Source organism: Epargyreus clarus, unplaced genomic scaffold (genome assembly GCF_041222505.1).
Source record: "Epargyreus clarus isolate Ecla_fem2 unplaced genomic scaffold, WU_Ecla_fem_2.2 ptg000034l, whole genome shotgun sequence".
In the NCBI taxonomy this organism is placed as follows: Eukaryota; Metazoa; Arthropoda; class Insecta; order Lepidoptera; family Hesperiidae; genus Epargyreus; species Epargyreus clarus.
In genome coordinates this window covers 11,053,333-11,125,421 of record NW_027332239.1, presented here as the reverse complement: position 1 = coordinate 11,125,421, position 72,089 = coordinate 11,053,333, and the positions used below count along the sequence as shown (strand labels likewise).

At 33.9% G+C, this 72,089-nt stretch overlaps 2 protein-coding genes across 2 annotated transcripts in view; both read right to left on the bottom strand.

Moving 5' to 3' along the window:
• The window catches only part of LOC140756178 (uncharacterized), a 4,594-nt gene extending 2,216 nt beyond the window's left edge, over positions 1–2,378 (bottom strand). The window contains exons 1-2 of the mRNA XM_073091616.1: positions 2,339–2,378; positions 337–551 (exon numbers count right to left, since the gene is read on the bottom strand). Of these exons, the coding sequence (XP_072947717.1) occupies positions 337–551; positions 2,339–2,345 (222 nt within the window). The 5' untranslated portion in view covers positions 2,346–2,378. The remainder of the gene's footprint in view (positions 1–336; positions 552–2,338) is intronic.
• An 11,060-nt stretch (positions 2,379–13,438) lies between these two features.
• LOC140755972 (allatotropin) lies at positions 13,439–52,280 on the bottom strand. The gene is made up of 8 exons (XM_073091341.1): positions 52,180–52,280; positions 21,764–21,944; positions 19,734–19,856; positions 18,984–19,082; positions 18,428–18,526; positions 16,512–16,599; positions 15,792–15,879; positions 13,439–14,273 (listed from the first exon to the last, which is right to left on the bottom strand). The coding sequence occupies exons 2-8, from the start codon at positions 21,933–21,935 to the stop codon at positions 14,229–14,231; spliced, it is 714 nt and encodes a 237-aa protein (XP_072947442.1). The 5' UTR covers positions 21,936–21,944; positions 52,180–52,280; the 3' UTR covers positions 13,439–14,228.
• Between the last annotated feature and the right edge of the window lie 19,809 nt (positions 52,281–72,089).

Sequence of the window (72,089 nt, the reverse complement as noted above, 5' to 3'; positions counted from 1 at the left end):
AATTTGTAATTTATGACTGACTATTTTAACTTTCATGTCTAGCACGTAAAAAATTGATAGCATATATCTCGCGGACTTTTGTTAAGAATTATTTAATACTAACAATTCCACCGTATATTACTTTTTGTAACTCTAACGGTGTAGGCAGCGTACGCCAAGATGGCTCTCGGAGGACAAATATATTTACGTCTCACTTGATACTTAATATTATATTAAAGCAAAACCACAGAATATATTAATTTATTTAAATTTTAGCCTAAATGTTATTCTGAGTCTAGACGTTAGATGTGCAAATACTAACTAAGATTGCTACTACCTGCTAGAGGAGTATCTTACCTGTTCCTGCTCATTGAACCAAGTGGTTTCTGGGCACTGCATAAGGAACGCCCGTCCCGAATAACATTGGTAGTAGTGTACACAGTCTTGGATGCTGGCAATTCGCAAGAAGTTCTCTTGGCCGGCGCACAGTGTCTCCGGATTTTGTCTCAAAGTAATTGAGAGAGCGGAGGTGCCAGCTAGCGCCGCCGCACAACAGAAAAGCCATATGGCTTCTGGAAAAGAAAATTCGTATAATTCGTATAGTACCTACGTACCAGTGCACGCGCATGCACGCACTTGAAGTTGCGAGGAAACACTAGTTAGTAGGTAGTTGCGAAATGACTTCAGAACTATGTACTACACCAACATTTATTTCAATTATTTTTACTCTGTTGTGTTTTACATAGAAAACTGTTGTATTTTTTTGTTAAGATTTATAGATAAATGTATTATATTAATGGCGTATGTATTGGTAGATCTTTAGGCTTGACTACATGCTCGTAGTAAAATGAAAAAAGTGCATGTGTGTGTCAATGCGTGTGCGTGTTGTTTAGTCTGCTTGTAACGTATCTATAGTTTTAATATATCTACACTAATATTATAAAGAGGAAAACTTTGTTTGTTGGTTTGGTGTTATGAATAGGCCCAAAAACTACTGGATCGATTTTAAAAATTCTTTCACCATTCGAAAGCTACATTATCTACGAGTAACATAGGCTATATTTTATATGAAATATATGTGATAAATATATTTTGAGGCGGTACAAAGCTTGCCGGGTCAGCCAGTCAATCATATATTTATATTTTGACTCTGTTAGGGCTCGTTTATTAGCTGTTGCCCAAAGCTAAACAGGACATTAGGCTACATGCGCTTCCTTCCAACAATATTAACACCCTACTGGATTCTCGTCACCGTCCTACTTTTGTCCATGTGAGCAGGTGGAAACATTGGGTCGGCATGGCTTGTCCTGTATCAGAAGTGCCGGCAGGCTATATCTCACGGGACTCTGAACAGTTTGATACGTCGGGCTCTTGCTACCGTCTCTATACCAGCGACTTTAGAAGCCCCAGGTCTTTTTAGAGACAATGGCAAGAGACCTGATGGAATCACTTTAGTTCCATGGAGTCTCGGACGATCCCTGATATGGAACGCAACGTGCGTTGATACTTTAGCCCCCTCTCACCTAGCTAATACTTCTGTGAAAGCGGTGGCCGCAGCCGACCATGCCCAGACTCAAGCTCTGTAAATATAGTAATTTATTAGACAATTATTTGTTTGCGGCGCTTGCTATAGAGACAATGGGTTCATGGTCACCTGACATGAAAAAAATCATGTCAGATATGTTGACCAGGCTGCCACAGCTTCCGGTGACCAAAAAGCTGGCGGCTATTTTGCACAAAGATTAAGTCGCACCGTGCAGCAATGAAACGCCGTCAGCGTTTTGGGAACCATGCCTCACACGCAATTTTAGATGGCTTGTATTTATAGTTTTCTTGTATATTTTGTAAAAAGTTTCATTTTATATTTTAAATTGAAATTATTCATAATTAAATTTTAAATTGAAAATATTACTGTTTTCAAATTCAATATGTTGAAATAAAATTTAACATGTAACTAGAAACAATATTGCCTAATATATCATTGGTTGTACCTATATAGATACAGTCACATCATGTACTGCGTAGGTTTATGTAAATACCTAAGGTACCTTCACGCTTATTTAAAATCGCGCAGGTACATTTAAAACCGCGTAAAACATAATAACGAGTATTCATTTTATACAAACGATGGTGTAAGTAAGTATAGCATAATGTTAATTTGTAACATAAACTACGACTATTTAATTTCATTCAAGCTTAATCAGACATTACATATATTTTAAAGATCAAGGGAAAAATGATGTTCAAAACTGTCTACAGACTGCTTCACTATCACCACATTAATGTTTTAGAAGTAAAATCGATTATTTCACAAAATTATGTAACACTAAAGAACTATTTCACAATAAAAAATACTTACTAAACATTTTGACTGCTAGTTCGCTCGTGTCACCCTTGCAATCTGCGACTAAAATATTCGGATCTGAGGTCGCTCTTAAATTTTATCGAATCATGATATCGCAGCTATTGATGATAATGTCATGATATTGCGAGATGTGGTTGTATGAGAGATATTGTCTATCAACTACTTATCTGCGCTTTGGTTAAACATGTTGAGGTGCAGATCCTTTAAAACAATAGGGTGACCACGTTGAAACAGTAACGAAATTTATGGAATAACATTTATTTATTAATTATAATTATCATGCAAGTATTCGCTGAATAAAACACTGCACTCACGACCCGCGTGCGCATGACAGCCATGGCAGGGAAAGTACCTAGGTATATAGTGAACTATGAAGCGCAAACCTTCGTATTGTAGGAAAAGGTACAATTTGTGAATTGCAGATGCTAGAAAAATTAAATTTTCCAAAAAAGTGTGAATGTTACTAATCTTGTAGAGTGTCGGCTGACCATTGACCGTGACCGAGCAGTTCTATCGGCAGTTCCTAACCCTTTACACCCGAGATGATATGAGCGTGAGTTTCACTTTAAAAAAATTCCCACGTGATAGTTTCTTATTTTTCGAAACGCAACCGATGCCGATCGATCGTGAGGAGAGTATCGCACGTACTACCGGCTAAGTGAGCGGAGTGCAGGTGGTGAGTTGTGCTAGGGACTCGTCCAAAGATGGCAGATTTTTTCGACCCGCGCACTGTCACAGGTATATAATTATTTTTGGTATTAAATGTTTAGTATCTATTATTAATTATTGCTAATTTAAAAGCTAAAAGAACACTAAATACGTGGACTTTAGTAGTTTATTCGATTAACTTGCAATTTAGATACAATTAGGTTGCAAATTTCAACTGTTACGATCGTGTGCCTACGGTTGTTGGTGCAGAATAACGTTTGATGAAAATGCTTTTATTGCTATTACCAGTTATGTGTAAGTTTCGTCAATAACAATTTTGTTTGTTTCAATTTTAGGTACATTTAAATGACGATCATATTTTGCCAGTGTGGGGTGAGGAGAAATATATCGGACATTGAAGATCTTCATGAAAGTGAAGAGCTTCAACCAAATGGATTAGAAGAGTTTCAATTTGAAGAATTGTGCCCTGAAACAGATCCAGAACCACATGCAGACCCTCAAATAGAAACTGACCTAGAATTGGATCTGGAACTTCAGCCTGAACCTCAACCATCTACTTCAAAATCATCCCTAGAAATTTCTCGCCGCCGACCATCTTCACGGGAGATAGATCTCCCGGGAGGGAGATACCTCTAACCGCAAGTAAGTAAGCCGCGGGTAAAAGCTAGTACATAAAGACTATGTTAAGGGAAGAAATTCATAGTCCGAATATATCGTTAATCCATTAAATTCAATTCAGTGGTTGCGTAATAACGATTTCAAACACACAGACAAAAAATCTAAGTGTAAGAACTATACTATTTAGTGCCATGGAAATCGGTCATGCTTTATGTTAAAAAAAATCCCGCTATTTAGTGATAACTGATAACATAGTGATAAGAGAAAGGAAACAGTTGTTGATGAATTCAATTGTATCAACGTCACTTTGGTTTTTGGGTTAGGGTAACCATAAGTCATATTGGTTGTGTCAGAATTTACATGAACTGAAGCCATCCGTTTTGTACCTAGTATTTATTTTCCCTTTACAGTTTATAATTATGAGTAAACAGTCCTGTCTTTAGGGTTGCGTACGATACAACAAAATACGAATTCCTTATAGGATCACTCGTGCGTCAGTTGGTCCGTCTATCACAGCCCATTTGCACCGAAATTACTGGACCAAATGAGATGAAAGTTGTTATTGAGTATTAATATGCTTTTCCGTGACCAAAAGATGAAGATATAACTTAAATACCTATCCTATCCCATCCTATCCCACTAATATTATAAAGGCGAACGTTTGTAAATATTGGATGCTTTTTTTAACAAAATCTGCTAAACGGATTTAAATGAAACTTTCCAATTATATAGTTTGTACATGACAATAATATATAGACTAAAATTTGTAAAGATATGGCGTGGTTTGTTCATTCTATAACGATAATCAAGGAAGATCGCAGAAATTCTGGCCTTCCAATGGCTGTCTGGGTGTAAGCTGCCTAAACTGCTAGAGTAATAAATGTACGGTCGAATTATTTGTCTTAAATAATTCTAAATAAATGTTTGCACAGCATATGTCAATCTTTTACGTGGTAGCCGTTATACTTAATATAGTCAGTCATAAATTACTAATTATTTGGATACCTTTTACTAATTATTTGGATTTTTCTAATTTTATAGTATTTACTTATTTCTTATCAAAATAAATACCTTTATCACCTTTGTCTTTTAAACTAAATAATTTGGACAGATAGTTTAAAAGTTATCACAATAAGAATGATTTCACCGGAACGATATTAAAACATGTGAACGTAGCAAACATGTGAACGTTTGTTGGCATCAGTTGAAGGTATATTATTTTGGATATGTAGGTATGTCATGTTGTTTGTTTAACGCGGGTGAAATCGTACTTGTAGCTAGTGTTGTTATAATTCTACAACATGTACTATTAAAGTTATTCAACACAGGAGACGAAAATTCACCATCACACCATCAAATGCACCAATCTTACTAACTAATGAGGGTAGAATTTTAAAACAAAATACAGAAAATAGCTACTCAAATATTACAGGACAACTTATCTACACTAATATTATTAAGAGGAAAACTTTGTTTGTTTGGTTGTAATGAATAGGCTCAAAAACTACTGGACCGATTTTTAAAAATTCTTTCACCACTCCAAAGCTACATTATCCACGAGTAACATAGGCTATATTTTATATGAAATATATTTGATAAATAGATTTTGAGGCGGTACAAAGTTTACCGGGTCAGCTAGTAAGATATATAAGAAATGTATGATTTTAAAAGAAAACGAACAGACATACTTTTCAGTCGGTAAGAATATTTCATACATTACGTATGAGAGAACATGTTTGAGATTTACAGTGTTAAAATTGTACGGAACTCTTACTACGCGAATCAACTTGTACCTTGCGTGTTTTTTTTTAGTTTAAATTATCATAATGTTAATTATCATTAGTTTTTAGTAAGTTACTAGCTGACCCGGCAAACGTGGTGTTGCCACATAAATAAAAAAATGTTAAGGGTGAAAAATGTGAACAACCCTTATCGCTTAGAGGTATGAAAAATAGATAGTAGCCGATTCTTAGACCTACTGAATATGCATATTAAATTTGGTGAAAATCGGTATAGCCGTTTGGGAGGAGTACGGTAACTAACATTGTGACACGAGAATTTTATATACAAGATTTCGTCATAATTTACATTTTCTACTAAAACTATAGATGCAAGATCCTCGCCAAACTTCAAGTCTGCTCAGAAGTTAATGCGCGCAGGTGTCAGTCAGAGAGCCAATGCGTCATGTCTCCACGTCTTCACGCACCCAGTGTCCCTGCCGCAAATAGCTCAAAAAAGTAGCCCTCCCCTAAAGGCTGTATATTTGCGCCGCTTTGCAGATCCAGCCGTCTATGCCGCACCATCTGCGCTGTAATCTGCGCGCGTCACTGATATATGGGATGGAGCCAGCATCTCTACGTATCACGTACCATAACGTATCCCCTGTTTCTAGGGAACGAGAGTCATACCATCAGGCTTCTTGCCATGGCCATTCGGCTGAAGGGAAGCCGAATGTATACAGGGAATATATTGAATTAAATAATTTATTTAGTTATTTGTATACTATTGTAACTTTCAACTCACGTTAATTTTTTCAAGATTTTTTGAGAAATCCCGGACAGATTGATTCATTCTACTTAATCTAGACCATTTCGTTGAGGCCGGTGGCATTGGAAGAATCATGTTATCATTTTAATAAATTCTATCAATGATAAAAAATACTTTATCTTGAAACAGTAGTACTGGAAATGGCTGATAAACACAGCAGGCAACCGCAATGACGTTCTTAAATTTTGAATGTAGGTACATATGTAGATTGTACGGGTTAGACCGTAACTGCTTAAAGAAACTAAATAAAAGAAAGATAAAATCTTAAAACTTTATATTTCCTTACTTAATGGAACTATTATATTAAAATGGGGTGAGTGACGCGCGGTACGCTTAATGACCGATTGCGAACTAATTAACAATTGTAAAGTAAAGCAATGAATGGGTGTAAATTGCTGACACAGGACTGTACGTGCATTGCCCGTACATGCTCCCGAGCGCAAGAGATGAGATGACCCTGTGAACTTAGACTAACAAGATGAAGACAATTTTTTAAAATCTAACATGCATCCGCTAGTTTTGTTAATAATGATTCAACAAGATGAAGGACATTCTTATCTAATAACTAATTCTAACTAAATGAATATAAATGTTTTAATCGTTAATCGAAGTACGACCGGCGATGTACTTCGATTAACACTTTTAGACACTTTTCGCGCACTTTCCACTTTATCACTTTCACTTTCACTTACACTTACACTATATGCTCTATTGGGTCCTTTTTTAACAGTAAATCTGGAACACTTAACACTATCACTACGCACTGCGGGGTGCGGCCTCGGGGCGGCCGCGCCCGTCTCCGCGCTAGCCGCCGCCGCCTCCGTCGCTGCTGGCCGACGCCGATGACGACGTGTCTCCATGAAAACACTGCGCCTATCACTGTCATTATTGCCGCGATATTACTGAATAGTGATGGACGTCATGGTAGGACACCTGACTAGTTAGGGGTTCGCTCTTCTTCATGGTATATATTTTATCTTCTAAGTCTTGCAGCTGTTTCCGGTAATCTTCTCGTATTGTCGAGTTTGAGACTATCTCGGAAAGTCGAGGAATAGATATATTAACTACATGATTTATAGGAGGTATGTTGGGTAACTCTAATTCCGGAGTGATAATAATCTTGTTTGCAAAAGATTAACGATGCGAGTACATGTAGAAATGCTGACTTCAATTTACATCCTTCTACAATAGCGAAAAGGCGCCGGCTCGGGTCATTTGCATCGAAGTAACTTGATTTCCGCACAATAGTTTCAGCTGACACATGTCACAGCAAAAGTAAAAGTATTTATTTATTTCCTTTAACGGAATCCATTGGTTTTCACAGGGTTTAATAATTTCCTTACAGGTTCTTGAATTTAATTTGGTTTTACATAATGCTTGATCATCCTTAATGTGATAAATCGGTTTATTTAACTGGCATAAAAGTGAATTCGATGCTTGCAAACATATGTTCATATCGTCCGCTGTTACTTGAATTAAAATATCTTTATGTAAATTTATAGCTGCGTAACTCGATACAGGTACTACACTTATCATTTGACTTTCAGACTTCTGGGGTATTGGAATAAGTTTAAATATTTCAAATCTGTCTCTATCTATCAAGGGAATTCTTATCCTTCCTTCTTAACTTCCTTACTAATATTATAAATCCGAAAGTTACTCTGTCTGTCTGTCTGGTTTTAATGAAATTTTGTACACAGATAGTCTGAGACCCGAGAAAGGACATAGGATAGTTTTTATCCCGGAAATCCTACGGGAAGTAGGGTTGGCTATCTAAGACCGATTAATCGGAGAATCGATCTTTTGGACCAAAAAAACGATTATTTTAATCGATATTTGTATGGATTGAATCGTAAACTATGCATTTGATCAAGTTATGATCTTTAGCAAAGTTGTTGTCCATGAGCCCACGAAGGTTTCAGAGTTGGTACGACCAATTTTTGCCTGATGGCGCCACTGCCATTCCAATGAAGGTACGAATTTTCAGTTTTATGTATGTCATATTATTTTCTTATAAACGCGGGCGAAGCCGCGGGCAAAAACTAGTTTCAGATAATAAATAATTACTAAGCAATCTTGCTTTAATTTTTACTAAATCGTATATAGCCATTAAATCCATATTTTCAATAGGTGTTGATAGATCTCTCGGTAGCTGTCCTCCTATTATGTTTAATTCCTTTTGTAACTGTTCTGGAGTTATAAGATGAAAGTTTAATTTTCCACTGTACTGTACTGTAGATTTGTGAGAGTAGCCATTATTGATTCCTGTGTATTTTTTAAACTAAACAAAATATTATTTGCAATCATTGCGGACGTAAAAAAATCACTCAATAGTGTAATATCCTGTAGATCCGTGTTAATCATTTTAACAGAGTTTTCTAAGTTAGTTAGCCGTTGATTTATAATTTTATGCTGCTTATCCATTACGTTTTCAGTACGCTTTAGAAGATTAAATTTCGCTTCTAGAATCGATGTCTGGTTTTTCCATAATTTCGCCAAATGATTTTGATTATCCTTAATATTCATATTTTTCGGCAAAACTTTGATCTAAGACACCAAATAAACTATTTGCTAGGGAACCATTGCAATGCTTTTTGAGGACCGGGGCGTGTCGGGTTTTGCTAAACCCGACACGCCCCGGTCCTCAGAGCCAATCCTTATTCCGAAGTTACGGATCCAATTTGCCGACTTCCCTTACCTACATTATTCTATCTACTAGAGGCTCTTTACCTTGGAGACCTGCTGCGGATATGGACCGGCGCGACGTCTCCACGTACATCCCTCACCTGAATTTTCAAGGTCCGCAGGGAGTATCCGGACACCGCCGCAAATGCGGTGCTCTTCGCGTTCCGAACCATATCTCCCTTCTATAGGATTCCATGGAACTCGAACGCTCAGGCAGAAAAGAAAACTCTTCCCGGACCCCTTGGCGGCGTCTTCAGGCCACTTTGGGTTACCCCGTCGAATACTCGCTTTGAAACGAGGGAACGATTGTTGAAACGGTTCCGCTGCCGGGTTCCGGAATAGGAACCGGATTCCCTTTCTGGCCTTTGAATCCTTTAATTTTGAAGCAACTACTATAAAATTTTGTATTTGGCTTTCTGGATGGGAACAAAAACACACCTATTGATCCCCTTCCGAAAAATCAAACCTGTAGTGGGTAACATAAGGGTTAAAAGTTCATTTAAACAACCGTCAATTTGAAGCAAACACTATGAAATTATGTATCTGGCTTGTTGGATAAAAATAATGAAATTCTTCCCCTAACGAGGTAAAATATTGACTTGAACTTTGAATTACTGAAGTTATATATTTTATGAGCTTTTTCCGAAATAGTAACACGTTTAAAAAAAAATGTTAACCAAACCTATCAAATATGGTATCAAAATAAAGGAAATTAAAAAGAGATTACACATACATTATGAATGTGACTAAATCTGACTAAATAATTAACATGTGGTGGTACGGAAGCCTTGATGTGCGAGTTCGACTCGTACTTGGTAAATTATTATGCAACTAGTTTTTAGCCGCCCGCGTTTAAAAGAAAATAATATTACATACTAACATACATAAAACTGAAAATTCGTACCTTCATTGGAATGACATTGAATTGGAATGGACAGTGGCGCCAACTGGCGAAAATTGGTCGTACTAAGTATGAAACCTTCGTCAGCTTGATCAAATGCATAGTTTACGATTCAATCCTTACTAATATCGATTAAAATAATCGATGTTTTGGGTCCAAAAGATCGATTCTCCGATTAATCGATCTTAGATCGCCATCCCTAGTTCCCGTGAGATTTCCGGGATAAAAAGTATCCTATGTCCTTTCTCGGCTCTCAGACTATCTTTTTACAAAATTTCATTAAAATCGGTTCAGTGGTTTGGGCGTGAAGAAGAGACAACCAGACAGACAGACAAACAGACCGACAGAGTTACTTTCGGATTTATAATATTAGTAAGGATTAATAAACAAATCTTTCTAATTATAATATTCTGTTGCAATAAATGCTTGTAGGGAAAATGTAGGTGACCATAACCAAAATTGCAACGCGTTAGACATCAAGTAATCCCTTGGCATAACATAACCAGAATAATTGGATGCTATGATTCACGCTTACCCTGCTATAACTTCTCTTATGAGGTCGTAAAGGTGCCTGCCGACTATTAATTATGTTATGACGATCTTATAAGTAGCTTATTTTCGTTAATTAACCGAAATTCCAAGAAAGATGTTATTTATTCGTGGAGTATAAACACGATGTCCCGAAAATCGTGGATTACCTTGTAACCTCGTATAAGCCAAATAATAGCCTATCCTAACGTAACCAATACCAAGGCTGTATGAAATTCTATAGGATTAGTTAGGTTAGGTTGCAGCATTAAAAAAAACATAAAACTAAGCGATCAGGGAGGCGATTCTTGGATCGTAGAGGTAATGGCGACTTCGAGATGAATCTCTAATTTCCAATCTCTACAAAAGTGTCGACAAAATGTCTATTGCGTTAAAAATTCTATTCCGGATCTCTATAAACAATTGTGCCTTAGACTTTTATAATGAACGAATGAAAAGGATGTTCCGTTTTATTGCCCTTGCTAAAATTACATCACGGAATGTCACGCTCGATGTAACGCTCAAAGCCGGCGATAAAACCTAAGCAATAGCTTAAAAACTGCATCAAAATCCGTTGCGTAAATTTAAAGATCTAAGCGAACATGGGGACAGACAGCGGCAAGTGACTTTTTAACACGCTTTTATTAGCTTGGGTTGTATGTAGGTATGTATGTATGTACGCAACAGTAACGGAATCTTTGAACCCGATTTCTATCCACTTTGAACGTTCAGTTTAATTCAAAATTTTAAAGAATTATCAAAAACCGATGACAATACACGACTTTAATAATTTTGTACCATTGTCCTTATTAACATCTTCAGGATTAACGATTTTCGAGGCGAGAGAAAGCGCCTTAGAGACAGTTCAGGCAAAATTCATAGATTGATTTTTAGTTTTGAAAAATAATAATGTTTCTTCCCTATAACTCAAATGTACTGAAACATATCTATAATGCCCCTCCGCTGTCTATTCGTGAGTCACAGGGCTTTATCGCTTAAACCGTAATAGATAGACACTTGATTTTTTTTACAGACGTTGCATAATGATGGTCGCTATAACAACACATACTAAAAATTAATAAAATAAATATAGTTAAAAAAACTAAAAAACACGCTTTTATGATAAACTCAACTAAAAAGTAGAAAATAATTTTCAATCTAGGAATCAATTAAGGAACAGTAAATAATATAATTGTGGAAAAAGTGTGGGATGCTCCGATTATCAGTTTTCGAAAAGCACCCCATACTTTTTCCACAATTATACTATTTACTGTTCCCTACACCACACTTCCTATTTACCCCATATACCCCACGGCAGGAATCACAAATCCACGTATAACTACAAGGTTATACGTAGATTAGTGATGGTGATGTGGTAGACACATAGACCTTGGATTAAAATTTTGGGCTAAAACAGGGCTCTAGTATGCCCTGCCTATCGTAAGAGACTAAAGAGGGACTTCTGGAGTTGGGGCAAGAATGGGAGCTTTAACCGCCCAGTCAGCGACTCTGGGAAATACCAATGTATGTGAGGCCGCATACCTTAAGCTAAGCACCAAAAGTTGTGAGAGGGGGTTTTAGTGCGTTAACAACTTGCCATACGGTTTTCATGACGTACTTTGTGTTTTGTTTTTCACATATCAAGGAATCGTTATAATTTTTGCATAGTGGTTAGGCACTTTATGGGTCAGAGAATAACATGGACGGCCATAGGAACCGTATAGTGTAAATAAGGATTATTTTATCCTACATTAAACTTATTTTTTAAAGAAGTTTCATTACAGTCCACTAATTAGAGTTTTAGTGTACGTTTCTGAAAAAAGCTTGACCAATTTAGGTACACTGTGACGAAAAAATTATTAAAAAAAAAACATTTATTATGAAATATTAAAGCTACTTTATCGTTAAAATTGTTAGAGGTACAAATTTACAATTACAGTTATTTGTATGTCATATCATATTTTTACGTGAGTGAAGCCGCGGGTTCTGCTAGTTAAAAAATAAATGCCCAAATACGACTGGAGCTTAGTTGCCAACCTATTACTTTCTCATACTAAGCTGTATGTCATGGTCATAACATCGTAGTTTTTTTTTTTTATAATATAGAAGTAACAGACGAGTCCACCTTATGGTTTTTTTTTATAATATAAGAGTAGCAGACGAGCATGCAGTCCACCTGATGGTAAGTGGCTACTGCCGCCCATGGACATCTGTAATCAACCCCAGATAGGATTAGATATTCCTACCTGAGGTCGGCCACAGATGCGCCGCTACCCCTGAGGACTAAGCTGGAACGCCTCGGAAAAGTCTGTCTCCCTTACCACACCCTTCAAACCAGAACACAGCAGCGCCTAACACTGCTGTTATTAGGTAGAAATAGGTGTGGCGGTGGTGCCGCCGGAGTCGAACTACAAAGGGTTCTACCACCTTTCAAAGTACCTACCACCATTTTGACATCTATAACCTTATGGTAAGTGGCTACTGCCGCCCATGGACATCTGTAATCAACCCCAGATAGGATTAGATATTCCTACCTGAGATCGGCCACAGATGCGCCGCTTCCCCTGAGGACTAAGCTGGAACGCCTCGGAAAAGTATGTCTCCCTTACCACACCCTTCAAAACGGAACACAGCAGTGCCTAACACTGCTGTTATTAGGCAGAAATAGGTGTGGCGGTGGTGCCGCCGGAGTCGAACCTCAAAGGGTTCTACCATCTTCTACGGTAAAGTATATATATATATATATTAAGCTAACCAACGAATATTTCGATGTTATGCCTAATGTATAGTCCGTAAGAATTATACATAAGTCATATGTTATGTATATCAATCTAGGAATCAATTAAGGAACAGTAAATAGTATAATTGTGGAAAACGTGGCGGGCGCTTTTCGATAATCTGATAAATGGAGCAGCCCACGCTTTTTTCACAATGATACTATTTACTGTTCCTTAACTGATTCTTAGATTGAAAATTATTTTCTAGTTTTTAGTTAATCGTGTTTTTTAGTTTTTTGAACTATATTTTTGTTGATGATATTGTTAGGTTTTATTTTAACGCGGGTGAAACCGCGGGGCACGGCTAGTAGATGTTTCCTTTGGGAATTCGGCTAAAAAGGTAAAAAAGTGACACGATTTTGATTTATATTTCTTTAATGTCAATTATAATTTCTTTAATGATAAATAACAGAATCTAAGTATATAAGTACTCGTAGTAGTTTGATTTCTTAATATACTCGTACATTCAGAATCTTACGTAATTATGTATGTATGTAGAGACATAATTATAAATTCATCTGTTGTAATAACAATTCATGCAAATTGACACCACAAAATACACTGAATTTTCCAGCCTATACTAAAAGTTGTATAAACACAAGAAATATAATACGCTATATTATAATTATAAGGTGTAGCCTTTCCCCTTATAACATTTCTACATACCGTTGTACGAAGCTAAACAAGTTCTAAAAGTGATCGAATCATTTACAAAGGTCTAATATTAAGACTCAATCAAGTCTTGCATCTCTTCATCTCTGATGTTGACATTCAAAGACGAGCAAAGACAAATATTCATAAGACAGTAAGAATATAAATAAGTACCTATTTATCTACTTTAAGTTATAGACATTACTTTCTATGGACAAATCTTATTCCATTGATGTATTCAAGCATTTTTTTTATTTACAACGTTTACCAAGAGTCAATAATTTCGTCAATTTGTCAAATATTACATTTTAGTACAGCTAAACGAAAGATATACTTATAGTTTTTTTTTATTTTCTTTGTCATGATTGAAGATTATATTATTTCATATCACAGTATCGTAATTTTTAAGTATTTTAGTTACAACTCAAAGTGCCTATACAAAAATATTCGAAAAGTAAGTTATTGTTTTGAGACCATTAAAATATTAATTATAGCGTTAGATTAGAATTCAAGCCACGTTTCTGAGCAGTTCCTCCGATGTTAGCATGCCATCCTGAAACAAAGAAGAAATAAATTATGTATATTCAATAATTTATAAAAATCAACGGGTTGCATTCCGGCATTGCCGGCAGATGTAAAAGCTTTCGAAACCTAACCCAAACCATATAATAAAATATAATAAACTAGCTGTGCCCCGCTGTTTTACTGCGATAAAAAGAAATCTAACAATATCATAAACAAAAAAATCGGCAAGACTAAATGGTCGAAATTTGCCTCCCGGGGCCTAATTTAATTTCCATGTCTTAAGGCTATACACGTAAAATAAAAACAAAAACGCTATTTTTGCCCCCTACACGAGTTGCCTTTGGTGAACGGCCCCTTCGTTCCCAAAAAGGCACACCTCTATTATGCGGCTAGATTACATGATTACTATGAGATTACTAGAACATGACATTACACATTATATTGCAATTATAAAAAATAACAAAAAAATAAAACCGACTTCTATGTCACTACAAAGTAAAAAATAATTCAAATAAAAGTTGGTTTACTACATAGTTCTGAAGTCGGCGCTCAAAATATTCCGTTGGATAACGGTGAAAACAGAGTGTCCAATATGAGCGCCGACTTCAGAAATATGTAGGTACTAAACCAACTTTTATTTGAATTATTTTTAACACTCTTTTATTAGCTTGGGTTGTTCGTATGTATATATGTATGTAGGTATGTATGTAACTAAGTAACGGAATCTTTGAACCCGATTTCTATCCACTTTGAACGTTCAGTTTAATTCAAAATTTTGAAGAATTATCAAAAACCGATGACAATAAACGATTTTAATAATTTTGTACCATTGTCCTTATCAACTTCCTCAGGATTAACGATTTTCGAGGCGAGATTGTTCGAGCGCCTTAGAGAAAGTTCATCGCAAGTTGCATATAATTATTACTTTTTAGTTTCAATAACTGTTATAGCGTGATTTTTAGTTTTGAAAATAAAAATGTTATTTCCTTATAACTCAAATGTTCTGACTTCTGAAACATGTATAATGCCCTCTTGTAGAAAGATTTTTAGGATTCCGTACTCAAAGGATAAAACGAAACTCTCCGCTGTCTGTTCGTGTGCCACAGGGCTTTATCTCTTAAACCGTAATAGGTAGACACTTGACTTTTTTACAGACGATGCATAATGATGGTCGCTATAACAACAAATACTAAAAATAATAAAATAAATATAGTTCAAAAAACTAAAAAACACGCTTTTATGATAAACTCAACTAAAAAGTAGAAAATAATTTTCAATCTAGGAATCAATTAAGGAACAGTAAATAGTAAAAGTTGTGAAAAATTTAATTTATAAATTTAATAGTTGTGACTTTAGAACTATATACTAAACCAACATTATTTCAATTATTTTATACTTTGTAGTGACATAGAAGTTGCTTTTTTTTGTTATTTTTTTTTTTGTTTGACGCATATAAAACCGCGGGCACAGCTAGTAATAATCATAATCTCATTTTGTCTTCAATTCGACGTAGTCACAAAATAAGAATTAGGACAATAAGAATTACCTGGTTCAGGTCAATGAATTTGCGGGTGACAGACCGAGCGAAGTCAGGGTTGCTTAACATCTCGTTCACAAACCAGTCCAGTGGGATGCTGTAAATAATATAGAAATTATTTATTTAATTTATCATCTGTGAAAATAAATAAATGAGAGGATTCCGTACGTTGTAATTAATTATAGTTATAAGAACCGACACTTTTTTAAACCTAACTAAACTAAAAAGTAATCATTGTTAAAATGTAGTAATTTTGCTATAAACTTTATTCCAATAATTAACACCATCTAGCGATTCGGTGGTAAACTTTTTAGACTGATAACAGCATCACTTAGGAAATTAGTTATGATTTAGTCCGCACCACATAGCCGCGGCGCCACCTATCTCAAACCCTGCCTCGAAAATCGCTAATCCTGGTTCCTAATAAAATGGGACAAAATTATTTAAATCGTGTATAGTTTGATAATGTTGTAATAAAGGCGTTGTAAAAACCGATGATCCCAGCATAACTGTAGTTAAAGGCCACTTTATCCTTTGTTTTGCCCTAAATCCACTGTTATTATATCTGACGTGCCCCGCGAATTCATCTGCGTTATAAAATACCTATGTAGGTAATTACGTGACATACCTACAACCTTGTGAATGTATATTGTGAATGTAATTTAGCAAAAGATAAGTAAAAGCTCGTAAACACATGAAACTTAAGACAAATAATAAGCCCGAACATACCTTTCAACCATTTTATCTTCATTGGCATCTTGGCCATCCTTTTCTGGCGAAGGCTCAAGATTTTCCCAGAAGTTATCCATTCCGTACACTGTAAAAATAATTTGTGTAAGTATTTTCTCATTCAGATTCACATTTCAAAGTTACTTTGAGTAACGTTTCTGTTATTCCTGTTGAAAAAGATATATGAGACAGTCGCAATGTCCAATTAACGATTAGCTCACGTCACACAATGACACATTGAAGCTCTAATAAGCAACAACATTTCGAATACAATAGCACTTCGTCTTCAGAATAATCATCACAGAAGCTCTCCTATATAAGATTATATTTGTGACTATAAATACATATTATAAGAATGATAATAATAATAACAATGTAAGCTTCGTGTGTAACGTGTAAAAAGTAAGTAGGACAACTGAGAATAAGTAGTAGTAGAAATTTCTATCATTTATAAAAATATTCATGTCTGTTTGTTTAAAATTACATCAAACTGAAACCACTCAATTGAATTCAATGGTACAATATAATCGTATCTTGATTAAATATAGTCTTTATTTCATTTTAATCCATCTACTCATACATTTATATAGACACTGTTTATATCTTACGATTATTTAAATATTGTAAGAAAGTATAATATAAATATATGTTAATAAATATAAGTTATTGTAAAAATTACTAACATAAAATAATGAACATTAAATTTGGTAGTACGGAAGCCTTCATGTCGGAGTTCGACTCGTACTTGGCCAATTATTCTAACATTGCGTGAACCCGACATGCAGAGCGGAGAATTTCAGTTTACCCATGTGCTCCTTGACGGCGTTGAGTAGGACAATTTACGTTATATTCTGAATCCACGCGAACGAATTCGAAGGAACAGCTTGTTGCAAATATGTTTAAAAACTCACACATTGAACATAGAAATGAGAAGGACTTAAATATTCTAAAAGACCTTAGTCTTTCCAGTCAAGACTAAGGTCTATTAAATATTCTAAAAGACCTTAGTCTTTCCAGTCAAGACTAAGGTCTTTTAGAATATCTCCCATTTATATAGGTCATATAGGTCTTTCTCATTCTTATTATTAGACGAAAGACTAACGAACGAAGACTAAGATATTCTAAATTAACTTTGTTCAGCATTGAAATAAATAGATGTGTGATTTAGCATTGAAAGCTCAAGTTGTTTCATGGAAGTGAGAACTTCTACAGACGCTTAGGACTATTTTTGGCAGGGGAAAATATAAGTATATATTGGTTATGATTTTAATTTACTTGTATTTGTGTTTTGCACTGGGTTTTCTAAGCCATAATATATTTAAACGAATAAATATACCATATAAATGTACGTATAATTATAATATACTTGTGGCTAGAAGTACCGATAGATGTGAAAATCAGCATAATTTTAATTCAACAATTATGAAATTTTAATTCTAATATTATAACCACTTTGAAAATTCAAAATACAGTATTAATCTTTCACTTCTGTCGGCAGCTTCCATGATTGCTTCTGATTTTTTTTAATTAATTTCAGTCAGTTTCTTAAGTTATATTAAGGGTATTCACAATTTAAGTGTCTTGAATGAATACCCAAAGAGCTATTTGTACAAAACATTCCAACGTATAAAGCAGCTACATAAAATCGTACATGTTTGTTTAGTTTCGCCATTTTATGTAGTTATTGTTTTTTAAGCATTTTATGACGTGTCGAGTCTTGCCTGTCCCTAGGGCATTTGTGCGGTAGATAAGTGGTTTGATTATAACCTATTTCCTTTGGAAACTCTGTTAAAAAGGAAGATATACAAAGACCGTTTCGTTACGGCTTTGGTTTTTTCACAAATCAAATATCGCCGATATAGACTTGTATTTGGATTTCATATTGGTGTTAAGATGATCTCTCGTAATCGCATTACCTTCGCCGTTTTCCCTTTGGTTTCGTTTTCCGTAACCCCGCGCAATCAGAACGTTTGCATTGGGCTTGAAAGTTCCTCTCGTGACCCTAATTCCCTCTTCTGTTGGGATATCAACTTAATCATTACATTGGTTTTTAAGCGTTTTGATATGAAATATATTATAAAGAAGGTATGAAAAATATAATGAAGAAGAGGTTTGCAATAAGATATCTTGAGAGTTATAGGCTCTTATCCGTAGCAACATTCGTGGAAGGTAAGAAAAATACCACGGAGAACGGATAAGTTTGCAATCCTCCTTTACTACGTGTTGTTTATTTATTACATAGGTTATTTTTCTGAGGATGCTGCTTTAACTACAGTAGGTTTTTGTTTTTAAATGCTTAACGACACATGGGCGAAACTTCAGAAATATTGTATTCAAGCCGTCGCTAAATATAGCTCAAAGACGTTGAAAAGTATAAATAACTGCTTCATGCGACGAACGTAATCTGTATCAATTTTGAAGCATTTCAAAAGCATGAAGACTTTGAAGCTCTGCACTTATCATCAAATTTACCTTCTTCATTAAGGTCATCATTATTACTCCTTTTGCCAAAGTCAAATGCCACCATCAGAGGTCCTTTAGGGTTAAACCTCCTGCGAGGTGATGGTGCATCTGTTGAAGCAGTAATCGTTACTGAGTGTCAGATTGTTATGTCATGTTAAGTGTTACTATTTTTGGTCATTACACAACATTTAAAGCTAGACCTGTCATGTAGGTTTTCTGCTTACAGCACGTAGGTAAGTCTTCAAATGTAGTTTTCAAAGCCTCGTTTCAGCAGAAAATTTGAATTGAAAGTTTTCGCTTTAAGTTCAAATAAATACAAGATAATACAGACAAAGTTGTTTCTTAAGTAATGTCTACCCATATAGACCTTAAATTTACAATTGAGTTTAAATTATAGCTTTTTTTTCAAGAGTTACTAACGTACATATTTATACGGTACTTAGGTGACTGAATCACGACGATAACTATGCCCATTACAATAATTATTTTTATTAAAAAAATACTTCCTAAATTGAATATAGATTACTGTAAACACCATAGGGATGAAATCAAAAGTCGAAAACTTTCAATATGCAATTAATTCAACGCTTCCATAAACCTAAGCACAAAAACAAGGGCCGTCCGAAGGCTTCTTGAACATTTCCAACTGAACTCTCCCCATAGTAAGGTTGCCTGGTTTCTTTGCAACTATAGTCAGTTACGGGGCTATTCGGTTGTTCTGTACGTGATCCGAATGGCCTTATGGGATCTATTTGGTACCTTCGGATTCCATTTCAGATGTTCTTTTGCCAAAATCACGAGCGATTCCAACAGATGGACTCTTAAATGTAGGAGTGCCACGATTAGCCCGTTCTGCTGTTGGTGATTGGTGTTCCACGTCGCCTTGGAAATGTTAATGCACGTTTAAGTAGACAAAATTTAACAAAATATTGGAATCCATAGAAATAATCAAATGGTCTATACCTATACCTATAATTTGCCTGATACCAAAACATGAGACCATAAAACATGTATAAGAATATATACAAATAATTCTGTACATAATAATATTACATTGATTTATGTTATCAAAAAAACTATTTTAAGATCTATGAGTATATTCAGCAAAAAAAAGCGGTCAAGTGCGTGACGAACTACAAATACACTATAATAGATAAGCCTTCCATGAGATACAGAAAGAAAATTGCGTCGTTAAAATGTCTATTGTCTACCCAGCTCTTCGCTGTTCGTCACGCACTTTGAAAATACTAAAAATATAACAAAAAAAATGAGTACCTGTGTTTGCACGTAAGTCTTACATCTTTTCGTAATAAAGCAAAAATAACTCCAAAAGTATCACCCTGAGAGCAAGTACTTTAAGTTTGTAAAACAAATTATAAGGTCAAATAAAATGAATTGTTAGCAGCAACGCCACCGATACAGTCAATATTAAACTACTCGGACTATCGTGTTCAACTAACGTTTTATTATTAACTAGCTGACCCGGCAAACTTTGTACCGCGTCAAAATCTATTTATCAAATATATTTCATAAAAAATATAGCCTATGTTACTCGTGGATAATGTAGCTTTCGAATGTGGAAAGAATTTTTAAAATCGGTCCAGTAGTTTTTGAGCCAATTCATTACAATCAAACAAACAAACAAATTTTCCTCTTTATAATATTAGTATAGATTATCACGTACATCTTGTTAAATACAGAGTCAGTGTGCGCGCATTGTATAAAATCACTTTCATTATTTTTCTGAAAGACCCTAGAGACTATTTCAGTAATCATTTATTATTATGTAGATGAACCGATTCTTAATTCTTAATTTCAGCTAAATTCCTAAGTTATTTACAAATTATTATTACATAATAGTTAGTGGGACATTTTTCAGAAAATTTACCTGAGAAATTAATTCCAACAAAACATATAGTCCTTAAAAGTTATACCTACTTACAGTTACGTTAGAGAACTCGACCTGTCTGTAGTCCATTATTAAACTTACGCTTAAGACAAAACTTTTCAATACAATAACAAAACATTAGAGAGCAACCTTTGCGAAAGTATAAACTCCAAATTTGAGTTACCTAATAAATAATTCCGAAGAAAATTAAAAGGTAGCGTAGATTTTCATAAATAATACAGACCATTATCTATTACACTTATATTTCTATAAGGGCAGAGGAAGGATTCCTTGTATCCTTTTGAGTACAAAGTGCATTAAAATTCTCTCAAGGCTCTCTGAGTTTATGAATATTTCAAAGGTAATTAGTTTTTCGATGTACGCATTGAGTCGGAAAGTATTGTATATTTTTCTTTGTAATAAGTAAAATTAAGCACGCATTTTGTTTGATAACAAGTGATGATTACAAACTCTGAACCCTGAATTAGTAAATATACTTGCCTTATCACACACTTCAAATCGGAAAACAGTAGCACTTAACAGTGTTAGCTGTTAACTGTAACTTTAGGCAGAAATAAGTGTGGCGATGGTGCCTCCAAAAAGATTTCTACCATCATCATATCTTGAAGGTTGAAGAAATTAACGTATATGAGGGAGAATCGATTCTAGTTCATCTTTTATAAGACCGGCGTTTTTGATTCTTCAATGCACATCATGTGTACAAAAAATATTTGAAAAAAAAAATCAGTAGGTACGTTTACGTTTAAACCTTAGATTACTATAGACAGATCTTCATTTCAACAATCTTGAAGCCGTAAAGTCGCAAAATTATTTTTATTTTTAGCCTCAACTATTAGAGACAATAAAGTACGTTTAAAATTCATAATCCTTATAAACCTACGTTCAGTTCTGGCGCGTTTCCCGAAGCCTCGTGCGGTCATCATTTCGACATTCTTGAAGCCGCGAGTAGGGCGTTGTTGCTTGGTCCTACCGACCCGACCTTCAGGAGCCGCGTTGACGAGGCAGAGGCATACTGCCGCGATGATGAGGACGAACTGCATTGAAATATTCATGGCTGTTGGCTGGAACAAACCGACATAAATTGATATTAAAACAAAAATCAAAGAAACATACACTCGTAAGTAAATAAAACGGGTCGATGACGAAAATCCCTGTAAGTCACAAGTGATGGGAGGAAAGGAAAAATATCATATGAATAAAAATAAATTCATATTTACGATTCTTCTACTTTTGCTTTTCGCACTTTTATTTTTTAATATGTGCAATAATAACTATAAAAGGCGGTCATTATCATGGTTTAACATCATTAATGAATTACTGTCATGTCGCCAATACCAGAAGACTGCACGTGAATTCTTGATCAGAATTGACCGAAGTTGCCATTTAGTTACGTACAGTATAAAACAAACAAATAAAAACAATAGATTTACAAATGGACCTAAATAAAAACATTGAAACAAATACCGGTATTAAAACGAATGCGAATATGTTGAAGCCCACACCATTAGTTTTTTTGCACGCCTCATAAAGTTAAACGTTTAGTAAATACTTTATAGTAACTACAATTTTATACGATTTAGCCAATGATATTTTACATCTATCGATTTAGCCACATTCTTATTATAGAACACTAGCTGACCCGGCAAACGTTGTTTTGCCATATAAATAAAAAATGTTAAGGGTGAACAACCCTTATCGCTTAGGGGTATGGAAAATAAATAGTTGCCGATTCTCAGACCTACTGAATATGCATTAAAAATTTGGTGAAAATCAGTAAAGCCGTTTCGGTAACGGTAACCAACACTGTGACACGAGAATTTTATATATAAGAAGATATATAGTAAAAGCATAATCCGGATAACAACAACATTTAGCCTTTATTTCGTTCAAATCGGTCTACATTCAAAAATTAATACGATTTAAATTGAGAAGTATTTTTTCAAATTTTTGTATATGTATGTGGAACCATGGAACAGAAAACTTGCTTTTCTCTTCTATGTGTGGAACGGAGAACTTCAGTTTTTTATCTATTTTTCATACCCCTTAGTGATAAGGGTTGTTCACCCTTTATATTTTTTTAATTATATGGCGACACAACGTTTGCCGAGTCAGCTAGTTAATGTATAAGTACTTAGTTATGACGGACCCAGAAAATGCAATGATTTGTACGATATTTTAAACTAATTCTTTATTTCAGAATAAAATAAACAAATATGTTATTACTACCAGAACTATCTACTAAACCAACATTTATTGGCTTGGGTTGTATGTATGTACGTAATAGAGTAACGGAATCTTTGAACCCGATTTCTATCCACTTTGAACGTTCAGGTTAATTCAAAATTTTGAAAAAATATCAAAAACCGATGACAACACACGATTTTAATAATTTTGTACCATTGTCTTTATTAACATCCTCAGGATTAACGATTTTCGAGGCGAGATTGTTCGAGCGCCTTAGAGAAAGTTCACGCAAAGTTACTAGATTGATTTTTAGATTTGAAAAATAATAATTCTATTTCCCTATAACTCAAATGTACTGAAACATATCTATAATGCCATCTTGTAGAATGATTTTTAGGAATCCGTACTTAAAGGGTAAAACGAAACCGTCCGCTGTCTATTCATGAGTCACAGGGCATTATCTCTTAAACCGTAATAGAATAGACACTTGATTTTTTTACAGACGATGCATAATGATGGTCGCTATAACAACAAATACTAAAAATTAATAAAATAAATATAGTTCAAAAAACTAAAAAAAACTCTTTTATGATAAAATCAACTAAAAAGTAGAAAATAATTGTGTGGGGTGCTTTTTGAAAACTGATAAACGGAGCACCCCACGCTTTTTTCACAATTATACTATTTACTGTTCCTTAATTGATTCTTAGATTGAAAATTATTTTCTACTTTTTAGTTAATTTTATCATAAAAGCGTGTTTTTTAGTTTTTTGAACTATATTTATTTACTATGTAGTGATGTAGAAATCGGTTTTACTTTTTTGTTATTTTTTGTTACTTTTTACCACACTTTTATTAGCTTGGGTGGTATCTATGTATCATACATGTATGTATGTATGTAACGGAATCTTTGAACTCGATTTTTACCCACTTTGAACGGTCCGAATAATTTATCGGGATCCTTATCATATTCCTCCTTATCAGGATCGTCAGGAATCAGGATTAACGATTTTCTTTGTGCGATTTTAGCATGGTTTTTTATTTTTAAACTATAATTTATTATTTTTTTCTTTGATTAGCTATAAAAGCTTACTTTTAGTTTTTTAAACTACACTATATTATATTTAATATTTGTCAACAACTTTCTACACAGAATGCCTGGCAAATTTCACAAACTTTCCACTAAGTAAGAAAACGGGGTGTAATGGACCACAAACATTATTTTACGAGCACTAAGTTAAAGCTAATGTAAAGGATAACACCCACCCACACCCCCGGCCAACAAGACAAGTACGTGGAGATTTTTATGGGGTAATACACCCAATTTTATACCTTTACCTCTTTATAATCGTTAGAGGAAAGTCTTTTGATAGTAAAATAATTCACCAAGTACGAGTCGAACTCGCACATGGAGGCTTCCGTACCACCAAATGTTAATTATTTCTTACTTATTTTTATTCTAACTTTTTAATACTAACTTGTATGAAACAACGCCGTCTAGTCAAGCCTAAAGAAGTACCGATACATACGCCATCTATCACTATTTCCTGACAATGTATTCATCATCATAAATGGTGTTTGAGTGATGATGAAAGATACGTAAACGACGTATAATACCGTTCCGTACTCAAAGGGTAAAACCGGAACCCTATATTACTAAGCCTTCTCTGTCTGTCCGTCTGTCACAGGACTCTATCTCTTTAACCGAAATATACTATAGACACTTGAATTTATTACAATGTACTCGTATATATAACGTTAGCCGATATAACAAAAAATACTCAAACTGGAAAAGTTGAATATAAAGAGGGGTCCAAATATAAGAAATGAACGCCCAGGCGTTATCACTAACACCGTTTGTGTTCACATATTATAAGTTGTCATCGCACACAGTATGTATCACACATCCGTAGTATTCTTCGGTAACTTCTAATAGATGGCGTTACTAGTATGAACATTTGGTGGTACGGAAGTCTCCATGTGCGACTCATACTTGGCCATTTTTTTACGAATTGTGTCATGTATACGTCAAGTGAAGCCCTAATACTAAGATAATCCTAATTTTAATACGGCTAATATCGTATTAGAACAAATGTTTTTCTATCCTCTCTTACTTAAATAAGTAAGTTAGTCAACTATTTTAAGTGTCACGTTCTCTATTTATAGCAACTAGTCGTTTTTCGCAGTGATCGAAATTTGACTGTAAATACTTATTTTATTTAGTTTAATACTTTTACTATGAAAAATCTTACAATATAATATATTGCGCGGCGCAAGATATCAGAGGCGCAATATTCGAAAAAAAAATGCCAAGTGCTAGTTGACCTCACACCCGGAGTAACCAATAAATTTTCAATTATATTTTTGTTTACAGTATTTGTTATCACATTAGGCATAGATACGAGTACACTGTGAAAATTTAATCAATATTTCTACCTATTACGGTTCTATAGATAAAGCGAATAATTCGCCAAGTACGAGTCGAACATGGAGACTTCGGTAACACCAAATATTCATTATTTTTTACTTATTTTTATTTATTTTATTATTTCTCACATTTAGTTTTTACTTCATTCGAATTGATCTCCTCCATCAGAAATGATAACAATAATAATTTAAAGTCAGAAGTATTTTTTGACGTGTTTGTAGGGCAGTGAACTTTACTTTACCGGTGTTTCATAAATAGCGTTATGCAATTAACATTACACATATGAATCCAGGCAAACCAAGTCGCAGGCACAGCTCGTCTTTAATAAATTGCACCCAAATTGAAGTCATTCGTAGAAATAAATTTCTACAAATGATACTCAGAAATCTGTTTCGTATAAACCTGTGGAAATTCCGTACCAACAAAGCGAACTTGTGCTTTCAGAACTTCTGGTAACATTAAACGATTTATGTATCCGTCAAGTTTTAACTTTGCGCATTAGTTGCATATTACAGACTTCTACAACTTATGAAGGCTGGAGTAGAACGTAATACAACGCTATTTCAAAACTAAATTACAGATAGGTACAGGTTTGAAGAAGGTTTTAGAATTCTATAATGACTAAGGGACGTAATACACGGACGACAGCCCACGTCGGCGACCACAACCAATGGTCGTCGATTGTCGCGTCCACTGTATTGCCAGTATTGTCGGTCGCGATCGCTGACGCGAACTATTCCTTCTGAGTTACCTCCCTTAGGCAGCAAAACCGTACACTGACTTTCCTGCAATAGTTGCAAAGTCAGCGATACCTAGTTTTACTTAGAGGAAGACGAGTTCCTAGATTGCGAAATTTCGTATATTTATTTTAAGATTTCAGCATAATCGCATATCCGAATTTGACCCTCACATTCATACGAACTAACAAAGGAAGGTAAATATAAGCTTCTATTAATAATAACACTATCTTCATTAATAACCCAACACTAGAATTTTTCCTGTTTCGTAGATGCCATGGGCACACACAAAGGTTAATCGACAAACGCCCTAACCCTGAACAGAAACTTAAATTCATAAATACGTGCTGGCCGTGGATCGAACCAGCACCCACTGCGTGTCAGAATGGTGTGTATATTAGATACACTTGTTGCTTTATGTTACAAACGTAGCAAAGTTACAAACGGTAATTTATTGCTGTGAATTTGCAACTTCTAGAAAATACGAGTAGTTTTGAATATGTGTAATAACACTTAGTCATATACCGTTAAATAATTCCTATCAATTGGAGAACTTAATTCCTTAATTGTAATCCTTAATCATACCCTCGGTGACTCCGTAATTGCAATTGGAATTAAAGCCTATCAAGAGTTACAATTTTTAATCCTCAGCGCGAAACAGTCAAAGGATGCAATTTTATTTCTAGCATCTTACGCGGAGGTCACTGTAAAGCTAAATTAAAGTTAATAGGGTCGCAACCCTTGTCCCTGTGCTGGCATCGGGAAAATGTGGTGCGAATCATTTTTACGCTTTATCGCACAGATAATTTGTATAAATTTTATAGTCTAAAATTGAATAAACTTTACAACTTGTGATACAAAAATATACAGAGGTATTAACGAAAATAGATCCTCATTAGAGTTGAGAAGTTAAAAGTAATTTTTAGGGTTCCGTATCCAAAAGGTAAAAACGGAACCCTATTACTAAGCCTCCGCTTTCTGTCCCTCTGTCCGTTTGTCCGTCTGTCATAGGGCTCTATCTCTTAAACCGTACTTTTTTTTTATAATATAGGAGTAGCAGACGAGCATGCAGTCCACCTGATGGTAAGTGGCTACTACCGCCCATGGACATCTGTAATCAACCCCAGATAGGATTAGATATACTTACCTGAGGTCGGCCACAGATGCGCTGCTACCCCTGAGGACTAAGCTGGAATGCCTCGGAAAAGTATGTCTCCCTTGCCACACCTTTCAAAACGGAACACAGCAGCGCTTAACACTGATGTTATTAGGCAGAAATAGGTGTGGCGGTGGTGCCGCCGGAGTCGAACCACAAAAGGTTCTACCACCTTTCAAACTACTATATAGACACTTGAAATTTTTATAACGTATACGTAGGCGTTAGCCACTATTTATCATCAAAATCTAAACATATTTACACCTGCTTAAATAAATATCAACCAAATTGATTTATTAAGCGTGTTCGATTCATCTCTAATAGCACTTTAGCATTATTTTCAATAGATACACGAGTAAAGTAATAAACTCCAATATTTAAAGTCATAAATGCAGGCACCGCGCGCTGTCATCTTTTTACGTTTTTGTTGTTTTTACGTGTTTAAATTTTTGTTCAGCAAAACATCCTTTTAAAATTAATGAAGTGATAGTTACTGGTCATTGGTAATTGACGTATTTCAATTTTACTCTCATATTCTTCCATAAGGCCTGAACTGAAGTTCAATTTCTTTTACACTCATTATTGAGTTATTTATCTCGTAAATCAAACAGATGCTAAAATGGGACCACGAAGACTATGTTTGACGTCACTTTTAGTTTGTTAAGGGCACAACTGAGAGGTCAATCTCATTACGTTCCATCCATTACCAAGTTTCTATTAAGTTATAGACGTAAGAGAAACATTGTCATCAATCAATCTCGAAATAAGAGGTTTTGTTTCGATCAGCTGTTGCGTACCAAAAATAATAAACTTCGTGAAGAGAAAAAACGTGTTAACAAACATATTAGTACAAAATATTATTATTTACTTAAGAACAAGCTGTGCCTAAGATTTCGTTAACGTGGATAGGTGCAAAATATAATGTCAATTATGCAACACCATCTATCTAGCTCACGAGCACATCCGTAAACGGAAATTCTCCGCTGTGCATACACGTCATGAATGTAAATTATAATATTTTTTGAGAGATCATATCGATTTGAGTGAAATAAGGAGAGTGCGGACTATGAATACATTCATTGAGTTTCATTTAGTATTTTTGGTTACATGTGATTTCAAACACAGATAAATAGACAGAAATTTCTACACAGTTTTTAAAGGTGAGTGAAATTTACACCAGTTACCTTAAGACATCTTTCCGAAATGCCCCCATGCCTAGCTGTCGAACTTGAATGGAAAGATTGGAGTGAGTCTTATAATCCGAGGACATAATGTACGTTGGTTAACAATGTGTATTTTTTTGATATTTTCCTGCCATTTTTCTGTAAGCAAAACATTTCCGGGAATCGTTATTATGTTAAGTGTTAGAACACTTACTTCACTCACCTTAACAGCAACCATTACAAAGATTAAATGTTCCATAATTTCGTTAAAAGGATACTAATGTTTTCTGTCTGTAATTAAATGAAGTAGTTTACGGTCAAGTTGTCAATCATAGGCATATAAAAATATAATAGCAGTCACTGGTGCAAATTTAACATATGCGATATCGTCGATCTTAACATGTTTGTGAGCTGGCACGTTACTGGGGAATGGGGAAATCTCGGCATTTCATCCAGTTAGGGAACCACATAATCCAACAGCCTAACTAAAGTACAATCTAAATAAAGTATAATGAAAGTGATTCTAACATCCATCGATCTCTTCGTACAGTCAATACGGCTTAATATTACTAGCAAATTTGTTGCACCGTCTAGGCAACGTATTAGAAATAATTTTGTCAATTTCCAACCTCGTTCAATAAATATTATCACACTTAGCCCGCTTACCGCAAACTATTTAAGTATAAAACAATTAATTCTCACTATAACTTGTTAGGTATGGGTCTACTACCTCAAATTGTATTTATTTCCAAAACAATTCACGCAATTTCGTCTAATTAATGAAATCATGCTGAATTGTTAACTCCCGACAGTTATCCTAATCTGTGCTTTAATTCGAGTTTGAATTCACTCAATTAACTGAAATTTCTCCAAGTTGCTTTTGGGATATTATCAACTACAAACCTCTAAGTTATAACCATGAACTTAACGTCTATTAAAATAGGGAAAGCAGTGATAGCCTTAAGTAGTTAAGAAACTCGGCCTCTCGATCGAGGGGTCCGAGGTTCAAATCCCAGGCACGCACCTCTGATTTTTCAAAGTTATGTGCGTATTAGAAATTAATTATCACTTGCTAAACGGTGAAGGAAAACATCGTGAGGAAACGTGCATACCTGAGAGATTTATTAAAAAAATCTCAAAGGTATGTGAAGTCTATCAATACGCACTTGGCCAGCGCGGTGGACTATGGCCTAATCCTTCTCATTATGAGAGGAGACCCGTGCCCAGCAGTGGGACAGTAATGGGTTGTTGATGATGACGATGAAAATAGTTTGGCGTATTATTAGCTGTTTGGTATAATCACATCACGATAAGGTTCTGGCTTCTTGAAAATTTGAAGCATTGTAGTTATTTATTTACCTGACTTCGGAGGGTAATGTTGTCCGTATGTCTCATTCTTGGCACGTCCTGCAGCTCAAACAATTTAATGAATTTTGATATATGATTTGACTTAGGCCATATTTTTAAACTTATTGACGTATAAAAATCACGTTATCTTAAAACAATTATCAAACAGCTGAACATAATCTAATCCTACTAATTTTATAAAGGTGAAAGTTTGTGAGGTTGGATAGATAGATGTTGGCGGCTTCTTGTAGCAAAAACTGCAAAACGGACTTGTATGTGAACATGGCAAACACGTGAATGTCAGTTGCTATTAGTGGAAGTCATATAATTTCGTATTCATAGGGTAGGTATATCATGTTGTCCCTGTAGTTCCGGGACTAGAATAGGGCTACGGTATCCCCTGCCTGCCGTAGGAGGCGACTAAAAGGGGGCTTCCAGGGTTGCGGACGGCAAGAGTGGAAACTCTAACCGTCCAGCAAGCGACCCCGGGAAGGACAGTGGTATGTGGGGTCGCATACCGTCGTAAACACTGCATGGTGTGGGAGGAGCGGAAACTGCTCCTCCAGGGTAGAGCCCGATCGGGGAATCGCGCTTGGAGGGCTCCGGTTGTGTTCCGTCGGAGAACCCGGAGTTCTCCAACAAGCGCTGAGGACGGCCACCGGGGGGGTTTTAGTGCGGTAAAAACCCCAATTAACCCGGCGTCGCTCCCACGTCGTCGGGTACCTTTTGAAGGTTTTCCTCTCGAAAAGAAAAAAGAAAAAGAAAAGTATATTATGTTATTTTGTTTAACGCACAGGTGACACCACGGGCATAGCTAGTGAAAAATAAACCCTTATTATTTACATTAGACTTTATTATCTGTTATGTCAGAAACAAACAGGAAGGCAACCTTCTATGCCCTAATTCCTATTCATGTTACGACCTAGGTGTTAAAGTTCGGTAGTGGTCGTACAGCTAGCGAACAACAAATAAACCAAAAATTACAGCATTCTACCAAATACAACAACGTATAAGTAGCATAAGTTCAAAATGTAACAAGCTATCCAAGAAGTTACTTAGTATAGAGGAAAATTCACTTCAAATTCCACTTCATAATCTGGCTTAGACAGCAATCTCATTTTGACGATAAAAGTTTGAACCTCGGACCATATCGGACTATAACATTCAATTAGCCAAATTACTATGATAAGTAATAAATTACGAAGATGAAGTAAAAATACTGATTACAAACTATTTTGATATACGTGGAGAATACATGTAGAGCATCAGATTTTAAGAGCTTAGTCACGAAACTAAAAGGCAAATAATATACTGAACTAAAAACCATAGATTAATAAAGATACTTCGCCGCCTTGAAATTGAATGAAGCCACAAACGGCGTATAAGTAAGTTCTTTTTTTGAATTCTTGACAAATAAAAACATTTTTAGAGAAACTTTACGAATAAATAACTAATACTGCGTAATTTACATAATTAATAAATAATTATTTCAAATATTTTAGGGACATTTTAGCACGGAGACGTGGCAAAACTGTTTTACGTAACTATTTCAATTCTCAAAACTGGGTACATTTTCTTATTAGGAGTGAGTAATCTTTACTAATCTATGCTAAAAACTATAATTTTAAACTACTTAAGTGTCACGGGCTAAGTCGACTTACTCCGAAGTAACTGTAAATTTGTAGAGATCGCCGCTTGTAATCAAAAGATGTGTAATGTGTATTTCTGATCATGGATTACGTAACGTAATAAAATAGCAAAAAATACAACCGACTTCTATGTCAAATCCTTGTCCTCACATTTTGGAAATTCGTTAGTAATAAGACAAAAGGCTAAGTAGACTGCTAGTCAGACCGCTCGTCCGTCAGCCACTGCAATTGACAGCTGATTCAACTACGTGCCCAATGCCCACTGACGTAAGCATTGTACCAACATGCACAATGGTACATTTATGTGTAATTACTACACATAATTTGGATCTTTTTCTTTTAATTTGTTTTGTACTCAGGCGATGTTTCATTGTATGAATTAAATGTTATGTAAACTTGTTTGATCTAAGTATTATAGTTTAAAAACTAAACACCACGCTAAAATCGCACAATCAGGAATCAGGATTCATTAATCTTGATTCCTGACGATCATGATGAGAAGAATGCGATTAAATTATTAAAATCGTGTATTGTCATCGGTTTTTGATAATAGTTCAAAATTTAAAATTAATCGGACCGTTCAAAGTGGGTAAAAATCGAGTTCAAAGGTTCCGTTACATACATATATACAGGTGAAGCTAATAAAAGCGTGGTAATTACAAAAGAAGGATAGAGGGTTGTATAATATTTTGATTTCTTGGTTTGACACACTGACTGCTTAATATAAGTGTAAGTTGGTTAGTTTCCAATAAGTAGATACAGTATTTGTAAACGAATTTTCATCCATCCAATACAAACTGCCGAAATAACGCACAAATTATATTAAAACTTTTGACATTTATGTTTTTGATGAGATAATAATATATCCACGCGCCCATCCGTACAAAATTCTATTGGGCATTTTCATTAAAATTTGCACACTTGACGTGATATCGGCGGAATGTTGGAATCCGAATAGATTTCCTGCGACACCGTAGCGAGTATGAAGTTACGTCATCATTCTAGCTTTCGTCACAATTCCGTTAACAATGTTAAATTTACAAATTAAGTAGGTATTTATTTCTGCCTAATAAGTCTTGTTGTGCGAATCAGTGAACATTTCAAATATATATATTTTGTTAAATATATGAGTGGCAGACGAGCATGCAATCCACCTTATGGTGGCTACTGCCGCCCATGGACATCTGTAATCAACGTCAGATAGGATTAGATATTCCTACCTCAGGTTATTCACAGATGCGCCGCTACCCCTGAGGACTACGTTGGAACGCCATGTCTAATTGCCATCTTAATGAAGACCTGTTGCTCCCGCCGACATAAAGATATGTACTTATATCGATTTTTCAAATACTAAGTATTACCTACCCCAATAGTTCTATTTCTCACGTAATCTAATCCTTGCTTTTACTAAGCAATATAAAATTGACAGCCCTGTTATGGGTAAAAGATCTTAGTATTCCATGCTCGAACAACTTTATGCTGTTCGATTGACATTCACACTGTGACAGTGATGTGCGTTTTATTATTGGGATCCTCTGGTTTTATAGCGAAGGTAAGTACCTTAACATTTGAGTTTGCCTTTGAGTGCAAATGTCAGCTATTCGTGTTTTAACACACGTTGGTACATGAAGAATTTGTACTTAAAATTTAGATGACTTCACACCTTATCTGAGTGAGTAAGTTACTAGCTTAGATAAAGTATTTAAATATTTACATAAATAGGATACATTACATTATATAAATGTATCATTTTACCGTCTCATCTGTTGTTGAGTACCTGATATAAATTCATAAATACATATTTCAGTGAGATGGCGATAAACGTAAAAATTATTAGATACATTCATCGTTCAGTTATAAAATGTTAACATTCAAGAGCATTAGTAACATTTAGGTAAAGTTGCACTGGGTCACAGCCTATTGCGATTGACCATGCCCTACTGCTTAACCGACTACATAATTGGTTCTATATTTGTTCTACATAAATAAATAAAATTCATAATTTGTTCAGTTCGTTCAAAACTGTTTGTTCAAACGTTAGTCAATTATTAACTACGCTCACATTTTTTGACAGCCCTGAAATCTGAGTTAATATTATTCTTATCGCAAACTTTTATATATTGTGAGGATCTTACCTCACGAACGTAAAAGGATATTTCGCCGAGGACTGTCACGAGCATGAACAATAACATTATTTGGGAAAAATTGCATTTTGGCGACAGGTAAATTGAATTTATGTCGATGATAATAGTGATGGAATTCGGTTGGGAACAATTTTCTTGTTACTGACGACCAACAACCCCTCCACGTTTTTTAGTTTTTACAAGGAATTTCTAAACATTTTCAGAGTTAAATGTAACCCTAAATTGTAATACGCTCAACGGGAAACCGTATTTCGGGGTTATGAGTGTAAAGTATTAGTTATTTTTCATTTCAATTTTACAATGACCCTGACAACGTCGCAATTTAGGTGTGCCTACCATTCCCAAGTTTTAATTATCATTTATTCACTTACGGCATTTCTACTGGGAATCGTATTACAGTACAGTCAAATTGAATTATTAAGCAATACTTTTAACTCATTCATGTAATTAATTTTAGTAGAAGGGGTAATTTGGTCTTTTACGTGACGTCCGTTTAGCTGCCGAACGCAGCTTATAATTTTTATGCAGAAATTATAAATTTAATTTGAGTTAAAAAAAATTATAGCTGTGGTGCTCAATTGCAGAGTTCCTGCAGTTCTTTGCGAGAATCCCGTCAAAGTAAACCAATCATTTCTACTATTAGCCCGCAAGGAAAATAGAACTACATTCTTATTCGAGTTCTTTCGAGTTAATTAATAAATATTTGTGAGCTAACCTAACCACAACCTAAGAACCTGATATTTTAGTAAAATTTATGTCTTCTACCTAAGTCAATAATTTCCATTTCTGCGAAAATCATTACATTGTTACTTGTAGTAACAAATCAAGTGCGAGATAAAATTTTGAAAGGTTTCCGTTAATTTTGTATCTTACATTATAGGCAATCTAAAGTTGATACATAATATATGTGAAGGCAATGGATTAATTTACTACGATGACTTACAAGTTCTAAGCAAATTAAATCTGCGTATGTGGATAAATAAGGATAATAAATAATACTTGGATGAACAAACTTTGCTCGACATCTGTATTAATATTGTATAAAAAGCATTATTCGTGATATCCTTATATATAAACTGTCAATTCAAATAAAATTTGTTTTTGTCAACAATAAAAAATCTATATTTCATGATTGCAGCTACATAAGTTAATAAAGTGTAGGAAATGATTAAAACAGATCGACCGCAATGATTGTCTGTAAGTTTATGTTTGATTGTGAAATTCCTTTGAGTAATTAGAACGATTAAACTTCGAGGACAGACCACTGTTTTGTCATATTTCAAATAGTTAACATTGAGTTGAAATTTAGTGTACCTATTTGAATTGTATCAAATTATCTAGCATTAAATTATATTGGTTTAAACGTCCATAATAGACAGTGCTGTGATGTGTGAGCTTAGTGGTTAAGAAACTCGGCCTCTCGATCCAGGGGTCCGAGGTTCAAATCCCAGGCACGCACCTCTGATTTTCGAAAATTATGTGCGTATTAAAAATTAATTACCACTTGCTAAACGGTGAAGGAAAGCCATCGTGAGAAAACCTACATACCTGAGAGATTTATAAAAAAAAATCTCAAAGGTATGTAAAGTCTACCAATACGCACTCGGCCAGCGCGGTGGACTATGGCCTAATCCTTTTCATTCTGAGAGGAGATCCGTGCCCAGCAGTGGGACAGTAATGGGTTGATGATGATGATGAAACATAAAACTATGCTGTATAAAATTTTACTGAAAAGATAAAGGCTTAATGTTAATTTAACAAAATTGGGTAAATAGTGACTGTAAAACAAATTAATTTTCTTTAGTTTTGTAAGTAAGTAGTCTTTAACATTTACTGGAAATCAATTCGGTAGGTTCATAAATAAGCCCAACAGACAGACTGCGAAAAAAGTTTAAAATCTTAAATTTGAATATTTATTTAAATGAAATTTTAGTGTACTAATGTTGCGTAAATAAACATTACGTAGGCTTTGAAATTAACTTTATACTAACAAACGCTGATTTCCATTCGATAGAATCTCTTTGAATTATTAGTCACTGGTTGTGTCTAATAGCAATAACATTCGTAGGAGAACTAGTTGGCAATAGTTTTTAAAGGCATTGAAAGTAACTTAGCGTCAAACACCGGTAGTGGGCGCCGCCGACGCTCGACATAGACTCATCACAAAACTTTCTTATTGTTATACAGCTCTGTTGCGGTAATGTAGGCAACATTCACATTAAACATACCTACCACAAGTGGATCCATTTGTAACAATGTACCTACTTAAATAAAACAACAATAGTTCGGATCTACTTATCCAGCCATTGTGAATCACGTCGGTAATAATATTAGTCTCTGGCTTAGGTAAGAAATAGTGCCCCGGATTTTGAAAAATTTGTATCTGTCGCCCTACGTCTGTATATAATCAATCTATCTTATTTTTGACTTAAAGCATCTTTTAGCCAGAAATTGCGAAATTTCAAAATTATTATTATATTAATCACAGATAGCAATATTGGAGACTTGTAGAGATCCAGTTTTGTCACTATCACTTATACTAACAATATCTCAAGAATTATTGATATATTTGTTAAATTTTAAGTGATTTTTTTAATATATTTACATCAGATCATATCAGACAGGGTTTTTAAGACACTTATTATTTTTTTATTTCGACATACAGAAGTATTATTATGAGCAGAGGCAACTAGCTGAATGTGTTTAAAAAAATGTTGACTGTATGTTGTACGATACGTTGAGTTTAAAAACCTTACAAGTTACCTCAACCTTACAACAAACCTTACAACTTACATTCAAACCAATTCAATATTTGCTAAAACCTCAGATAAGTAAAATATAAAAAACTAAGTCTATGACGGCCATTTTCACGCATCACGACTTTTCTCGCAATTGAATTTACCTAAAATCCCTTCTCTAAAATCTTGTTAGTCTATGTACAGACATGTGTATCTGTGTGTTTATATTCTCTTCTAGATTATTGTGTAGCTATGTACTTAAATATGATACAAGCATGATAATGTTAGCCAAACAATTTATTATGCAGTTTAGAAACTAAAAACCATACTAAAATCGCACAAGGAAAATCGTTAATCCTGATTCCTGACGACCCTGATGAGGAGAAGGGGATAAAATTATTAAAATCCTTTATTGTCATCGGTTCTTGATAATTGTTCAAAATTTTAAATTAATTTGATGGTTCAAAGTGGGTAAAAATCGAGTTCAAAGATTCCGTTACATACATACTCGTACATAGATGCAACCGAAGCTAATAAAAGTGTGTTTTATTTATTTATTTATTTATTCGGGACTACCATAAGATACAACAGTGACAATCATATACAGTACAATTATATCTATTATATTATTGAGTAACTGTTCTTACTATTACAGATAATCACAACATGCGTTGAATGTACATAGTTAAAATTGAAAAATTAACTATTAAACTATGTAGCTATAACTAATAACATATAATTAAAATAAAATATAGGTACGTCAAAAGTTTGTAACGTTTTTGAGCCTGGCTTATAATAATAATATGGTGTTAATAATAATAAATGCGTGATTCTACCTATAGTTGGTCAATTTATTATGTTTTGTTCTTTTACTTTTTTCTTTATTTCTTTCACTATTAAGTTTGTCCCTTGTATGTTTCTAAAGAAGCAAAAAATACTTTTAAATCTCCACTAAAAACCTTATATGAGACGACATTGAGATATTTACAAGCACAATTTACATTTTGGCTTACGAACATAGACCTTATTAGGAAGCGTGAAACAGCGCTATAGGTTTCCCTATCAAGTATAATAGGATTACAGTTGGATTATTGGTTTATCGACTAAAGTAAATTATGAATCAAACGTTTAACAAACGTCGGCTTATGAAGCTTTATGGGCTTATCTATTGAGTTTTGTATTTGTATTCGGCTCTACAACTAACCCGTTGAGTTTACCAATACAAATACTCGTATTAACATTTCGCCTAATGTCCCAAACCATTGTTTTATTATTTGTAAGATTCGTGTGAGTATAGTGAATCATGAATCCTTTTACCATGAAATCATAGTGTTCGCATTTCGAAATACTTTAAGTACGAAAGTATCACAAAAGCACGAAAGGAAGGAAGAAGAATGAAATTACTTCGACATTACGAAAATTATTTGAAATAATAATCTTGAAACATCTATACACACCTAACTGTAAAAAAATAAACATATAGAGAGTTATAAGTTAACTTACAATTTATCTCACCAGTGCGACATTTAGATACTAAAACAACATAGTATTATAAATTCCTTCAGACCTAACGTAACGTAACAACGTAATCAAATAATGCGTACACGTTTCATTAACCGCTGCATTCGACTGCATTGAAATTCCGTTTATCGGTTAAGTGTGGAATTACGTTGGTTTGCGCCCACTCGGCATATTCCAATCGCAATATGAAGACAAAACAAACTAACGTTGTGTACATAATCACCTCTCTATCCTGCCAATCTCGTTCACGTAGCGAGCCGCAGATCACGTAACCTATCAAGTGTCTATATAAAAATATAAGCGCAGAGCGTACAGAATGAATCCTAAGTGAATGAACACAGGTGACTATTTTTAGTTTCGGTATAAAATGACAATAGTGCAGACTGTGAACATGACAAAGAAACTGGTATTCCTAGTATTTCAATCGACCTGATTATTATTTAAGCAACTTAGGTAAACGACAGAAGTAAATAGTAAGTCATGTTATATAGTTATATAGTCGTGTAACAATGTTATACAAAACATTTGATTTAAAATACAAATTTTTGGAACTATTTTTGAACCTCAATAACTCATGAATACCTCATGAATATTTATTTACATATGTTACACATATGGTGCACTTTAATAAAAACATCACGTTGATTATATTGTGTAAGCTTATGTGCTCTGAAATACATTTAAAGTCAAAATTACAAACTAATAATCTAGCATTTTTGCACCACACTAGTATTGTGCTTAATTCGCCAATACAAGATGAACCAATCATCATCATCATCATCATCAACCCATTCCTGTCGCACTACTGGGCACGGGTCTCCTCTCAGAATGAGAAGGATTAGGCATTAGTCCACCGCGCTGGCCAAGTGCGTCTTGGTAGACTTCACATACCTTTAAGATTTTTTTTTTTTATAAATCTCTCAGGTATGCAGGTTTCCTCACGATGTTTTCCTTCACCGTTTAAGCAAGTGATAATTAATTTCTAATACGCACATAAATCTGAAAATAAGAGGTGCGAGCCTGGGATTTGAACCTCGGACCCCTCGATCGAGAGGTCGTGTTCCTTAACCACTAGGCTATCACTGCTTTTTTGATGCATTTTTTTATATGCATGATGATGAACCAATATTGGCTTGAAATATAGAGTAATGGCCTGGCAAAGTGTCGTTTAGAGGAGTACAAAATTTAACGTGATTTAACGGATATCATCCTCCAAGAAATTCAAATACCCATAAAATTAAACCAACATAATCCTTAAGACGAATTATATATACATAGTCTACAATACATATTGAAATAAATGTGTATAGTAACAAGCAAAGTTACTCAAGGCTTTTAAGTAGCATTTTCTTGAAAATCAACCTTTTCTTTCAGCTCTTCATTTACTATCATTTTCCGAATTTCCTTCTTACAAGCGATAGGTTGGTATAATACGGAAGTTCAGACGTGTATACAGACCTAAGTTATTTATCTATACTAATATTATAAAGAGGAAAACTTTGTTTGTTTGTTTGATTGTAATGAATAGGCTCAAAAACTACTGAACCGATTTTAAAAATTCTTTCACCATTCGAAAGCTACATTATCCATCATCATTAAGAGTAACATAGGCTATATTTTATATGAAATATATTTGATAAATAGATTTTGAGGTGGTATATAGTTTGCCGGGTCAGCTAATTTATTATATACGGCTATAAAGATATCAGCAGTTAAAACAAAATAATGTGTAACATTTTATAAAAAAAATCGAGAAGGACTGTAAGGTAATGTAAACTTTGCTGGTTTTATTAGTTTGATGACTTGCTTGGCTTATCCTAGCACAAAGCCCAGCACTGAATAACTTAGTTACGTAAGTTTAGACACTGCTTTAGAGCGCAAAACCAACTAACCCGTACGTACAGATACTCTATAGACCACAAAAACAATTTACTCGACCAAAGTACGATACAGGAAATGTTGAGGGTAATCTAACTTGCTATTACCGAGCGTTTAAAATACCTGCTGTAGGTGTTGTAATGTGGCATCCTACAAAAGAAGTAGATTATCTGAATTCAAGAATAGAAGTGTATCTTGCAATGAGAACACTTTACTTTCTGGATTGTGGCCAGATAAAAACTTTATCTGTCTATCTAACCTTAACAGCTATGTCTTTTAAATTGTACTAGATATCCGATTAACATTTTCACAGAAAATATACTATACCTACGTTTACTTACGTAAATATTCATCAAAGTAAGAGATCATAAAAGAAATCATAAAAGAGCAAAAAATTAAAAAGAATGCGTTGCCATGCAAGAAATGTATTTCCAGTGTATTTTTCTCTATCATGAAAATACTTTTACAAGCGTTAAAGTTGGCGTAATTATAGTGAAATAATAAAACCGGTGTAGTGCGAGTCGTGGTTGCGTGAGGCTTCCTAACTGAATGAACGTGATGAATTTAACATCGAGAAAAAAAAAAAGCCTAGGTTTTATCTAAACACCCAACTTGAAAAGCAGAAATAATCATCCCACAAAGCTAACGTTGCTTTATCAAGAAACATGTTTAAATAAATCTATAAGTAAAACGAAAATATCACGCAATTGTACGGTTCCTTCAGTGCTCGAAGTCAACTCGAACTTGTTCGGGTTTTTATATAAATGTCGTTCTGTTACTTTATGTAGCAAAAGCAGGTCATTTGAAAACATTTATTTTTACATTCGCAAAGGAACTTGTATGGTTATTTTATTGCTTTAGATACGATTAAACTACACGTCAATCGAGTATAGCTCATAACATTTCAAAAAGAACGTTAGAGGTCTTTACCTTTAGTTTCATTACTAATCAGCTTTAAATTAAAGAAACATGCAAAGCTGAAAAGTTAAAAGGTTTTTATGTTATGTATTAGAATCTTCCAAAGGAACCTGACTTTGTGTATTTTTTTGAAACATAGAGCTCCTAAAAAATAGGTCGGAAGGGAGAAAAGACTTAGACTTTCGCCCATTAGTACTTAATGGTCTTTGTTTTTTAAGGACCCACGCAACTATACTTTACATATTTTATGTATTTACAAGCAGACGTTGCCCTGCGAAAAAAACATTTTTAGATCCCGATAAGAGTGCCATCTAACAAGTGAAAAAGTATCTTATCTTTCAAGTTTGAACCAAATTCTTCTACGCAAAATCATTTGAGCAGTTTCGTAAATCAGCGATTTAACTATTATTAAAGAGCTTTAGAAATCCCGTTTGTATGTTATGTTTGTTATTTTACCGACATATATTTTGTAGTTTTTGCGTGGGTAGCTGAATGTAACCGATTTTATAATAAATGTTATTTAACCACCTGATTGGTGTCAAATCTGTTGAGTAGCTTAATCTTGATCCCTAATGAAGAGCCGCTCATTAATTACCTTTTGAGGCAACCGCCGTGTCATTCTCGGTTTAATTGAAATTTCGCCGTTCATTATTTAAATTAACAAACAGAGATTCCATCATGGAGGCTTCAGCCTTATTTAATATTTTGAACGATTCTTCAAAGACGTGAAGGTTTGAGGTCATCTGAAGCCTTTAAAGGAATTAGACAGATTTCTCTAGAATTAGTACTTTTGTACAGGATACTTTGATATTACTCAGAATTACAAATACGAATACAATACGAATTTGCAATGTTTCTTTCAGAGTCTGAAAATAAACAGTTGAAACATTTTATGTATGACAATATTGTGTAAAATAACATACGAGTATGTGTAAATTATTTTGATTAAATAATATATTCAAATTATTGTTTATATTTTGTAGTGAACTTGCGTGGTCGAACTTATGTCAAATAAGCCATTTGCATATCATTGTCCTCGTAGTGCTGATTTAGTGCTCGTACACAAAACTGCGATGCGACGCGACGCGAATTCGCAACGCAGAAAATTGCGACACGAATTGCTGCGATGCGCTATCGTGCGGAATAGCGTCTCCCAGGGTGACCATTCTTCCGACAACGTTCTTACGTCTTCCCACCCAACAAATACAGGTCTGTGCATCTCCCCCACACGCTGTCTCAGAACGAACTAAAAATGGCGTCAACAAGTGTGACCAAACATCGCAGGAATGCGCGATGCGAATTAATTCGCAAGTTTTTGCGATGCGTCGTGGGAGCTCGAAGATTTTTACGATGCGACGTCGCATCGCAGTTTTGTGTACGAGCCCTTATAATACATTTTTTTATGTCAGTCAGTGTCAGTTTCGACACACAACTGGATAGGAGCAAATTCCAGTATAATTATTATATTTACACATACTCGTACATGATGTCAAAGTGTGCAAAACAATATCGAGCAAAAAATATAACGCTTTTGAGTAACGCCTGTATTCATTTCGCTCCTCATAAAATTTCCATGTCGCATTTCCCATGCAAATTTCCATTTTTTTGCCTCGTGTGAAAGTCAATTCTTAAGTACCTTCTCCTTAACTCCTAACTCTTAAAACACTCTTATTATGAGTATTTATCTTTTACTTCTATGGGCAGTCTCCATGGCTGTTTTTTACGTGACTGGAAACCCTCGTACGCATTGAATGCTGATTCAATATGCAGCATAAAGTTGGTAATATGCAAATTTTGTATGTCGATCCACGAGCGTTCCATAGAACAATGACATCAATACCGTGAAACTCTGGCTGAAGCGAAATCGATACTGTGATATTTTATAATGAATATACTGTTAGGAGCTTAGCCCACTAACGCGGATATTTATGTTTGATTTTACATTTTATGGGGCAAATAATGCGATACCTGACTTTTATGTCAGATATCCTGATATGAATATAAATACTGCATATTTTATAGTACACTACATTGCTGTTCCTTCATAAAGGTTTGTTAAATATTATACAAAGAAAAATAATTTAATAATAAAGAGCTACTAAGTCGAATATAGTACGTGAAATATACTCATATATGTTTAACATTATCGGTAAATATAATTAAGTTATTAACTTAATATATACCTTAATTTAATTTAACTTATAACCAACTTGAAGCATCAGACTGTATATAGTAGCTTTTTCTATTACTACATTAAAATACGTAACATATGTCATAAGTCATAGCGGAAATTAGCTTTATAAACAGTTCCAGTCAATGCGACAATAACTACAAAATTTTGCATCTAGATCACACAACCCCTTTTAATTACCCCAGTGATACATGGGAGTAAAGTTGTAGATAAGATAATACATACAAACAAAAAACATACAAGCAATAAATACAAAATCAGATATCTCACATGATACTCCTATATGAATAAACTTCAAACATTTGAAAGATTTATACTTCAATGAAAACGACTATATTCGTATTCATTACAGGAAATTGATTTACAATTGAAATACGTAATAAAACAATATCTCTATCGTCGTATAAAGTTAAGAAGAAAGTTGATGAGAATTACATTTGTTGAAATACAGGAGAATTATTTATGTCTTCGCTTTAAAAGTCATACAAAAAGCCGAATTTAATTTTAATTAAGACAATGAAAGAGAAAAATCATCTCATATAGTACCTTAGAACTTTGGTCATAATGGTCACTTCTTTATACGAATACAGATTAATAAATTTACCTACTTATAAGTTAATTTTATAAACCCAACTAATACTTCAAATAAAAATGTCAGAATACAATGCTTTGTATGGTATAACGAAACACTTAGGCAACTTTCAAAGGGCTAATATATTCGCCTACACTATTTAAAAGGTTTCTACGCCTTTTCACAAGTGAATCAGGGAATGAGTTGCAAGAATTTCTGATGCAAGGGTCGCTAAGATTATCAAAGGCTATTTCCGTGGGTAGAAAAGATTCAAGTTTTCTTTACTCGAATTGAATAATTTAGCAGAAAATGTAATAAAGTTTTTCACTGAAAAACTAAGATCTGTGTTTTGCAAAAGAGCTTTTAAATTAAAGTCTTTTCTAGTTTGAACTAGAAACATTTTATAACTTTTAACTGCTAAACCTTTTTTAGATTTTCTTTCATAACTAAGAAAACGACTTAATGTTAAAACGTAAGCTTAAAGTAAAGTTACTTTGGCAAAAAACGTCATAATCAATCAATGTACGAAACGTTTTAAACTTTTCTTGCTCCACGGAGACCTGTAAGCTTTTGTTAAGCTTTAAGTATACTCCAACAGGGAACGATGATACGTCATTGAATTTAAAGTAACAAAATCTCAAAATTTAGACTTAATGCAAAAAAAAAACCATATATACACATGTATTGCACCATACCAAAGGGTTTCTTTTATTTATTTCAAAGCTTTGAGGAAATAGAAAATATGTTACAGTGTTTTCGCTTTTTCCAATTGCAACGTGCTCGTCATTTCAACTTCTACGGCTGCATACTGTCCTGTTTTTTTGTTTACAATATAAGACTATATGTGTACCTGAAGATTTCATAAAGGACGTCAGTTCGAAAAAATCCTTAAACATGTAAGTATATATACTTTCATGTACTAATTACAACAATATGTAACATACTAAAAGTAAATAATGACAGGGGGGTTACTACCATCTCTTAAAACAATATTATTTTAATTATACTTTTACTTTTTTTGCAGGAAATTTAACTTTTTAAGAAAAATATGACAATTTCAGTTGGTTTTATACAATGGATAAGCGAAAAATTAATAAGGGTTTAAGTTTGTTCAACTGTGTATGACGGAATATTTTACTGTTTTAAGGAGGAAATAAAACTTTCCTGAACTATGATGGTTTTTAAAAGATGGTGGTAGGCCCCCAGGACTAGCTTTTGCCTGCTATTTCGTACGTGTAAAACATAACATAATATAAACTCTAAGCCCCTATTTTGCCACTTTAGGGTCAATTTTCCAGAATCGGTGAAATAGCTGTTTCATTATTGCTAACTATGAAGCTAAATATTAAATTTCATAGAGCTTGGTTCAAAATTGGCAAATTTTGATACAATTAACTAGATTTGGCGGTGGAATACCAAAAAATAGATCTGTGTATAGGTAGACGTGTAGTATACGTAACGCATATATAGTACGCATACGTAACTGCCAATAATAATATATAATTATCTGTTTTAAGATTAAAATTGCACCATAATTTGTCATCCGTAGTTAAGTAATTAGTGGAATTGTACGGCTTTTCAGTGATCGAGTTGCGAACGTAATATTATCAGTCTATAATTATTTAATTAACGTACACAACGTAAAACGTATATAATTGTAGAATTTCATTAATACGAAGTTAATACAATTTCTTTCAATTTGTATCTACAGACTTTGATGAATGCGACAGTGAAATAAAGGTCAACCCACAATATTAATGTATTAAGTCTTATTCTTTTCGTTTCTGTGGTCCTAATCAAGAGTCTCCGTACCGTGGTTACAGTCCCTAATTTTTCTCCTAAAAACCTTTAAGTAGATCCAGTTGTTAAGAAAACAAGTCAGTGAAGTCTTTTGTCTCCTCGCTATAAAATATCCGATTATAATAGAATTTGTTGGTTCTTTGTTTCTAGCGACAGATACGGTGTCTGTTTTATACCACCTTAATGTATTTTTCATTTATTTAGAATAATTCGTAATTTCCGCGTCTACTTGTAGCTTTAATAAAAGATTTGTCATTTCCCGGATGTTACAAAGGATACAATTAAATTAAATTGTCAGAAAGATGACTTTCACTTTGATGGTTTGTTGTTTTTCAAAATTTTCACGAATTTTTGTTTTTCTACTAGCATTATAAATGTGACGTTTAAATTATTTCATGTTTTTGCATAAAATGACATGAATCGGGAAAAATATTTTTTCACGGCAGAATTTCCTTGTGTCTTAATTTATGATGTTTTATTAATTGAATGGTAAGCGCTGAATCACTAGATTTCTAGACTAGCTTTTCTGTTTAGTTGAGAAGCGCATATGAACTTTAGGCCTTAAGATTTAAAATTAGTACTAACAGACAGACAAGAAAGTAAGTTAATAAGCGTAGTAGCAAAAGCAGACTTATAATAATTAAAAATTTGCTGCTCCAAAAACAATTTGTCATGCAGGATAGAGTCATTAACTTATGTCCAAAATTTTTCCAAATCCTTATTGAGAAGCTTACGTCATGTCGTCAAGTGATCCTGGTATTTATCTATTGGATTCATACGTATCGTTGAGAACTCTTCAACCTTTTATTAGGCTGATACCAAATCTTTATTATCCGTATACAAATAGAGGTGTGATCTGAGGACCCATCGAGAAAGAATACCTAAGCCCGAGCAATAATAAAAGTTGTCACATTACTTACTTATTTTATTGAACTGTTTCCTCTTAGATATTATTTTATGTATACTAGTATTTAATAACAACAAGAAGAGGATTTTTCATTGTTCTTTCAATTGTAAGCATTTAAAAAATAGAGTATAGAAACATACATGATTTGGAAAGAAAATACAAATTCCTATGTCACTGTAGATATATTCACTCATTTCAATGAAATTATTTTTGACGAGCTTTTGCCCGCGGCTTCGCTCGCGTTACGAAGTAATATTTTCATCCCCTATTTTTTCCCCTTGGGGGTAGAATTGATCAAAATCCTTTCTTAGCGGATGCCTACGTCATAACATCTACCTGCATGCCAAATTTCAGCCCAATCAGTCCAGTGGTTTGGACTGTGCGTTGATAGATCACTATGTCTTTGAGTTATATATATTTAGATATTTAATTCTCTATGTAACGGAACTCTCAAGTAAATTGCCTACAAACTTATGGCAAGTGATATATCTATCAATCCAAAAACTACTTATTTACTATTATGTAAATATTGTTAAACAATGGACAAGTGCAATTGAAGTTCAAACCAATATTTTGTAACTAACGACAGTGCTAGGGAATGCTTATGTTATTTACTAAAATAAATAAATTATAACACAATTAATCAGGTACTATTACTGAAGAAATACATGACGCAGAAACAAGTTTCTTAATCTCGATACAGCGAAACTTGGTAAAGAAGTCCTACAAACGGTAAAGAAGTTTGATTTTACTTTTTCTCAAAAGAAAAACCTTAAACTTTCAATCGCTTTTCGTAACACGAACGAAAACAATATACGATTAATTTATTATATTTCTTATATTTTGCAATTAATTTCAAACTAGGTCAATCTAAAACGTGAGCTAGGTTTGTACTTGTGGGCATCGCGCTTGGAGAACTCCGGTTGCGTTCCGTCGGAGATCCCGGAGTTCTCCAACAAGCGTTGAGGACCGCCACCGGGGGGGTTTTAGTGCGGTAAAAATCCCACATAACCCGGCGTCGCTCCCACGTCGTCGGGTACCTTTTGAAGGTTTCCCCCTCGTTAAAAAAAACATTTTCAGGACTTTTTTGGTATTCAAATTCCTAGAAAGTTCCGGTGAGTCAATTTCAACAGTTTCAATGTTAGGTAGTTATGACCACCTGATATACCTAAGTACCGAGAAAGCTAAATCAATGTGAATGAAAAAAACTAATGTTTCATTAACGTACATTAGACTGAGTGGAGAATAAAAGGTACGGGTATCATGGACATCTATGACGTACGAATGTGTTGCGAAAGAGAATAAAAGAGCGACAGTTGAGCATTGTGCTGACGGTACACACAATACCAATTCTTTAGTAGAAAGAGGGTTTCTAGCACACAATGGTATGATCGTATTATTTCCTCGTTTCGATCGCTACTCGAGCGTGGGTAAACTAGTACCTAAGGTACAAAGTGGGATAAGTCGAGTAGATAAGTGTTTCAATATGAGACGTTTCTTGCTAGTTTCTGTTGTTAAGTCTATTGCACAAAGTTTTTAATACTTCTTAAAAAGAAATTTCAAAGAAATGTAGCCAACCGGTTTATCGCTACATGGTACCTACTTGGAAGATTATTAGTTTGTGATCTACGAGTATATTAACTTTTCCTTTCTTGAAATCATATGTGTTAAATTAAAGAAAATATTTATGATATTGATACAACACGATTATTACTCAATACTCAAGACTTTATTGCAATCATGGTTTTACAATTGTTTTATAAAAATCATTTACAATTTTAGAAACACATGAACCCACAGTGGGTGTAGCAATGAATATGAGAGCGGCCGATTTATAATATTATTTAATTTAATTAGTATTTATTTCTTTGTTAATAATAATAATAATAATAATTTTATTTGTTTCGTATTTTAGTTTTCTAAATATTCGCTTTATTTGTAATATGCATTTTTTATTAATAATTCCTTTAAGTTGGCGTAGAACTCCTTGTCGTTTTTGTTTGATCTTATATTTTCTGGCAATTTATTATAAATTTTTACGCACATGAAATTGGGACCAGTGCTATAAATTTTAAGTTTGGCAGTTGGTAATAATAATTTGTTTTTCTGTCGACTCTGATATCGTTGGAGGCACTCCTCTCGTTTTTGAAAGAACTGCGGGTACTGCTTTACAAATTTGCATGCTTCCATAAATTATACTGCTGTTAGTGTGAGTATTCGATTTTTAATAAAATAAGGTTTACAGCTGACGGGTTCCTTAATGTTTTCCAGGATACGTACGCATTTTTTTTGTAGGGTGAAAACATGGTGGGCATCCACACTATTTCCCCAAAGTAGAATGCCATATTTGAGCCATGCATATGCGTACGCATAGTATGCAGACAAGGCGGTTTTTAAGTTTGTTGTTTTTCTTAATTCTCTAAGTGCATATATAAAATTTGATAGTTTAGATCGAATTAATTTTACATGCTGTTTCCAATTAATATTTGAATCTATTTGTAATCCTAATAGGGTAAACACGTCAGTAGATTGTATTTTTGAATTATTAAATGTAAAATTTATGTCAAGAGGAGATTTTTGATATGGTCTAAATTGCATTATTTTAGTCTTTTGGAAGTTTATAAACAAACCTTTTACAAGTTTTATATAATTTGCCTTGTTAGTATTTGCTGGTAAAATTTTGCATCTAAATTTTAAACCAGCAAGTAATTGAGTAATAGCAGAAGCTTCTTATTTTCACTTAAATAATTATTTACTTCATAATAACAATGTTTAGATGTTTGATTGACTGCCCAAGCGTTTTGATGTAAGCACAGGGAGTACATACTCGTATTATACATCACGGCAGCTTTCCGTTTGGCGCAGTGATATGTTGCTTTGTGCATTGTTCTTGGGTTTCTCAAGAGGGTTTCTTAACTCAGTCAAAACGACTCATCCAATTTTTAACCGACTTCCCAAAGGAAGAAAGGTTATCGATACGACACGTATATGTTTTTTAATTATTTTATGTATGTCCAGCGATTTTTTCGCGATACCGCTACCGATCGACATTATTCAAACACCATTGTATGCGATTAGTTTCACAGGGGGGTCCCATTTCGTGGACCATCCCCCATCTATTTTAATTATTTTTTACTTTGTAGTGACATAAAAGTCGGTTTTATTTTTTTGTTATTTTTTTAAACATTTAAGGTGTCGATGTATGCTTAAATCGTACGTTGTTCTTTGTGAAACTAGTGACATACGATACATCAAAATTTCAAAAATCAAAGTAGCATCTTTATTTTCTATTTTTCAATGCGACCTCCTTACGATGACGGGTTCCTTGTCCAGTGGTGGAAATGCGACCATAATCAGGAATTTTCCTAACTTTTTTTACTGACAACTCAGAAGCTATTTATAAGTAACAATAAAAAAAAAAAAAAAAAAAAATCATGAAGGTCTTTGTCTATTTACTTAATTAGTTGATATTTGCAGTTATTATATAATTGTATAATTATATTTTCATATTAATAATAATATGTACAGGCTTTAACGGGTCGCTTATAGTTATACTCTAAAAAAATATTATAATAAACAATACAATGCTCGAAGTAACGAATCTATTGTAGAGGAGTATGAATAACCGAACAATCTTTTGTTCATCGTATTTTTTTCGGTTCTACTTGTCCTATTTTCCAGTCAGTTTCTCATTAAAAAGCGCAGAAATCGAACTCTGTTCAAACTATCAATGGGGGAATTATATAGTTTAATCTCAACGTCTGTTATCCAAAATGAGAACAGCACTATATATGAAACATGATAATTATAATATGGTCTTTATTGAAATATCTTTATCAAAATATAAATAAATTTATTTACTTCCATATACATTTTCTTATATTCATCTATAATAGGTCTACTCTCTTTATATTATATTGTAGTTCTATAATATATACCATATTATATTATATTAAGTTCATTTTTATTTATTTTGATCATCAATAGACGATACAACTATTCAGAGTCATAATACCTATAGAATATGATACGATACACGCAATTGCTAAAAAACACAAAGTTATAAATAGAAACATTCGATTGTTTAAAAATAAGTGAAAGGGGGAAAACGGGAACCTCAATAATGGAATACACAACCTTTATGGCAGTCGGGTAATTAAAATAGAAATTAAAGGTTATAAAAGGTTCGCGCAGTGACAAACGTATTTTTTAGATTTCTTGTTGCTGCCAATAGTAATTTAATGTAAAAGTAATTGTGTACTCGGTTGTACACAAATACCAAGAAAATCAAAAAAATTAAAATATTTTTATAGATAATTATTTTTTAACATTAAAGTAGCAAACGAGCACACAGTTTTTTTTATAATATAGGAGTAGCAGACGAGCATGCAGTCCACCTGATGGTAAGTGGCTGCTGCCGCCCATGGACATCTGTAATCAACCCCAGATAGGATTAGATATTCCTACCTGAGGTCGGCCACCGATGCGCCACTACCCCTGAGTCTGTCTCCCTTACCACACCCTTTAAAACGGAACACAGCAGTGCTGCTGCTGACACTGCTGTTATTATGCAAAAATAGGTGTGGCGGTGGTGCCGGAATCGAACCTCAAAGGGTTCTACCACCAAATAATTGACAAATTGTCAGCAAGTGGATAATGCTGTCCGAGAACATTTGCAACAAACTTAATATAAAGAGAATCTATCTGAGAAGCCGATCGCAAATACGTTTCTTCTTTTAAGACCTAAGGCGGTCGCCTCAATTAATAGTCCGCCGGCATACATTACAATCCACTAAAACGCAAAAACTGCTTCACAGTAGAAATAAGTGTCATATGTCTCTAGTTGAACTGTACTGGTTTACCACCTTTCAATATTTAATATGTATAGTTATAAGTATAATGAAAAATACCATAAGGGTGTGGCCCTTAAACCCAATTAACATTGATCTAACCACAAAAAGTTCTAGTCCCTTCTTAATATTGCTTATACGCGTTTAATGCACCTACATTGGCAATCTATAGGTAATTTTTACCGGACTAAATCACATCGACATCAATAATTACTTCGAAACCTAGTGTCAAACATTTAATTTTCAGCATTTCATATCATTAATTCTGCATTTCATGCATCATTTGTTTTAGTTAATTGTGCCGGCGGTGTCACGCAGCCTTTATCTAGATCGCAACACATATCACATAGGTCAATAAGCACCCTTTACACCCACTTCAGGTTAATAATTTTAAATGAGGCAATCAATTTTAACATAAATCATGTACATATAATAGTAATAAAAGCACTGTGACTCCAGAAAAGTTACTTGCTTAAAAAGTTTTATTTTTATATTTCACAAAAATGTGCCCTATTTTTACCACGCTTTTATTAGCTTGACCTGTATGTATGTATATAACGGAATCTTTGAACCCGACTTAAATCCACTTTGAAGGGTTGTTTAATTCAAAATTTTGAATAATTATCAAGAACTGATGACAATACACGATTATAATCATTTTTTCCCATTTCTTCATCATAATCATTAGGATTAACGATTTTCGAAGCGGTGTTCGGCACCTTAGAGAAAGTTCACGGCAAAGTTACTAGATTGCAACAATTATTACTTTTAGTTTGTTTAACTATAATAGCGGGGGTTTTAGTTTCATACATAATATTGTAATTCAACTTTAAGAGTATATTTTTTATTAGACTGTAATAGTTGTTCAGTTTCTACTAATTGCTTCAATGAACACAATATAAGTTTAAGAAATTGTTAACAAATTTTTAAAACGTAATAAATAAATTAACTTTGTATATTTCATGAAGACTTAGCTTTAAAGAAAAGTAAAGATCTTTTTTGAAACGGCAATTAACAAAAGGTATAATTATAAAATGTTATTTTTGGATTAAAATAAAAAAAAATATTTACGAAAATTTTCAATCCCTTCAGTAAAGTACATTGTACCACTTACCTGTGACAGTCGTGAGTAGACACTGGGAGCACTGCACTGACTGTATGCGCGTGGCGCGCGTATGGTCGTTCAATGCGGAATGGCTCAAATGGACCCTCCTGGTCGTTTTTATACGGAGCTGAGCGCGTAGCGGTTGGTGCTACGAAGCTACGCCGCGCCCCGCGTAGGCGTGCGTAGGCTGTAGGCTACGGGCTACAGGCTACGGGCTACGAGGCGAGCTACGTGTACGAGGTACATGCAGTTTGTAACGAATTTGGTAAAATGGGTAATTGCAAATATTGCAATAAAATATTAATGAAATACCAATTCAGTTCTTACTGAATGGAGCCTAAATACTGTTTAACAATCAGTCATATTGTGTAGTATTGTAATTATTGTCCATTTTACGTGAGTAGCCATGTTAAAATTTTCACTTGATGTCAATACTTTAGGTCATCTGAAGAGAATTTTTAAAATTTTGACTTTAAATAGGTATTCTGGCAACCCTGTCAAATACAATACTTTTTCCGTGAGCTGAAAAAAAGTCTTTTTGGCTTTGAGTGGAAGTAATTTAAAGAGTTACAGATAATTCTAAATCCTTTAATTAAATTTCGTATCCTCAATATAATTTCGGCTCTTAATAACAATGCGGCTGTGGGCCTTTTGTATAGTAAAAAAGCCTTTTTTCCTGGTATACGCAAATTGGTAATTTATAGCGTTTAATAAATAATATAGTTAAAATATAAATTAAAGATTATAATTATAACTTTCTTGAAATTTAATAAAATTAGTACTACTTAATAAGTAATAGTCTGTGTATAGCTCCAAAATGACTGTCCTTTTCATAGGATGGAACTAAAACATAAAATACTGAAATTATTTTTTAGGTTTCCGTTCAGAAAAAACGGGTACCTTATAGAATCAATCGTATCTATCCATCTGTCTGTCAGGTCAGATTCAATTTGCTTCAAGCCTATTGGACCAAATGAGTTGAAATTTAGTACTCAAATGTTTTCCCGTATATCCATTTCATATGTAGTGACCGAAAGACGAATATATAACGTGAACAACTGAATAGTAAAAGGGTGACGTTTAGAGGGCAAAAAAAAAATGTTTTGCTAATGATATCGTGTGACATATCAAATGAAATGGCTTATTGCAGGTATCTCAAATATAATTGTTGTTATATTATAATAATAAAAAGCTTTAGTGTTATTCATAATAGGACGAAAATTGATCATTCCTCCCAACACCCGAAACAAATTATACATTATTTTCCTCAGGGATAAAATTAAAAAAGCAGGAAACAACTCTTTACTTAAATATTACAGGAAAACCTAAAAGAAATATATGTTTATGGTCTCAAAAGAAAACGGTATCTCTCAACGTCATAGCATTACATTAACATTGTATGTTATGCAAACAAACTTACATTTTTATTTGGTTTTCAATTTAGATCAAATTTGCAATAACTTATCGGACGTAGATAATGAATATACGGAAGTCTCTCCGCGCAAGATTAGCTCTTATTGTCTGGTTTTGTACCATGAACAATATGGACATATTTTGCAAAGTACACATCTATGTAAAGTCTTCGAGAGGCAGTTACTTCAAAATTGATTAACTTCTGTTAATAATGAATACCCCTTATGTTTTGGTATATTATATTATTTCTTTATTGTTTAAATGAGGATATTACGCAATTTGACCTAAATTATTTTTAATTAATCACTTGAAGGTATAATCTGTTAAGATTCAAAAAGATAACTAACTACTTTACACCATTTCTCGTTTAATATAATTACAAAACAACCTTAATAAGAGTAAGCATTTTCACAAAATTATCCTGAAATTAACCTTCTCGGCTCTTTGTCCACTTCTCATGAAATCCAATCTGCGCTATTTGGATTACGTCTAATCCTAGACGCCAATTCATTGTCTTATTTGTTCTGTGATATCATTTTATTACATCAACCAACGAATCTACACATACATAAAATTATATTGTTTGTCTTTTTACCTTTACTACGTCATAACCACATACATAAGTTAGTACATTGCAAGCCAAAGCTTATATTTTGGTTATTTATACGATAAAAACATATAAACTCGTTTTAGGGATCCTTTATATTTATCTAAGATGTGTAGCAAAACACATATATGAAAATAAGGGCTGAATATGATATTCGGGAGCAGAATAAAACGTGTGGGATGTGTCAGTATGGGTGCTATTTTTTATGAATGTGGTTTCAAAATGCTTTTTGTACTTAAACAAATTTTAAAATAATTATGTGCTTCAGTCGTTAAAACTGTCAATCATAAAGGCATGTAATTATAATAAAGGTGGTTGGCTAATGTGGCTACTCTGCAATCCAGTTTTCCAATAGATGGAACTCACAAGGGACTTTGTTTTGTTTATATCAACACTTTGAAAGCAGAGGACGTTTGTTGTCTTGGTGATCATTCCCGGAAATTAGGACACGTGTGGCGCGAACTAATTTCGAGTAGGTAGTAGGAGGTCGTCCCAAAGGTATGATATTAGATTAGACAGATAATTTAAACATGCATACGAGTATAATATAGGAAGGCCATGAATCATTAAGCAAGATTACGTTTGGGTTTGCATGTCGTGCACGGCCGTTGGGAACGCCACCTAATGCCTAATAATAATGTGTGAATTATTGAATGCTGTTCGCGTTATCAGCTAATTAAGATATTATGTTTCTGTTTGACTAAAAAAAATTGGGACTTCTTTAGAATAATTTTAGGATATAAAGAAAGAAAGAAAGAACTTTTATTTAGGACACCAAATTATATGTATATGTTAATTTTACCCTATAATCCACATGACCGTTATGAAGCCTAAAAATATATTGTAAAGCACTGATTCATGTTAAAATAATCTCGTTAACCATCTACGCATGTTGATTTAATATTTGTGATTGAAATGAGCTACCAAACCCTAAGATATAAATAGGTATAATTACTTACAATTACTATAATTATGTGAGTATAACGGATGAAGAACGGTGGAAGTCTGCTCTGGTGATCCAGTGCTAAATGAATAGAAACAATATTTAACTTAACGTAATGTGGTGTAACTTTAAGAAACCACCATTATACAAATCTAACTAACAATTGGCAATTATTTTGTAGTGTGCCCATAGCGCAAAAAGCAAAAGCAAAGGATTTAAGCAGAAGCGGAATTTCAAATCTAAGGAGATCTGAAATTAAACTCTAAAAACGCCTTCTACACTCACAGTCCCACACTAGGATTCCCTGTGTCGTGGGTGCTATGGACACACACATAGACAAATACACAAACAGCCAGACCCAGAAACAGGAATCTAAATTAATTATTAAATATCTGTCTGGCCGGGGATTGAACCCGGGACCCTTTGCGCGTCAGACCGATATGGTGACCGCTCCACCACGCGGGGCGTCAACTGTAGATAATTGTTACCATTACGTTCAGAACATTCATATACGAATATATACGAATGATAGATACGAACGATATATACGAATATTATTTATTTCATATTTTAAGATGATATATGCAATTCATACAGGTATTACGAGGCGAGATGTTCTCGTAAATATAAATGATGCTTGCATAAACAAATATTAAACAATATAATTAATGTGTAACATTTGTTGCCATATCACGTCACTAGCTGGTCGACCTGGCTTTGTTCGGGATGATAAAACATGTGCAGATACATTACAAGCATGACGTGGATGTATTGACGACAATCTGCTTGAAATTATCACCGTCAAAACCAAATAACCAAAGTACTATTGACATTAGCGAAGCGAATTCTAATATATAAAATTCTCGTGTCACAATGCAAGTTATCGTAATCCTCCGAAACGGCTTTACCGATTTTCACCAAATTTTATATGCATATTCAGTAGGTCTGAGAATCGGCTACTACTACTATTTTTCATACCCCAAAGTGATAAGGGTTGTTCACCCTCAACATTTTTTTTATTTATATGGCAACACAAGGTTTGTCGGGTCAGCTAATATTTGCAGAAAAATCTCAACAGATCCAAGAGAAAACTCATAAAAAATCTTATATTTCGTTAACCGATGAATCTACCAATTTTTGATTATTGCACTTAGAACCACAGCACGGTCTCAGTAATGCGTTAGTAATTACTCGTATTAAGATGTTAATTTCTTTAAGAAGTGTAGCTTCAATAAGCGGTTTTTCCAAAATCACATACAAACATTTCATTTTGTACATTTTGATAAGTAACATATGAATACCTTAAATAATATTACGCAATTAACGCTGAGCACCCCAGTTGTTGAGTTGTTTAATTAAAAATAACATTTTCAACATACTTAATGTATATAAAAGTATAACATATGGTTTAAATTAATTTAAACTTGTGAATAATGGAATGAAAATACCCTGATGCGTTATGACCAATTTTCATTTTGAATTCAGTTGAAAGTAAATAAAAAAATCATCAAGCATTGGCAGTGTATTGATAGAGTTCTCCATTCAATAGGCTTTCGATAATCCTTTTTACAAATATCTCTGGATGACTGATGTGCCTTCGTACATTTATCAGACACCAGGGATTTGTAATATTCATGAAACAGGATTTATCACGAATCGAGAGCGCGGTGGATATTAATGTTTTGTTCGCATTAACGCAGAACGCCTCGTCTATGCCGGCGGCTTTGTTCGCGTAGACGTAAGACTTAGGTACATGAGATAAAGTTTAGAGATGCCATCAAACTCATAGCTTTTATATCATAGACATTTGTTAATTTGCATGTTGTCGTCGCCTATAATTGTCCTGGCACTTAGAGACTAATACCTACTTGAGTTTGTTTAATATTTAATGCATAAGTGTACAGTATGTTGGCGACTCTATAAATAAAAAAAAATAAACAAACTATGTAAAAGCACATTATAAACTAAATAATTTGTTGTAAACTAAATATGTTTAACGTACCAAAACGTGTCTATGAAACTAAGTTTCAGACTAAAACCCGATTACTAAAAAATATGGTTTGAAAAGTATCAAACAAGCAAATATTCTAATAGTGATTTGCAGAGGATAGCCGTGTAGGTGGGTCGCGATTGTTCATATATGTACATATTATACCTATTACGAGTATATTACGCAAAAGGAGTCTTACTGTTAATAACTCCGCGGCATTCCCCTGGGACGTTTGGTGCCGGTCACGTCACGGGAACGTCGGCAACCACTGCTGTTGACGCCAGCCTCGTCCCAAAGGATCTCGCAATGGTGTTCCTCATATGAGCATTGATTGCACGCAGAACGCACACATGACATGTCGAGCCCTGAAAATCGAAATAGGATTAAATGGATTAAAACGATAAAAGGCATTTGGAAGGTTTAAATTCCAAGCACGCAACTCTATGTTTGTAAAGTTATGTGCGATAAGAATTTAAATATACAACTACAACTACTACAACGGTAAAGGAACTCACCATGATGAAAAGTATACGCCTTAAGACACTTGAAATAGTTATCTAAGAAGTACCATTGCCTACTTACGAATACGCACTTAGCCAGTTCACTGGACTATGGCCAAAATCTCTCTCACTCTGAAACCTTTGCTCAGCAGTGGGATAATAATAGGTTAGTACGCACATACATATTAGTTAAAGTCGTATGCGGGTATCTCTCCTGTATGCGGGTAAACCTGCCTATGCCTCTGTAGTCTGGTAAAAATAGCTCCACATTCATTTTCTCGTGTCTACTGTTTGTCACTGGTTTAAATTATTTATATGTAATTTATGTAAAGAAAAGATGTGTAAGCATGTATAAACAATTCTCTAGTCTCTAAACAGCTTACTTTGAATAAAAATATTTTGATATTTATACTTTGGGCTGGTTCATAAAACTCAAATGTACTCGTAATCTCATCTTTCCACGCATTGTAATGAGATGTACTTCGTATTATCTAAGAGGTAATTTCAAACACTTTCGGATCATTATAAACCTAGTTCAATATTCAATCTAAGAACACTCTGACGTACATTTCATAACACAGTGTATATGAGTATTATTGCACACAGAAATGCAATTAAACACCCGAATGCAATAGCGCTGAATGATCGCATTCCTTCGTTGCGATACGAGATTTTATTTCCAACTTGAAACCCTTAGGGCTTGCGCACAATATCCACATATTCATGTCATAGGTATTTCAATTTTCTCACTTACCTAAATATACACAGAGTGGTCACAAATTTTGGATGTACTCTTGTGGAACTTTGTTCACCTAAATATTCGGCGTTCGTAGCTTTCAAAGTCAGGTAAAAACATTATCATGCATTATAATCAACAAGTGTTATCTATACGTCTTTTTGCGTTCTTTGCCCTCATGTTATAAATTGCTTTCTCCTTCCAAACTGAATTGCAGATAATTATAGATACTGTATGTTACCCCATCTTTATAACTCTTTCGTACCTTTAGCTGACAGTATTTTTGATAATACTCAAAAACATTTCTGTGTCTATATTTAAATATCTGTGTTTCATGGAGGTATACACTCAGCCTTATTCGAATTCTAAAAGGGAATAAAAGATCTAAATGCGTTATCATCTATGTAGACTTTCGATTTTAGTTTCAGATTTCGTCTTCCAATACAACATAAAAAATATTTGTGAAACTAGTAAGCTGTTTATTTCTTAACATGTTTTTTCGATTTACCCTTATATAATTGTTTTGTCAACGACTTATCTGTGCAACCCATATCCAATTCTTACGGAGAAAAGGACTTAGTAGAAAAATATATAAAAGTTTTATAAAACCCGTGATATAAGTCTTTGCACCTACGTAAGTACATTACCGTGTATTTGAATTCAAGATATTATTCTTATTACCCAGGGGTACGGTGTGACAACGATGAAATGGGGCAATTTCTTATCAAAACCACCACTTCGCTTTCTCTTATAAATTCTAGTAAATAAGTAAATAACTTCTTAATTCTTATAAGAGTATCTATTTTGAGAGTAGTATGTTATTAGTGTTATTACACTTACATAATTATTAGCTAACCCGGCAAACGTTGTGTTACCATATAAATTAAAAAAAAAACCCTTATCACTGAGGGGTTTGAAAAATAGATAGTAGCCGATTCTCAGACCTACTTAATATGGATAAAAAAATTGGTAAAAATCGGTAAAGCCATTTCGGAGGAGTACGGTAACTAACATTGTGACACGAAAATTTTATATATAAGATTTAGGGCTTATAGCAACAGTGTTACCCGCTGTTGTTTACGTTAGTCCTGAAAATTAGCTAAAAACCCTTGTTTAAATGTTTCTTTTATTCCCTTTACCTTCAAACTAGCCCACAAAAATATTTGATGCTTCTATCGTAAATTATAATTCTAGCTTTAGAGTCACGAAATGATTCTGCAGTAAAGTTTTAAGCTTAGAAAGACGTTATCGGATTACGTTTGAAGTATTCGTAACACCTTAGACGCATCTATTCTAATACCGAACACTACCAATCCACTTATCGGACGACGCTGTCGTAGAGTTAGCTATTAGCATGCACTGAAACCGCCTCGTTAACTCGAGTTAGGTAGTAAATGAACCTAATTAGATTTGCTTGGCGCCGACCGGTTAACAATTACTTAACCAAGAATTTCTTATTAATTGTAAATACTCTTTACACTTCGTAGATTTTCAAAAGTACTTCGAAAAGCAAATAATTATATAACCAAAGAAACCGACTGCTTAGAAATAATTAATTGAAAAGGAAGAAATAATAAGTAGGTGCTTTATCGAACTGAAAACATTAAAACGAAACGACATGTATTTTTTTTGTATTTTTTTTAATTGTATTGTATTTTTCTGTATTTTTGTACCCGCTTGTAGCCCAGAGGGCCACAAGCCACTACCTACCTACTACCACCATCTTTTAAAAACCATCATAGTTCAGGATAGTTTTATTTCTTCCTTAAAACAGTAAAATATTCCGACATACAGAGTTGTACAAACTTAAACCCTTATTAATTTTGTGCTTATCCCTTGTATAAAACCAACTGAAATTGTCATATTTTGCTTAAAAAGTTCAATTTTCTGCAAAAAAAAAAAGAATAAAACAATATTGTTTTAAGAGATGGTAGTAACACCCCAGGTTATCGTTAACTCATTACTGTCCCACTGCTGGGTACGGGTCTTGTCTTATAGTGAGAGAGCTTTAGGCCATAGTTCACTGCGCTGGCCAAGTACGAATTGATCCTTTCATACAACCCTTGAGAACTTTTGGTTTTATTTCCTGCACTATCAAGCGTTTTCTCATTACGCTTTCGTTCACCTTTTAAACAAGTAACTATCATTTATTTCTAATACGAACATAACATGGACTATACATACAAAAATAAGAGATGCGTGCCTAAAAATTGAACTTCAGACCTCCCGTTTAAAAGGCCGTGTTTGTCAATAAAGTATTACTTTGCAAGCCAGGTATTTGGTTGAACAAAGTAAAATGTACAATAAGGTTTCAAAATAGTTTTATTTACAGTTTCAAGTATTTCTTCGTCTAGTTTCTGCAAATTGCAAAGTTCGTTACTGCACAACAAATTTCAATTAGTTTTCATAATAGCAACCAAACAAACCGTGGAAACGGACACTTCGTATCATTTACTGCTTAATTAAGTTTTCTTAAATAAGACTTCTGTATACGGTCTTGTCTTATCGTGAGAGGTGAACGAGAAGATTTTCACAAGCGATAAAATATTAACAAATTTTATTTCAACGTATATATTATGATGCTAAAACTTTGAAGAGTATACAGTACACAAAATTGATAAGCTGTAGGTATACCTACCGGATCGCTGTTATTTGTACTTCTGTAAAGGCTTTAGTATTATAATCATCATCCACTGATATCGATCTTATTTCCAGTATATGTTTTAAGTTAGGAGTCACATAATCAGTTTTTATCATAGCATTTTTGCCGGTTTGTAGTCTATTCACAATCTTGAATCATTATACTGAATTTGTGACTGGCTCCAACATAATATCTGCAAATTCAACTTATATATCTTTGTTGTTTCATTGTTGTTTTATCATTCCGTAAAAAATAACTCATAGTTTTTCGTTCACTTTAAAACAAGACAACTAAGATTTTGCACGTTACTTACCTAAAATTAAACTTGTGTACAGTTCTCAACTACAGCAACATAATAATGGCCACTGAGACCTTTCTTATGAGCTGAGAGGTGTGTAATAGGATAACATACACACGAACTCGCAGAACTTTTTACTTTCCAACATTACTTGAAATACGTGACATACTCGCTTAATGTAAAAATGTTACTCAGATATGTGGGCGTAATATAACTCACAATTGTGTTTATAACCATTACATTTTAACACGCCATAACGGCATAGACATATAACGCCTCGTTATTAGGGTTCCGTACCCAAAGGGTAAAAACGGAACCCTATTACTAAGACTTCGCTGTCTGTCCGTCTGCCCGTCTGTTACAGGGTTATATCTCCGGAACCGTAATAGATAGACACATGACACATTTTTACAGAGGATGCATAACGGTGGCCGCTATAACAACAAATACTAAAAATAAAATAAAGTTGAATATTAATGGGGGTCTCCATACAACAAACCGGTATTATTCGCCATTTTCAATCTAACTGTTAAACCTTACTAGGAAGACGGTTGAAATTTTTACAATCCGTTTACTACTATACCTGGTATAATAATAAATAAGAAGGTAACAAATAACAACCATAAAACACATTTAATACAGTTATTTTAGTTCTATTATACGTTACTTACGTATCATTCATTATCACCCCAACGCCATCTATTGTTGTGTCATATAACTAAGTATTGTTGAAAATAATAGAATGGATAAAAATAATGAACATTTGGTGGTACGGAAGCCTCCATGTGCGAGTTCGACTCGTACTTGGCGATTTTTTTTTCCTGCCACGCGGGCTTACATCTACTCGTATATGCGTGTCTCAACGATCAGGCGGATCAGGTCTCAACCATATGCACGAATCAATACAGTGCAATCTCTTCGCACACGCTTGCATTAACTTACTACCACGTGTGATAAGAGAAAAAAAGCTATGTGATATGCATGTGATGCGCATTAGAAATATAATTTATTTTGTATAGTAAGCATGGCTTCTTAGGCCTGGAATCGCATTAAATATTACCACACTGCGAAATAATATAGGTACCTTATTTCAGTGGCCCAATATTCGAGTACAACTGGCAATTTTTTGCTATGTATATTTTTTGCATGTACATAACGCGAAATCCTCTTGTCTTTGAGCCATAATGGGGCGCGCCGAATTCCCGTGCTAAAATATTTCTTTAAAGGAAGTAGATAACATGCTTAAATAGGTGCTAGAATTATATTGATGCTTTTATCAAAATGAGATTGCGCAATTCTAAACGTAAGGCACATATTTACGTGATATGACGTCATGGTCTGAGACTGGGACGCGAAGCTTCTGAAATATAAAGTAAGGGCTTACATGGAGGTAAGCTCTGACGGGAACCCTTTTAGAAGCTCGGATGCTTCAGGCTTTTTACTCTGATAAAGGCCCTTCCTTTGTACATAATAAAAAATATTACACACCAATGGGAGATAATCCAATTGTTATGGTGTAAGCTTTACTGCAATACAAATAGTTTTATGATTCTATGGGGAAAAGGCTTATATCTGCTCCTTTAAAGGGCTGTCTGTATCTTTTGAATAAGAATCTGGTTGAATGTATATCTTTGGCGTTATTAATAGAATATTTGTGTACTTATATTGCAACTGAAAAAACGACTAATACGAAACTACTACATTTTTTTGAATAATATTGAAATGAAGCTAATAGTTTAGGTATCTTTTTACGAATATTCCGCGCACGAACGAGTTTGACATGATATTTCTATATAATAATAATTTGAAACAGTCATGTCGTCCGTTACTGATAATATTACATTTTTCAATAATGACAAATGCATATGTCAAAAAATATTTTTCGTAAGTTTCAAACAATACGAAAATTAAAGCACAAGCGATAGGTACCCATAAAAGCTAATTAAAAGAAAAAAATACTAAGTAATTTAGTGTCTGAGGTATATCAAACATAAAATATACCAAATATATGATGACAGTGTTATACTTCGATGAATAGTTTTATTTAAATGGTAGTTTTATTTTGGTATTTACGATTAATGTATCAGCATCAAGTAATTTTAATGTGCCTGACAAATATTACAGAAACAAATTTTCCTGAAAGCAATATGTCGCGTTATGTGCCCGCAGATACATTTTAAACATGAATAATGATTAACAATTATTTTATGAATGAATCTCTCTGTACTTTTCGATGATTATCCACTTTGGTCATTACTGTTATATTTCACTATCTGTTTAAACAATCAATACCATTTTTTATTAATTTTAATATGAAATGAATCTTATAAAAGCAACCATTTACCAGTGGTGAGGTTAACCTCAATAAAAGACATCTAATTAGTCGTAATAAATTTCATTAATTACAAAATAATGGATAGAGGGAGCATTGAAATCTCGTTTCGAATTAATTCTACATTCATTTCAACATTGTTCTATAGCGGGGCTTAACTGGATTGAGTTTGAGGAATAGGTAGATACTAAAGACATTTTGAGTGCTAAAGAAATTGCTTAATAATGCCAATGTAGCGGTAATAAGAATTTGAATCATTTCGCTAATGACCGAGTTGCTTAGTCATGAAATTGGCTGTTTTACCCTGAATTACCAAATTTGACACTTGAAGAAGGAAAACGGCTTGTTATCTTTATAGTTTTAACGGTTTTGGCAACCCGCGTAGCGGGCGGTAACTATACCGGTCTGACGCACAGAGGGCTCCGGATTCAATCCTTGGTCATACAGATAATGAAATGATGAATTCTGATGATGATTTATGTTCTGAGCCTGGGTGTTTGTGTATTCGTATATGTGTGCATAAGCGTCACCTACGATACAGGGAACCCTAGTCTGGGGCCATGAGTGTAAAAAGCGTTTTTCGGCGTATGTAAAATTTGGATAAAAGACCTTCTGGGATATCGGTATCTTCTAGGTAATCTATGGAATTAAATTAAACTGCGCTATTTTTGTTTACTTTTATTGCTTATACGCTTATTTGCATACTAATATTATAAAGAGATCTATCTATACTAATATTATAAAGAGGAAAACTTTGTTTGTTTGTTTGATTTTAATGAATAGGCTCAAAAACTACTGGACCGATTTTAAAAATTCTTTCGCCATTCGGAAGCCACATTATTCACGAGTAACATAGGCTATATTTTATATGAAATATATTTAATAAATAGATTTTGAGGCGGTACAAAGCCCTTCGCTCATAGATAAAACAAACCATTTTTTTCGTCGGGGAATAGAAAACCAACTGAGCAGTGGCTCACAACGTCTAAAATGTGTAATATCTCGGGAAATTTGTGCTTGTTACTCTAGTGTTACTTAGTTCCCAAACACTACTAAATATGTTATCTAGTTTACAAGGACGCCCGCCCGCGGGGGCAGGTGCCACATCAGTACGAATTGCTGCTACAAGTTGAATACGCCGTCAAACGATCTCTTGTTAAATAAATGAACAGAACCTTGAGCTTTCGTTTAATTTATTTAAGGGTTTATTACTAGGAAATTCCAAGTTAGTAATTCTGACTTTGGTTTTGTTTATACATTTTTATCCGACTGCAGAGAGTAATGATTTCCAACGTATTAAATATGTATGTATGTACATTGTACGTATGTCTCAATTGAATTTGAGGCAAATATATATAGCATTTGTCTAATTTAAAGTTGTTAAGTACTTTATTTAAATGTAGATAATATTAACATCAATGGACAGAACCAATGTCTAGGTATTAAATGCATATGTACCTTCTCAATTCAGTCGTGCTATTAGTCTTATTTTAATGCTTTTTTGTGCTTGTGAACTAGAATAGTATGTATACAGTCGGATTTAATGCCTCGCTGCATTGTGCTATAATACTCTTAAATCCTACATAACACACCCAAACATTTAATTTCAGTTCCGACTTAATTGCGTCAACAGATGCTCAGCACCAGTTATTTTAAAAAGTTCATAAACAACACAAAAAATTTAAAGTATAATTTTCGCACCCGGTAGCACAATTTCGCAGTTGACATTTGCACTGAAATGTATCCGTTTATAGAAATCCGCGTAGGTACCTCAATACGTGACGTAACAAATACGGAAAGCTTAGGATTGGGAAGAAATTCGACACTCCTCAGTTGACTTAGGATTTAGGGCGTCTCCACTCAAATCTTACAGATTAAAGCTTTTACATACTAAGCCATTTATTGCTATTAGCTCGATATCTTGACGCTTAGGTAGGTGTTATTAGTTTTAAGTTACACCCACAGTTAGTTGCTTCAAAATTATTAATTCGACATAAACTTTACAGAACTCGCTAAATATAAACAACGTTGTGGGATGTAGGTAAACTGAACATCAAATATAATTTCCTTTACTGAGGTTTTTAATAATTATAATCATTTAAAAAATATATTTCAATAATATTTTTTAAATCACTGTGAGTTTGTCAAAGATAATCGCGAAGCGAACGGCAAGGATCGTCCGCAGTATTGAAATGATTTTAAAATAATAGTAATATCAGCCAAGATAACATACATTCTGTGATAAATTTTAATCGACTACTATCTCATATTCAAGTTTAAAATTCCATAGAAACTTACTCTGACGCTACTTCGAGCATTTACGCTAACCTACTCAGTTCTTTTTCTGGAATCGACTACTTGTAATAATCGTTCAAAAGAGAGTCCCGTAATAATGTAAGATAGACAGGTGTCAACCAGATGGACGGGCAGACGGGTATCGAACACACAGATGAAAAACGCTTAAATAGGAACGAAATAATGAAAATAATTCGAACATGAATAAGGTGGACATCTATAAGTTTATATTATACCTACTAGTCGACCCGTGCCCACTTCTTTGGGCGTTAGTTATATTTCACATCACATCTTTCCCAATTTCCGCCGACCTGATATACATATGCCATTATCTTTCTCTGACTTTTCATTAAATCATAATAAAATATAGCCTATAGCACTCCTGAATAGTGTAGCTTTCTGATTGTGAAATCATTTTTATAATCGGTTCAGTATTTCCGAAGATTAGCCTTTAAACAAACAAACACCTATTTCTACCTAATAACAGCAGTGTTAACGCTGCTGTGTTCCGGTTTGAAGGGTGTGGTAAGGGAGACATACTTTTCCGAGGCGTTTCAGCTTAGTCCTCAGGGGTAGCGGCGCATCTGTGGCCGACCTCAGACAGGAATATCTAATCCTGTCTGGGATTGATTACAAATGTCCATGGGCGGCAGTAGCCACTTACCATCAGGTGGACTGCATGCTCGTCTGCTACTCCTATATTATAAATAAAAAAAAACAACAATTAAAGTTACAAACTTTACCTCTTTATAATAATAGTATAGATAGGCACATTTTGCTGCGAGGCGTACATAGCTACATCATTTTAAAATGGAAATATCTAGTAAACTTAAATATACATCAAAAGCAACGAGTGCGCCTTTGTGTAATTAAAATTGGCACTTTTATTTTTTACCTTTGGCGGTCTGACCAAGCTTTAAAAGGGTACACGGAGTTTTTAACGCGAATATAAATAATAATTATTTACTATTATACATACACTTGCAGTCATTTCCAAATACATATAATTCTGAGTTATATAGCGAAACAAGTTCATAGGGATTACAAAAGTTCGTATTATTATCATTATTGGTATACAATAAAATTAATTTTAAAGAATATATTTAGACTTACCTAATTATCAAAAATCTTCACAATCCTTTTCTGTGGATGTATAACAATTTAAAAAGAATATATTATGTTACTTAGTATTCTAATAAACCCGATCCTACTGTAAATACTACTTTTTACCGGCGGTTTCGCTCACGGTGAAAGGATCTATTCCACGGGAATGGTACCTACATTTTTTCAGAATAAAAGGTAATGACAAAGTTGGTAAAATTTCATATTAATCAGTTATGTACATAAGGCGTGAAAGATCAGCAAACAAACAAACTCACATTCGTATTTATAATATTAATTAAGATTCGCCCAATATCTTTTCTAAGTAATTATGTAAACTCGACCTTTTAAAATTTGTTTAATAATTAATTAAGTAGCAAGCCTTTATCCTTCCCTATGAAACATTTGATATAAAACTTACGTATTTTATTAATTTATACTAGGTAATTTCGTATCTAAAATTTCGAGATTTTACTTATAAATAAACTCTAAAACAAATGAGAGGATCAAATTCCATTTAAATTCCTGTAAGTTACCCTAAAATTTTGTTCGGGATTCAGTTCGTAGACATGATGACCGACTTTTTGATTTACATAATTTGTTCCTTCTCGGGATACTTTACTTAGGATCCCAAATAAACGTAGAAAATGTCAGATGATTCACATAATATAGAGTATTATTGTTGCAGTAACTAAACACACATGAAAAATATAGGCTAGCGTATCTCTGCTCCCTACTTTATTGGAATCTATAACCTCGCATTACTCTTATGCTTGCTAAAGGACGTAACAAAAATCTTTGTTATGTCAAAATAGAACCTTAACACATGTGTAGAAGGCACACTTTCTGTTGGATCATTGGAACCATTTCTAAATTAGACGCTGAGTAGTGGCTTCATGGCGTATCCGTAAGACATGAGCATCGACTGTACGGGGCAAATAAGCAAAAATAAACCAATTTAAATGTTCTAAGAGTAGACTGTCAAGCAAATAGTAATAGAGAAAGATATATCGGAGACTTAAATAAACAAGAGTCTGGTCCTGGGTCAACAAGCAGGTACAACACCAGCTTCACATAAACAGTTGCGTAAATAGTAAGTACAGCAAATCCTTGTTGGTTTTAGCAGACTTTCATTTCAACTGTATTAACGCTTACGCCTTGATTCGGTACCTATTAGATGTGCCTAATTAAAAATATGATCGGCAACTCATAGGTACCTATTCTCTTACATTTCATAGTGCATGATTAAGTACTAGCTAAAGTTTCATCTTTCTATTCCAAATATACCTAATTCAATATTGCTTCAAAACCGTTCAATATTTCAAATATGAGCATAGATTTCGGTAGCTTCCGAATTTGTTCTAATATAGTTAACGTCTGAGTACTATAAACTGAGTATTATAGCTACGACGTCTGCCAAAAATCTAGAACAAGAATCTAGAATCTATACAAAACACATTTCTGTAAAAACTAAAGTAGCAATAGTAACGCTATCTGAAAACACGTATTTTCTGTAAAAATGGTAGATAATCACTTTATCTGAATTGAATGTGACTCCGCCCAAAAGTGACCTAAAGTCACGTATAGACCGAGCGTTCGCAACAAGAGTTTAACGTTCATCTCGTTCGTTTAACAATCGCACAAATCAAATAGATAATTGATTTCCGTCCCAAATCATTTGAGCTTTTGTCGACGTTAGTCTCAAATAGGAATAATCGTGTAATGGGTCACGTATTCGTCGAATTAGGCGGTCAATGTAAACAGTCCAATATTTGTGGAGATAAGAGTGCCCTAATAGAATACGAGACCGCCGTGGGCAGGTGCGAGCTGACTCACGTATATGTCGCAATTCAGTTGCTTCACAAACGTCACTAACAAGTCTCATTGACAGCGAATAAGCGGAGGAAAACTATTTACCACTAGCCGACCCGGCAAACTTTGCACTGCCTCAAAATCTATTTATCAATTTTTATATCACGGCGTGCGTAAATTGACGTTTTACGCACGCTTCGCGTGCGCAAAACCCCCATTTCCGACCCCGTAATATAAAATTTTATACAACACGCGGACGAAAAATGTTTTTCTGACTCGTGTGATTGCAGTCCTCGCCTGCGGCTCGGCCTGCAAACTCACACTTGTCAGAAAAAAATTTTTCGTCCTCGTATTGTAATGTACTATTTTCATATAAAATATAGCCTATGTTACTCGTGGATAATGTAGCTTTCGAATGGTGAAAGAATTTTTAAAATCAGTCCAGTAGTTTTTGAGCCTATTCATTACAATCAAACAAATAAACAAAGTTTTCCTCTTTATAATATTATTAGTATAGATAGATTGGTAAAGATTACTCACTCCTGACAAGAAAATGTACCCAGTTTTGAGAATAGAAATAGTTGCGTAAAAAAGTTTTGCCACGTCTCCGTGCTAAAATGTCCCTAAAATATTTGAAATAATTATTTATTTATTATGTAAATTATGCAGTATTAGTTATTTATTCGTAAATTTTCTCTAAAAATGTTTTTGTTTGTCAAGAATTCAAAAAATAACTTACTATAATAAGCCGTTTGTAGCTTCATTCAATTTCAAGGCAGCGAAGTATCTTTACTAATCTATGCTATTTACAAAAAAAATCCCTTCGATATATCTTCTCAAAATCAATCAATTTTCATAGGTGCATTTGTTTTAAAGTGAAAAGCAAAAAATATTTTTCCAAATTGTTTGTATAGCTACAGATAAGTACGTCTATCCTATACAGGGTACCCTAAATAATTATATAGTCAGAAATAGCCCATGTCGCTCTTGATAATGTATGTTTGCGTGAAAATCCCTTGAAAACTTATCCATTTAAACGTTAATACATACAAACAATAAATATTACTAAAATACGTATCGGAGTTGTCATCTGATACTAAAAATAAAAATAAATAAAAAATAAAATAAAAATAATAATTTCGAAAACTGATAAATGGAGCACCCCACGCTTTTTCACAATTTTACTATTTATTGTTCCTTAATTGATTCCTAGATTGAAAATTATTTACTACTTTTTAGTTGATTTTATCATAAAGGCGTGTTTTTTAGTTTTTTGAACTATATTTCTTTTATTAATTTTTAGTATTTGTTGTTATAGCGATCATCATTATGCATTGTCTGTAAAAAAATGAAGTGTCTATCTATTACGGTTTAAGCTTCGATCACTAATAGTGATCGAAGGGTTTAAGAGATAAAGCCCTGTGACTCACGAACAGACAGAGGAGGGTTTCGTTTTACCCTTTGAGTACGGAATCCTAAAAATCATTCTACAACATGGCTTTATAGATATGTTTCAGTACATTTGAGTTGTAGGTAAATAACATTATTATTTTTCAAAACTAAATATCAATATAGTAACTTTCCGATGAACTTTCTCTAAGGCGCTCGAACAATCTCGCCTTGAAAATCGTTAATCCTGAGGATGTTGATAAGAACAATGGTACAAAATTATTAAAATCGTGTATTGTCATTGGTTTTTGATAATTTTTCAAAATTTTGAAAAAACTGAACGTTCAAAGTGGATAGAAATCGGATTCAAAGATTCCGTTATTCTGTTACGTACATACATACATACATACATACATACAACCCAAGCTAATAAAAGCGTGTTAAAAAGGTAAATGTAAAGAACTTAGTATCTATAGGGCACTAATGTTATCCTTTGGATACCTTTCTTTCGATAACATCTTTAAATAAGTTGGTCTTTACTCGCTTCTTTTCGTTTCACCGCTGCTCCTGGCCGTCTAACAAGGGTCTTATTAGCTTACTGTCGCCACCGCCCTAACACCTTTTTATAATTTAACTTGACGTAAAAGTGTATGAATTCAAAGACTTACGTGAGTCAATTTGCGCTTTTATCGAATCGTACATTAAATACGTACGTACGTTACATCGAAAAATTGTTGGCGTTTTGCGAATCTGACTCACGCATTGATTTCATACAGTCACAATATAATAATGATAATGATGATCATGAGTAAGATCAAGCATCTTACTCATTATCATCAGACCAACCCGTTTTACTATTAGGCACAACTCTCCTTTCTGACCAAAAATGGTTTAGATCATCGAACGGTAATCCGTAGCCCGCGACCCTACTCCATGTGGCCCGCAGTAAGTACTTGCTAGCGGCCCGCGGATTTCTTACGTATTTCCAAAAAAAATACAAACTTTTAGAATATTTTTCAGCTCTTATTCTTCAAGATCTCTTTTCTTCGCTGACTTTCAAAAACTCAATTTTAACCGATTTTCACAACTCTGATTTAATTCGAAACTTGGCACACGTATCAAAGACCGATGACAATGAAATAATTTGATAATAGTTTTCCATTATACTTATTCGATTAATTAATTCCCCAATTTATGATTTTGTCACAAAGTAAATAATTCGCCGAGTAACAGTCGAACTCACACATGGAGGCTCCTTACTACAGAATGTTCATTAATCATTATATTTTACTTATTTTTATTCATTTTATTATTTTCAACAATACTTAGTTATATGACACAACAATAGATGGCGTTGGGATGATCATGAATGATACGTAAATTTTCAATAATACCTAATTGTTATTTGCCCCAACGCCATCTATTTTTGTGTGGCATAACTAATTATGTCACACAAAAATAGATGGCGTTGGGGTGATGAGAATGACACGTAAACAACGTATAATAAAATTAAAATAACTATATTATAATACGTTTTATGGCGGAACAGTTTATTTAGCAATTTATTTTGTTATAAAGGAGATGTTTCATTTTCGGCCATCTCATGTACACTATATCTAAAAAACACGAATAATTTGTATAATTGAAGAAAAATACACATATATTTTGATAACCTAAAGTAATCATGTTTAAAAATATTTAACATAAGCATTCCTCATTGAAATATTAAATATGGCGGAATACTGTCAATGTCAAGTTTTCAAAACTGTCGATGTCGGTCAGGGAAACTATGTGTACCCCACACATAGGTTACTATATATACTCTTTGGATGTCGGTAATTCTGTATTTCGCTGTTTTTGTC

What these genes read in the sequence shown, in the direction of transcription:
- LOC140755972 (XM_073091341.1), bottom strand. Translation starts at nt 21,935, where the DNA reads ATGAATATTTCAATGCAGTTCGTCCTCATCATCGCGGCAGTATGCCTC. An exon ending in GAAACGCGCCAGAACTGAAC is followed by an intron (nt 19,857 to 21,763) that starts GTAGGTTTATAA and finishes AACATTTCCAAG; the next exon opens with GCGACGTGGAACACCAATCA. An exon ending in AATTCATTGACCTGAACCAG is followed by an intron (nt 14,274 to 15,791) that starts GTAATTCTTATT and finishes TCTTTGTTTCAG; the next exon opens with GATGGCATGCTAACATCGGA.